General features: G+C 44.8%; 1 protein-coding gene across 9 annotated transcripts; it reads left to right on the top strand.

The window, feature by feature from the left end:
* The first annotated feature begins 19610 nt into the window (after positions 1–19610).
* On the top strand, positions 19611–63126 carry LOC139416104 (peroxisome proliferator-activated receptor gamma coactivator 1-alpha-like). 9 transcript variants are annotated; one of them, XM_071164397.1, is made up of 13 exons: positions 19611–19775; positions 23107–23286; positions 43671–43862; positions 44858–44980; positions 45805–46138; positions 47975–48020; positions 48231–48304; positions 52340–53564; positions 55688–55792; positions 56453–56573; positions 59976–60097; positions 60454–60605; positions 62859–63126. In XM_071164397.1, exons 1-13 carry the CDS (start codon positions 19728–19730, stop codon positions 62960–62962), a joined length of 2826 nt encoding a protein of 941 aa, XP_071020498.1. In that variant the 5' UTR covers positions 19611–19727; the 3' UTR covers positions 62963–63126. The 9 variants fall into 9 exon arrangements, with proteins under 9 accessions (XP_071020498.1, XP_071020497.1, XP_071020492.1 ...); XM_071164396.1 differs by having other exon boundaries at positions 59973–60097; XM_071164391.1 differs by having other exon boundaries at positions 45805–47128; positions 59973–60097.
* Positions 63127–72089: the final 8963 nt, after the last annotated feature.

Below are 72089 nucleotides of genomic sequence, written 5' to 3'. Positions count from 1 at the left end.
ATGTCATGGCTTTAGAAGCTTCTGATAGGCTAATTGACATAATTTGAGTCAATTGGAGGTGTACATGTGGATGTATTTCATGGCCTACCTTCAAAGTCAGTGCCTCTTTGCTTGATATCATGGGAAAATCCAAGACCTCAGCCAAGAAGTCAGAAAACAAATTGTAGACCTCCACAAGTCTGGTTCATCCTTGGGAGCAATTTCCAAACGCCTGAAGGTACCAGGTTCATCTGTACAAACAATAGTACGCGAGTATAAACAGCATTGGACCACACAGCTCAGGAAGGAGACGCGTTCTGTCTACTAGAGATCAACGTACTTTGGTGCAAACAGTGCAAATCAATCCCAGAACAACAGCAAAGGACCTTGTGAAGATGCTGGAGGAAACAGGTACAAAAGTATCTATATCCACAGTAAAACGAGTCCTATATTGACATAACATGAAAGGCTGCTCAACAAGGAAGAAGCCACTGCTCCAAAACCGCCATAAAAAAGCCAGACTACGGTTTGCAACTGCACATGGGGACAAAGATTGTACTTTTTTCGATAAATGTCCTCTGGTCTGATGAAACAAAAATAGAACTGTTTGGCCATAATGACCATCGTTATGTTTGGAGGAAAAAGGGAGAGGCTTGCAAGCCAAAGAACACCATCTCAACCCTGAAGCGCTGGGGTGGCAGCATCATGTTGTGGGGTGCTTTGTTGCAGGAGGGACTGGTGCAAAATAGATGGCATCATGAGGCAGGAAAATTATGTGAATATATTAAATCAACATCTCAAGATATCAGTCAGGAAGTTAAAGCTTGGTCGCAAATGGGTCTTCCAAATGGACAATGACCCCAAGCATACTTCCAAAGTTGTGGCAAAATGACTTAAGGACAACAAAGTCCAGGTATTGGAGTGGCCATCACAAAGCCCTGACCTCAATCCTGTAGAAAATGTGTGGGCAGTACTGAAAAAGTGTGTGCGAGCAAGGAGGCCTACATACCTTAGTCAGTTACACCAGCTCTGTCAGGAGGAATGGGCCAAAATTCACCCAACTTATTGTGGGAAGTTTGTGGAAGGCTACCCGAAACGTTTGACCCAAGTTAAACCATTTAAAGGCAATGCTACCAAATACTATGTAAACTTCTGACCCACAGGGAATGTGATGAAGGAAATAAAAGCTGAAATAAATAATTATCTCTACTATTATTCTGACATTTCACATTCTTAAAATATAGTGGTGATCCTAACTGCCCTAAAACAGGGAATATTTACTCGGTTTAAATATCAGGAATTGTGAAAAACTGAGTTTGAATGTATTTGGCTAAGGTGTATGTAAACTTCCGACTTCAACTGTAGCATTTGCAAAGTAATCAACAGCTATTGTTTAATCTCAACCCAGAATTCAACAAAAAATAGACTATACATCTAGGTCTAGGGCAGGGGTTCTCAAACATATTTGGCCTGCGACCCAGTTTTGATATAAAAAGAAAAAACCCCACAGTGTAAAAAAAAAGTAATCATTTTTTGGGCCTTCCTCTGACACCGCCTAGTATATAGGTCCTGGATGTCAGGGAGCTTGGCCCCGTGATGTACTGGGCCGTGCGCACTACCCTTTGTAGCACCTTACGGTCAGATGCAGAGCAGTTGCCATACCAGGCAGTTATGCAACCGGTCAGGATGCTCTCGATGGTGCAGCTGTATAACTTTTTGAGGATCTGGGGACCCATGCCAAATCCTTTCAGTCTCCTGAGGGGGAAAAGGTGCTGTCGTGCCCTCTTCACAACTGTCTCAATGTGTTTGGACCATGATAGTTTGTTGGTGATGTGGACACCAAGGAACTTGAAACTCTTGACCCGTTCCACTTCAGCCCTGTTGATGTTAATGGGACCTGTTCGGTCCTCCTTTTCCTATAGTCTACGATCAGCTCCTTTGTCTTGCTCACATTGAGTGAGAGGTTGTTGTTCTGGCACCACACAGCCAAGTCTCTGACCTCCTCCCTATAGGCTGTCTCATCGTTGTTGGTGATCAGGCCTACCACTGTGGTGTCGTCAGCAAACTTAATGTTGGTGTTGGAGTCGTGCTTGGCCACGCAGTTGTGGGTGATCAGGGAGTTACGGAGGGAACTAAGCACGCACCCCTAAGGGGTCCCAGTGTTGAGGATCAGCATGGCAGATGTGTTGTTGCCTACCCTCACCACCTGGAGGCGGTCCGTCAGGAAGTCCAGGATCCAGTTGCAGGGGGAGGTGTTTAGTCCCAGGTTTCTTAGCTTAGTGATGAGCTTTGTGGGCACTATGGTGTTGAACGATGAGCTGTAGTCAATAAACAGCATTTCCACATAGGTGTTCCTTTTGTCCAGGTGGGAAAGGGCAGTGTGGAGTGCCCTTCAAAGCACTCCATGGCTACCGACGTGAGTGCTACGGGGCAGTAATCATTTAGGCAGGTTACCTCTGCTTTCTTGGGCACAGGGACAATGGTGGTCTGTTTGAAATATGTATAAGTATTACAGACTCGGTCAGGGGGAGGTTGAAAATGTCAGTGAATAGCCTTTCCAGTTGGTCCGCCCGTGCTTTGAGTACACGTCCTGGTAATCCGTCTGGCCCTGCGGCTTTGTGAATGTTGACCTGTTTAAAGGTCTTGCTAGCAATGGCTACAGAGAGCGTGATCACACAGTTGTCTGGAACAGCTGGTGCTCTTGTTCATGCTTCAGTGTTGCTTGCCTCGAGGCGAGCATAAAAGGCATTTAGCTCGTTTGGGAAACTCGCGTCACTGGGCAGCTGACAGCTGGGTTTCCCTTTGTAGGCCGTAATATTTTTCAAGCCCTGCCACATCTGACGAGCGTCAGAGCCGGTGTAGTAGGATTCAATCGTAGTCCTGTATTGGCACTTTACCTGTTTGATGTTTCATCTGAGGGTATAGCGGGATTTCTTATAAGTGTCCGGATTAGTGTCCCGTTCCTTGAAAGCGGCAGCTCTAGCCTTTAGCTTAGTGCGGACGTTGCATGTAATCCATGGCTTCTGGTTAGGGATATGTACATATGGTCACTGTGGGGAAGACGTCGTCGATGCACTTATTGATGAATCCGGTGACTGAGGTGGTGTACTCCTCAATGCCATTGGATGAATCCCGGAACATTTTCCAGTCTGTGCTAACAAAACAGTCCTGTAGCGTAGCATCCATGTCATCTGACCACTTCCGTATTGATAGAGTCACTGGTACTTCCTGCTTTAGTTTTTGCTTGTAAGCAGGAATCAGGAGGACAGAATTATGGTCAGATTTGCTAAATGGTTTAGAGTTTTTTTCCCTCTGGTTGCACATGTGACATGCTGGTAGATAGTGTGGTCTACAGCTTATCAGAAGGTATTCTACCTCAGGTGAACAATACCTCAAGACTTCTTTAATATTAGACTTTGCACACCTGCAGTTATTGACAAATAGACACACTCCCCCGCCCCTCGGCTTACCAGACGTAGCTGCTCTGTCCTGCTGATGCATGGAGAAGCCAGCCAGCTCTATATTATCCGTGTCATCGTTCAGTCCCGTCTCGTCGAACTTAAGACATTACAGTTTTCCAATGATTGCAAGTTGGCCAATAATATGGAGGGAAGTGGTGGTTTACCTACTCGTCGACGAATTCTTACAATGCACCCCGCCCTCCTCCCCCTTTTCCTCCGTCTTTTCTTCACGCTGGTAGGAATCCCTGATGACGGGGATTTGGGCCTTGTCTTGACAAAGCAGTAAATCCTTTGAGTCGGATTCATTAAAGAAAATATCTTCATCCAGTTCGAGGTGAGTAATAGCTGTTCTGATGTCCAGAAGCTATTTTCAGTCATAAGAAACAGTAGCAGCAACATTATGTACAAAATGTGTTACAAACAATTCGAAAAAAAACAAAAAACAAAGTAGCACAGTTGGTTAGGAGCCCATAAAGCGGCAGCTCTCCCCTCCGGTGCCATTATCTCAGTTTCTCTCATAACCCCTAGTTTGGGAAAAGCTACCCTAGAGTTTCAAGCTCTGTTTGATTTAAAATGTGATGATATTTAGTGATAATGAATTGTGTTTGGTTGTCAACGCAACCAAATATCAACATTTGAAGGAGATGTACAGTGCATTCAGAAAGTATTCAGACCCCTTGACTTTTTTCACATTTTGTTACAATTATTTTAAAATGTATTAACTATTTTTTTTCCTCATCCACCTACATACAATACCCCATAATAACAAAGAAAAAACAGGTTTTTAGAAATGTTTGTGAATTTATTAAAAATAAAAAAAACTGAAATAGGTCATTTACATAAGTATTCAGACCCTTTACTCAGTACTTTGTTGAAACACGTTTGGCAGCGATTACAGCCTCGAGTCTTCATGGTTATGACGCTACAAGCTTGGCACACCTGTACTTGTGGACTTTCTCCCATTCTTCTCTGCAGATCCTCTCAAGCTCTGTCAGGTTGGATGGGGAGCGTCGCTGCACAGCTATTTTCAGGTCTCGGGTTCAAGTCCGGGCTTTAGCTGGGCCACGCAAGGACATTCAGAGACTTTTCGTGAAGCTTGGCTGTGTGCTTGGCTGTGTGCTTAGGGTCATTGTCCTGTTGGAAGGTGAACCTTCGCCCCAGTCTGAGGTCCTGAGCGCTCTGGATGTTTTCATCAAGGATCTGTCTGTACTTTGCACCGCTCATCTTTCCTTCGATTCTGATTATTTTCCCAGGTCCTGCTGCTGAAACATCCCCACAGCATGATGCTGCCACCACCTTGCTTCACCGTAGTGATAGTGCCAGGTTTCCTCCAGACGTGACGCTTGGCATTCAGGCCAAAGAGTTCAATCGTGGTTTCATTAGACCAGAGAATCTTGTTTCAGAAGTGTAGAAAGAGGGGTTGACTGGTGGTGGGACACAATGCAGCTAGTCCGGGTAACCATTTGATTACCTGTTCAGGAGTCTTATGGCTTGGGGGTAAAAACTGTCGAGAAGCCTTTTTGTCCTAGACTTGGCACTCCGGTACCGCTTGTCATGCGGTAGTAGAGAGAACAGTCTATGACGGGTGGCTTGGGTCTTTGACAATTTTTAGGGCCTTCCTCTGACACCGCCTGGCATAGAGGTCCTGGAAGGCAGGCAGCTTAGCCCCAGTGATGTACTGGGCCGTACACACTACCCTCTGAAGTCCCTTGCGGTCGGAAGCCGAGCAATTGCCGTACCAGGCAGTGATGCAACCGGTCAGGATGCTCTCGATGTTGCAGCTGTAGAACCTTTTGAGGATCTCAGGACCCATGACAAATCTTTTTAGTTTCCTAAGGGGGAATAGGCTTTGTTGTGCCCTCTTCACGACCGTCTTGGTGTGTTTGGACCAATCTAGTTCGTTGTTGATGTGGACACCAAGGAATTTGAAGTTCTCAACCTGCTCCACTACAACCCCGTCGATGAGACTGGGGACGTGCTCGGTGCTCCTTTTTCTGTAGTCCACAATCATCTCCTTAGTCTTGGTTACGTTGAGGGATCGGTTGTTATTCTGGCACCACCCGGCCAGGTCTCTGACCGCCTCCCTATAGGCTGTCTCATCGTTGTCGGTGATCAGGCCTACCACTGTTGTGTCGTCAGCAAACTTAATGATGGTGTTGGAGTCGTGCCTGAACAGGGAGTACAGGAGAGGACTGGGCACGCACCCCTGGGGAGCTCCAGTGTTGAGGATCATCGTGGCAGATGTGTTGCTACCTACCCTCACCACCTGGGGGGCGGTCCGTCAGGAAGTCCAGGATCCAGTTGCAGAGGGAGGTGTTTAGTCCCAGGATCCTTAGCTTGGTGATGAGCTTTGAGGGTTCTATGGTGTTGAACACTGAGCTGTAGTCAATGAACAGCATTCTCACATAGGTGTTCATTTTGTCCAGGTGGGAAAGGGCAGTGTGGAGTGCAATAGAGATTGCATCATCTGTGGATCTGTTTGGGAGGTATGCAAATTGGAGTGGGTCTAGGGTTTCTGGGATAATGGTGATGATGTGAGCCATTACCAGCTTTTCAAAGCACTTCATGGCTACGGACGTGAGTGCTACGGGTCAGTAGTCATTTAGGCAGGTTCCGTTTTGGGCATAGGGACTATGGTGGTCTACTGGAAGCATGTTGATATTACAGACTCAATCAGGGACATATTGAAAATGTCAGTGAAGACACCTGCCAGTTGGTCAGCACATGTCCGGAGCGCATGTCCTGGTAATCAGTCTGGCCCCGCAGCCTTGTGTATGTTGACCTGTTTAAAGGTCTTACTCACGTCGGCTACGGAGAGCGTGATCACACAGTCGTCCGGAACAGCTGATGCTCTCATGCATGCCTCAGTGTTGCTTGCCTAGAAGCGAGCATATAAGTGATTTAGTTTGTCTGGTAGGCTCATGTCACTGGGCAGCTCGCGGCTGTGCTTCCCTTTGTAGTCTGTAATAGTTTGCAAGCCCTGCCACATCCGACGAGCGTAGTATGATTCAATCTTAGCCCTGTATTGACGCTTTGCCTGTTTGATGGTTCGTCGCAGGGCATAGTGGGATTCCGGGTTAGAGTCCCGCACCTTGAAAGCGGAGCTCTACCCTTTAGCTCAGTGCGAATGTTGCCTGTAATCCATGGCTTCTGGTTGGGGTATGTACGTACAGTCACTGTGGGGACGACGTCCTCAATGCACTTATTGATAAAGCCAGTGACTGATGTGGTGTATTCCTCAATGTCATCAGAAGAGTCACGGAACATGTTCCAGTCTGTGATAGCAAAGCAGTCCTGTAGTGTAGCATCTGCTTCATCTGATTATTTTTTTATAGACCGAGTCGCTGGTGCTTCCTGCGTTAATTTTTGCTTGTAAGCAGGAATCAGGAGGATAGAGTTGTGGTCGGATTTACCAAATGGAGGGTGAGGGAGAGCTTTGTACGCGTCACTGTGTGTGGAGTACAGGTGATCTAGAATTTTTTTCCCTCTGGTTGCACATTTAACATGTTGATAGATTTGGTAGAACTGGTCTCTGGCCACTAGGAGCGCCACCTCTGGGTGAGTGGTTTCCTGTTTGCTTATTTCCTTATACAGCTGACTGAGTGCGGTCTTAGTGTCAGCATCTGCCTGTGGTGGTAAATAAACAGCCACAAAAAGTATAGCTGAGAACTCTCTAGGCAAGTAGTGTGGCCTGCAGTTTATCACAATATACTCTACTTCAGGCGAGCAAAGTCTAGAGACTTCCTTAGATTTCGTGCACCAGCTGTTGTTTACAAATATGCACAGACTGGCCCCCCTCGTCTTACCAGAGTGTGCTGTTCTGTCCTGCCGGTGCAGGGTGTATCCTGCTAGCTGAATATCCATGTCGTCATTCAGCCATGATTCCGTGAAGCATAGGATATTACAGTTTTTGATGTCCCGTTGGTAGGATATTCGTGATCGTACCTCGTCTAGTTTATTGTCCAATGATTGCACGTTGGCGAGAAATATTGACGGTAACAGCAGCTTTCCTAGTTGTCTTCTGCGGGTCCGGACGAGGCATCCGGCTCTTCGTCCTCTGCGTCGCTTCCTTTTGCGAATAATTGGGATGTCTGCCCTGTGGGGTGTTTGGAGAATATCGTGTGAGTCCTGCTTGTTGTTGTTGAAGAAATCTTTGTCTAATCCGAGGTGAGTGATCGCTGTCCTGATATCCAGAAGCTCTTTTCTTTTCCGTAAGATATGGTTGCAGAAACATTATGTACAAAATCATTTACAAATATCGCGAAAAAACCCCCACATAATAGCACAATTGGTTAGGAGACCGTAAAACGGCGGCCATCTCCTCCGGCGGCGCCGAGTCCTTTAGATTCCTTTTGGCAAACTCCAAGCGGGCTGTCATGTGCCTTTTACTGAGGTTGCGTTGAACACCAAACACAATTCAATATCACTTTATAAATCAAATAAAAAGCTTAGTAACTTGTCAGGAAGTTAACAAATTATATGTTGGATTCACGTCTCCAACTCAACCTAAAATTCCTACTCTGAAGACGCGTTGTGAATACCCGCCCTGGAATAAAGCTTGTTGTCCAATAACTTGCACAGCGGTCGTTTGACCACAGTACCCTAGAGGTATTATATTCAATGCTTATGAACTTAATATAAGTGAATTTCCATATATCAACACTAAAAAATATGTTGAATTTGTCAGCAACTTGCAGTAAATGCTAGCATGGCTTTGGTGATGAAATGCGTTTATTGTTGTCTCCCTATCAGGCCACTACATGCTGTGACAAGGGCCTGGATGGTGACACATTTTCTTCAAGCTACCTGACTGAATACTGGGGACTTCAGTGCTACTGGAAGCAAGGGCCTTACCTGGGAGCACAGCAACAGTCACTCTCTCTCTTGCGCTCTGTCTCACACAGCCATTCTGTCAACATGTCAGTGCTTTCAGAAATTATTCATACCACTTGACTTATTCCACATTTTGTTGTGTTACAGCCTGAATTCAAAATGGATCAAATTTATACTTTTTCTCATCCATCTACACACAATACCCCCAATACCCCATAAAACTGCAAACATGTTTTTAGAAATCTTGGCAAATGTATTGAAAATAAAATACAGAAATATCTAATTGATATAAATGTTAACACCCCTGAGTCAATACATGTCAGAATCACATTTGGCAGTGTTTACAGCTGTGAGTTTTTCTGGGTAAGTCTCTAAGAGCTTTGCACACTTGGATTGTACAATATTTTCCATTATTCTTTTTAAAGTTCTGTCAACTTGGTTGTTGCTAGACAACCATTTTCAAGACTTGCCATAGGTTTTCAAGCAGATTTAAGCCAAAACTTGGCCACTCAAGAACATTCACTTTCTTCTTGGTAAGCAACTCCAGTGTAGATTTGGCCTTGTGTTTTATGTTTATTGTCCTGCTGAAAGGTGAATTAATCTGCCAGTGTCTGGTGGAAAGCAGACTGAACCAGGTTTTCCTCTAGGATTTTGCCTGTACCTAGCTCCATTCCGTTTATTTTTTGTCCTGAAAAACTCCCTGGTTCTTAACAATTACAAGCATACCCAAAACATGATGCAGCGACCACTGAGCTTGAAAATATGGAGAGTGGTACTCAGTAATGTGTTGCCCCAAACATAACACTTTGTATTCAGGACAAATGGTTAATTGCTTTGCCACATTTTTTGCAGTATTACTTTAGTGTCTTGACGCAAACAGGATGCATGTTTTGGAATGTTTTAATTCTGTACAGGCTTCTTCTTTTTTGCTCTTTCAATTGGTTAGTATTGTGGAGTAATTACAACATTCTTCATACATCTTCCGTATTCTTCTGTCACAGCCATTAAACTTTGTAACTGTTTTAAAGTCACCAATCCCTGAGCGGTTTCCTTCCTCTCCGGCAACTGAGTTAGGAAGGACGCCTGTATCTTTGTAGTTACTGTGTTTATTTATACACCATCAAAAGTGTAAATAATAACTTCACCATGCTCAAAGGGATATTCAATTTCATCTTTTTTTTAACCCATGTACCAATAGGTGCCCTTCTTTGGAGTCATTGGAAAACCTCCCTGGTCTTTGTGGTTGAATCTGTGTTTGAAATTCACTGCTCGACTGAGGGACCTTACAGATCATTGTATGTGTTGTGTACAGAGATGAGGTAGTCATTAAAAAATCATGTTGAACACTATTATTGTACAAAGCGTTAGTCGATTCAAGTTATTATCTGGCTTGTTAGGCACATTTTTACTCCTGAACTCCTGAGCTTGCCATAACAAAGGGGTTAAATACTTATTGACTCAAGACATTTCAGCTTTTCATTTCTAATTCATTCGTAAAAATATTCCAAGAACATAATTCTATTTTGTCATTATGGGGTATTGTGTGTAGGCGAGTGACAAAACAAATCTCAATTTAATTAATTTCAAATCCAGGCTGTAACACAACAAAATGTGGAAAATGTCAAGGGGTGTGAATACTTTCTGAATGCACTGTATTGTATGTATCCACTCAAATTCATACGAAGTAATTCGGGCAAAAGCACTGACTTGTATTCACTATTCTTTAATCTTGACTTGGATATATATTTTAGTTGACACACCTGTGTGATGTCTGATATACAGTACCAGTGAAACGTTTGGACACACCTACTCATTCCAGGCCTTTTCTGTATTTTTACTATTTTCTACATTGTAGAATAATAGCGAAGACATCAAAACTATGAAATAACACATCAAAATATATTTGATGTTTGAGATTCTTCAAAGTAGCCACCGTTCGCCTTGATGACAGCTTTGCACACTCTTGGCATTCTCTCAACCAGGTTCATGAGGTGGTAACCTGGAATGCATTTCAGTTTACAGGTGTGCCTTGATAGGGGGCAGTATTCGGAAGTTCAGATGACTGAGGTGCCCAAAGTAAACTGCCTGTTACTCAGGCCCAGAAGCTAGGATATGCATATGATTGGTAGTATTGGATAGAAAATACTCTGAAGTTTCTAAAACTGTTAAAATAATGTCTGTGAGTATAACCGAACTGATATGGCAGGCGAAAACCCGAGGAGAATCCATCCAGGATTTTTTTTTGAGGTCCCAACCCATTGAAATGGCTGTCTATGGAAAAATCAAAGGAAATCCTCCCAGATTGCAGTTCCTATGGCTTCCACTAGATGTCAACAGTCTTTAGAAAGATTTTCAGGCTTATTTTTTGAAAAATGAGCTATAATTTGTAGTTTTTCTAGGTGGCTCTCATTTTGACTGTAGTCTTGTGCAGTGCGTGGATGAGGGCGCACACTTCGTTATTTATCTCCGGTAATGAACATACTATTCTCCGTCTTAAATTTGATTGTTTATTTACATATTAGGGTACCTGAAGATTGATTAGAAATGTTGTTTGACTTGTTTGGACGAAGTCTATTGATAATTTTAGGGATTCCTTTGTATTAATTTTGAATGAGGGGAACAGATAGATTACTGAATCAAGCGTGCCAACTAAACTGACTTTTTTGGGCTATAAAGAAGGACTTTATCGAACAAAACGACCATTTGTTATGTAGCTGGGACCCTTGGGATTGCAAACAGAGGACGATCTTCAAAGGTAAGTGATTTATGTAATCACTATTTCTGACGTTTGTGACGCCTCTGCTGGTTTAGAAAATGTTTTTAATGCTTTTGTATGCAGGGAGCTGTCCTCAGATAATCACATGGTATAATTTCGCCATAAAGCCTTTTTGAAATCTGATAAAGCGGCTGGATTAACAAGAAGTTAAGCTTTTAAACGATGTAAGACAATTGTATTCTCTTGAATATTTAATATTACGATTTTTGTATTTTGAATTTCGCGCTCTGCAATTTCACCGGATGTTGTCGAGGTGTGCCGCTAGCGGTACGTCTAACCCAAAGTGGTTTTAACCCTTTCAATGGCCACATTTTGTGGATGACCAAATGCACTTTTTTTCCTGTGGTAAAGTCATTAAGACAGCACTTATGATTCAAAAGGTCTAAAATCAGTGCAAGTCTCATGTCCAGGTGAATACTACTTTATTAATGTACAGTACCAGTCAAAAGTTTAGACACACCTACTCATTCAAGTTTTTTTTCATTTTTACTATTTTCTACATTGTAGAATAATAGTGAAGACATCAAAACCATTAAATAACACATATGGAATCAAGTAGTAACTAAAAATAGTGTTATACAAATTCAAATATATTTTAGATTCTTCAAAGTATCCAACCTTTGCCTTGATGACAGCTTTGCACACGCTTGGCGTTCTCTCAACCAGTTTCATGAGATAGTCACATGGAGTTCCCACATATGCTGAACACTTATTGGCGGATTTTCCTTCACTCCGCTGTCCAACTCATCCCAAACCATCTCAATTGGGTTGTGGTCAGATGATTGTGGAGGCCAGGTCATCTGATGCAGCACTCTCCTTCTTGGTCAAATAGCCCTTACACTGCCCGGAGGTGTGTTTTGGGTCATTGTCCTGTTGAAAAACAAATGATAGTCCCACTAAGCGCAAACCAAATGGGATGGCGAATCGCTGCAGAATGCTGTTTTAGTCATGCAGGTTAACTTTGCCTTGAATTCTAATTATATCACTGACAGTGTCACTAGCAAAGCACCCCCACACCATCACACCTCCTCCTCCATGCTTCACGGTGGGAACCACACATGCGGAGATCATCCGTTCACCTACTCTGCGTCTCACAAAGACAGCGGTTGGAACCAAAAATCTCAAATTTGGACTCATCAGACCAAATGACAGATTTCCACCGGTCAAATGTCCATTGCTCGTGTTTCTTGGCCCAAGCAAGTCTCTTCTTATTATTGGTGTCCTTTTAGTAGTGGTTTCTTTGCAGCAATTTGGCCATGAAGGCCTGATTCACGCAGTCTCCTCTGAACAGTTGATGTTGAGATGTGTCTGTTACTTGAAATCTGTGAAGGATTTATTTAGGCTGCCATCTGAGGTGCAGTTAATTGCTGATTTCCAAGGCTGGAAACTCTAATGAACCTATCCTCTGCAGCAGAGGTAACTCTGGGTCTTCCTTTCCTGTGGCTGTCCTCATGAGAGCCAGTTTCATCATTTTTTGTGATTGCACTTGAAGAAACTTCAAAGTTCTTGAAATTTTCTGGATTGACTGACCTTCATGTCTTAAAGTAATGATGGACTCTCATTTCTCTTTGCTTATTTGAGCTGTTTTTGCCATAATATGGACTTGGTCTTTTACCAATCTTCTGTATACCACCCCTAAATTGTCACAACACAACTAATTGGCTCAAACGCATTACGAAGGAAAAAATTCCACAAATTGACCTTTAGTTAGTTAGTTGCATCTTTCCTCAGGGAACTGTCTTGCGGATAGCTGACAACAGAGTGGCAGTTTTTTTTACGTGCTGTTCTTGAGTTCCATAACCCAGAAGACTCACCTGCAGATAGGGGGATGGACACATGTTAGTTTTTATAATAGTCTGGGAGACCATACGTTTGAGTGAGTACCTTAAATCCAATCCAACCAGTGGCCCTGGATAATATGCTATGCAATCACACAGGCAGACTGCCATAGTAAAATACATTTTACAGAGTGCATCAAGTGTACTATTATGAGTGGAGCTTACTTCTCTGTGCTCTGGAGAGATTGCAGGAAGTTGGTCAGAAGGCTCTGGAGGTCATTGAACCATTCTGTCTCTGTAGCACGTGGAGAGAGACTGATAGACAGACTGATAGACGTAGTGAGTGTGCTTGAAATAGAACCCTCACCCCTGACCTCCCACTGGCCTCCTGCCTAATCCACTAATCACAGTCTCACTGACAATGAGTTACTCTAGGATTATACAGGTGTATGGTGCCTAGGGCTTCTCCACTCATATGAGTGGAGTATTAGTACTCTTGATACTATTGTAATAGTACCATGCGATGTAAAGAAAACAATCATATCATGACTTACTGACACAGAGTGCTGCATGTTCCTGCTGGTAGCAAGCCTCCACCAGGATGCAAATAAATGTCCTGCCTTTTAGACTGGTGGCATCTATCTCTACCAGGCTCCCAAGAAATCAGATGACAAACCTGAAAAGATTAACAAAGGTAAATGGTACCTGTATTTAGGATTCATCTGTCAGTTGGCCTATTTCATGACTAATGTCTGTGACAACAATAGAGCTAATAAAAAAATGTGACATGCTATCCAAGTGAAAAAATATTATGGCACCACGTCTCATCTCACTAACAATTGCTACCTCGACTTATTCCATCATGACAACATCGTGCTCCTCCTTATTTTACTGTAGTTAGTAGGCTTACAACTTAGATTCCTGTGATTGTTGAGGCCTAATTTAGCATCCAAACAGCTTCATAGACGATGTCTGAAAAATGAGTAACACTTTACTTGACACTCAGCGTCATAACATGTCACGTCCTAACAGCTGACATAACCTGTCATAATATGGTCAGAACACTGTCATGACATATATTTAGACCTGTTGTGACATATATTGCGTTATTTTATAGCTGGTCATGACACCTACATAAGTGTCAAAACCCACTAAACCTACCACATTAATTATTTTATGGTTGGATATGGTCCATACATAAGTGTCAAACCCCACTAAACCTACCACATTAGTTATTTTATGGTTGGATATGGCCCATACATAAGAATGTCAAAACCCACTAAACCTACCACAGTAGTTATTTTATGGTTGGAAATGGTCCATACATAAGAGTGTCAAAACCCACTAAACCTACCACCGTAGTTATTTTATGGTTGGATATGGACCATACATAAGAGTGTCAAAACCCACTAAACCTACCACCGTAGTTATTTTATGGTTGGATATGGTCCATACATAAGTGTCAAAACCCACTAAACCTACCACCGTAGTTATTTTATGGTTGGATATGGACCATACATAAGAGTGTCAAAACCCACTAAACCTACCACCGTAGTTATTTTATGGTTGGATATGGAACATACATAAGAGTGTCAAAACCCACTAAACCTACCACCGTAGTTATTATATGGTTGGATATGGACCATACATAAGAGTGTCAAACCCCACTAAACCTACCAGCGTTGTTATTTTATGCTTGAATATGGTCCGTACATTAGACTGTCATATCCCACAAAACCTACCACACAAGGCAAAACATTCCATTACACCATAGCCTACTTGTCAATTGTATGTTTATGTCAAATGAAATTTTCGGAAATTGGCCATATGAAATTATAATTGTAATTGCGCACACATTAATGTCAGACTTGCACCTACCCCAATGCTCTGTTTCTGATGACTGGGATTAATGCAGGATCAGATTTCAGGAGCAGGTCAAGACACCCTCTTTGTGACTGATGTCTGACATAAGGGCATGTACGTGATATGTATATGATTATGATGCTTCATAACAGTGCCATAAAGTGTACTTTCTTAGTCCAAATAAAGTGACAGGATGGTCATAATGCTTCATGACAGTGCCACAAAGTATACTTTCTTAGTCCAAGTAAAGTGACACAGGATGGTCATAATATTTTGTGACAGTGTCGTAGAGTGTATTTTCTACAAGTTAGTTTCTATTTTCTACAATAATTAATTGCAACAACAACAAAGGACTTAAGAAACAAACTTTCAAATGAAAGGAAACTTCTTGGCAGGGAAAAAACACATTTGAATAAATGGGAGTTTTGACACTTATGTAGGTGTCATAACCAGCCATTAAAACATAATAATATATGTCACAACAGGTGTAAATATATGGGTCATGACAGTGTTATGACCATATTTATGACAGGTTATGACAAGTTATGTCAGCTGTTATGACATATTATACAATGGGTTGGTCTAATCCTGAATGCTGATTGGTTAAAACCGCATTCCAGCCGCATTCCAGCTGGTGTCTATTCCACGAGTTACCACCGGCAAAATCTATGACGTTAAAATGCCTATTTACGCTGTTCCATCTGACTGCGAAATCCACTATCTCATCAGCCCAGCCAGGCAATTTATGAACTTGATCTCTACTAGATAAAGCATATAGACATTATCTCACATTTCTTTTAGACTAACATTTAGTTTTCAACAGTGGAGATTTATATAAACCTTGCTGTCTGTCTCTCCGACATTTGCAACACTTTCAATATTCAAATTCGATCTCCAGCTATCGCATAGTAATGAACGTGTCAGGAGTCGGGATGAAACAGACAGGCAAATCAGCCTGGATTTATACAAAGAAATATCAATAGAAAGCAGGTAAACTTAAATGAAGTGCAGCAAGTTTGCAGTTTTTCCAACTTCAGTTTGAAGTGATTGTGTTAGCTGTTGGCTCGCTTCTCTGAACAACAGTGTCCTGACGAGAAAGCACATTTTCTATGCCAGGTGAAATCACACATCATTAGCTCATTGATATGAATGTATCCAAATAAATGTAACTAGAAAACAGCTTAAACAAATGCAAACGCAGATACTTTGTTGTTATTTTAGCTGCACTGTTTGACGTGACTGTAAGTTAGCCGAAGTTGGCTAGCTAGCAAGCAAGGGTTAAGAACATTGCCAGCCAGTATGGCAATAGAACATTTAGAACGAACGACTGGACGAACGATTTAGAAGGAATGTCTATAGATACAGAACAAAAAGACTTAATGACTGGGACGCGTCTCTGGCAACCGAACCGATAAAACGAACGACTAGCCGGCTTGAGTAGCAAGCCTAGATTTGTGTTGGACTATAACTTGTGAAAGGATGAAATAGTATCAATAAATTCATCAAAATAATGTTTTTAATGAAAATATGTAAATCATTATTTGAATATGTTGGTAACCCGTTGTATAAAAGGGATAATGTACCTCGAAGCTGGTGTATGGAGAATATATTGGCACGATTTTCCAGACCTCGACTTCATCTCGGGCCTAACAACAGCCGTGCCAATATATCCTCCAAACACCTGCTTCTCTGGCATTACCACTTAAGTATGACATGTAAAACACAGCTAGTTAGCTAGCTAGCTAACCAACAAGCTAGCTAGTTACTCTAGCTAGCTTGACACACTGTAAGGTTAGCTTATCATGCTTTTCAGGACAACTCGACATTCCTCTTGCCAATCCAGGTCGACAGTCACGCCCTGACCATAGAGAGCATTTTTATTCTCTATTTTGGTTAAATTGGGGTGTGACTAGGGTGGGTAATCTAGGTTGTTTTATTTCTATGTTGGCCTGGTATGGTTCCCAATCAGAGGCAGTTGTTTAGCGTTGTCTCTGATTCGGGATCATATTTAGGCAGCCATTTCCCCACTGGTTTTTTGTGGGATCTTGTTTTGAGTTAGTGCATGTGGCACCTCTGATGTCACGGTTCGTTGTTCGTTTCTTTTTTTGTTTGGAAGTTTCGGGTAAATAAATTATGTGGAACTTTAATCACACTGCGCCTTGGTCCGTCTCTCCACACAACCGTGACATCGACTCCTTCTTGCCTACTCCCGTCTCTCGGTCTTCTTCTAGATTCAAAACGTTATGACTGTAGACAGTCTGGTGCCTTATTGTTAAAAAGCAACCCACTGACACAGCAGCATCACTTTTATCTCAAATTTCCAATGTTGAATGAAAAAACAAAGTGACAAATCATATTGATGCATACACTGTGTATACATAACATTAAGAACATCTGCTCTTTCCATGACATAGACTGACCAGGTGAATCCAGGTTAAAGCTATGATCCCTTGTTGATGTCACTTTCAGTGTAAATCTACTTCAATCAGCATGGATGAAGGGCTGGAGGCAGGTTAAAGGATTTTTAATCCTTGAGACAATTGAGTCATGGATTGTGTATGTGTGCCATTCAGAGGGTGAATGGGCAAGACAAAAGATTGAAGTGCCTTTGAACGGGGTATGGTAGTAGGTGCCAGGCACACCGGTTTGTGTCAAGAACTGCAACGATGCTGTTTTTTTTTTTACACTCAACTGTTTCCCATGTGCATCAAGAATGGTCCAACACCCAAAGGACATCCAGCCAACTTGACAACTGTGGGAGGCATTGAAGTCAACATGGGCCAGCATCCCTGTAGAATGCTTTCGACATCTTGTAGAGTCCACGCCCTGTTGAATTGAGGCTGTTCTTAGGGCAAAAAAAGGGGGGGGGGGGGGGGGGGGGGGGGGGGTGCAACTCAATATTAAGAAGGTATTCTTCATGTTTGGTATACTCAGTGTTTTTGCACTACACATAATTGTTTGGGGGGGTGCTATTGTGAAACATGGTATTTAATGAAAATATATATGTAGAATAAAAGGTCCATCTTTAGTGTTTCCACTGGGGTACAATAACTACTGCGCACATGGCTTGAAATCACCTCCCCAGTTTAAGCACCTCCTTCCACATTGAAATGACATAGTGTGCCCAGTGAGAAGGGCCCTTTAAACTTGAAAAAGATTCAACTTGAAAAATACTATCACTGACGCCTCAGAGGCTACATTCACATTTGGTTTAGCTTTTTTACCTGATAAAATATCTTAATTCAATTGTTGGAATTATATCAGATTTATCCTAGGTAATAATGTTAACTTGTATTTGTGAATTTAGCAAAAATGGGACTAGATTAATTTCCTTAGATGAGAATTGTATCTCTTTTCATACCTATAGGGTTTTACATCAAGTGGATTTTCAGTAGAAAGGAATACCACAACCAAAAGGTATTCGCCCAGGCACAACCCACTGATGACCTGCTTGTTTGAAATGTCTACACAGAGCTTGTGTTTTTGGTTGTCTGTGCTGCTGTTTCGTATACATGCACTGTTGACACTGTACACATGGTTGATACTTGTCACCTGCTGCACCATTTCTTCTAAAAGGTAAATCTCCAGTTTTGAAACAGATAGAAACCTAATGGGGGGGGGGGGTGTAGATATTAGGTTTTTGTCTTGAAATTACAGCCTAGGCTAAAATGTCTAAAGCTGTAACGTACTTTGAGATGGGGGGGACTAATAATGTCCAAACTTGCACAATTTCCTTTAATTCTGCTGTTATTAGGAAATAATAATGGAAATTCAAAAGCGTCTAACATTAGTTTTGGAGTAGCCTAGCATGCAGGCAGGCTGTCAGCGTGGACATGGCGCCTTATGTCAACCAGATCCATCAAACGCATCATGTGGAGTCATTCATTGTCAATGGAGCAGTCTGCAACGCTACGTTGGGGATACCGCACTAGGCTGTAGTGCGTTCTGTGTACCACGTGCATTTAATATCTTCAACTAGTGCGGTTGCTTTACTGTGCACTGGTACATGGAAGTACACAGACTCCAACTAGCTAGCTTTTAGCAACTTGAAAAGCGAAGCACGTGCATCAAGTACGAAAAATGCGGGCTACACATCCAACAAACAAAACGCATATGCATATGGTGGAGATTGGGCGTTATGTAAACGGTATAGACTTTATACACAAGCCTCGCGTCGCCCAGGCGATTCTGAAACCTATACCCCAGTTAGAAATGCAGTAGCCTAGCCTTGAGATATTGGAAAACTTCACTTCACAGTAACATAGTTGGAACATCTGGGAAATGTTATTGAAGTCAGACCAATAGGCTACACTTAAATCTGTTTGTTTGTATAACCGTATGTTTTGTTTTTGTCGCCATGTTCTTCACATGATCCGTTATTTCCTTATAATATATGGGAACTCACAGCGCACCACTTTTCAATAGATGAGCATCAGTAATTGTCTACTATGTGTTTAACTAAACAGGGTGCGTGGTGTCATAGTAGCCTACCGTGTTACTATATTTAATAGGTTACGGGAAATAATATGCTTATGGCGCAATGTAGACACGTTCAACAAGACAGAGATGTTTCAAATGATATCACTGTGCATTTTGATATCTTGAAATGCTGCATGCATGGTGGTGATTCGAGTGTCAAACGTGTGTAGGCCTATAGACCAGTGAGCGGTCTGGGCATAGCAGTGTCTTGATAAGCAAAGCAACAATGTATGTGGGCTGCGCTAGAAATATATTTTATTTCACCGTGTCATTAGAATTGACCGATTTTTTTAGTTGGAACATATTGACGATGCGCGTTCCAGACCCCGCCTGCTTCACAGTACGTCATTGGCGAGTAGTAGGGAGGGGGCGAAGGGAGTCACTTCCCTGCCTACTTTTAATAGCTTTGTCATGTGATGGAAGCAGTTGTAAGACAGGTACCCTCAGTTCATTCTCGGTAAGGGGCAGTAGCCTGTGCGAGAGCGAGTGGAGCGCGAGTGGATTTCTTTTTGCCTGATTTATTTTTTTGTTTCTTTCGGACCGTCATTCAGTGCCTGGATGGCGTGGGACAGGTGTAACCAGGACTCGGTCTGGAGAGAATTAGAGGTGAGCAGTTCTAAAATATCCAACTTATTGTCAACTGTACCGTTCTGGAACGTTTTGGGTGATGGACCTCACAGAACATCCAAAGACGGTGATATCCGATAACGAATACGGCTTTTCCTTTGCTGGTGTTGGCACGGGATGCGTAATATCGCCGAGGATACGATACGGGGAAATGCACAGGAATACATGACAAGTGGAGGGGATAAAGCAACATTTCTGCTTTTACTTCATAGTGTCGTGTTTAAGTCGTTATATGTAATGTTGTAGGCTGCATGAGCGGTGCGTCTCTTGCAGCCCTGGAGTTTGCTGCTGGTCGCGTCTCCCTAGGATGTCGTGCAGTCGGAAAGAATGTTTACATGCGTATGGAGATCTTTCCAGTCAAAGTCTGTATTCGCTCTTGTGCTGATGTGAGAAGGGTCCGCTCTTGAAGTCCGAATGACAGAAATGTTTCTAAGTCAGGTATTGTACAGTGACAAAGAACACTCAGACGATATACGTGTCTTTTTATCGGGGCTTTATCGGGATTTTACGTGATTTGTTCAGTGGGATTTGTTCAGTGTAAAGTGCAGGGGTGATAACAGGCACGGAGGTTCGATATTACGGAGGAGCATCTTCTCTTACATGTATCGGGCGCGTCTTGACATTTCTGCCAACAACATCCGTTTGGAGGAGTAAACACATATCTGTAGCCTAGTTGCATATTACAAAATAGGCTATGAGAATGTTTTGACCGGTTAATGAAAACATTTGCGTAATTGCCATCGGTAATGTTTTTCCCATAGCATACTTTGTGAGCTCTTGGTTTAAAAACGCACGGGGTAGATTGACAACTCAATGCAATGATTTTTACTTGAATAACTGTAGATAATGCAAATAGTGATTTGGAAATGGACGATAGACTATAACTCTCTTATTAGTGTTATGCATGTGTATGCAGTTTGCTTTAGGCATCGAGCTGCAGACTATAGTCTGCAGTTACCGTCGACTTTAACGCATTCATGGGATAGAAGCTCATCTTCGATATGAAGCTGCTGTCGGTTTATCAGCTTCTCTCCATCTGTCTATTATCACCACTCGAGGCAAGATTGAATGACAATTATTCGCTTGACAAAATGCCTTGAAATGTCAGTTTAAACCATTACTTATTGACCAAGACCATTGACCTACGCATGTATTTATTTGCTTTCCTTGACAGCCTGGCGAATTACTTTATGCACCAGTAGCACTCCTTTACACTTTAACTTCAATTATTCATAGCGATAGATGGATGCTCGGTCGTCTGAGCCAGCCTGTCAAATTATTATAATTAAAATAAAAAAAAACATTTTCGTTTTTTTGTTCCGTGTCGGCATTTTCGAGTGTATCATCGTAGTGATATCTGCTGCCTATCTATTGTGTTGTGTTGTTCACCCCCCCCCCCCCCCCCCATTAAAAAGGTGCGTGTTTTTCAAGAACCTGTCCTGCTTGTGACAGACATGCTAACTTTATTCTTTATTTTCTAAGTGCGTCAATTCATTCTGAGTTGAGTATAAATCATGCCGTGAAATTCCCAAAGACTGCCTCTTTACAACCAGGGAATTGCACTCAACATCCCCAGTCATATTCCTAATAATCTCACCATAGCAGGTGCTTGTATGTGTTCTGTGTGTGTAAATCACGTTGGCTCGCAGTGGCGGTTAGCGCACTCCCCCCTCGCTCTGTCTGGCGGCGCTATTTCATTAACACCCTTGGAAGTCGATGAGAAGATTGAGAGGAAATGTCAGATCTCTCTTTGATTTCTTTTTTCGTATATCTTGATAAAGTGGGGCATTTTACAGGGCTAGGAGGGATAGAGACTATGATGAATTTGCATCTTTATCCTAGTTTATGGGCAAAGGAGAGGGAGTTGTGTCGTAAATATAGCCTATGACTATGTCATCTCATGAGCGCAACCAGAGGCCGGATCGACTATGGCACGTGTTGGTCGGGGGCGTTTTTCTTTTTTTGAAGCCTACCTCCCACTTGGTATAGTAGGCTATCTGTCTCTCTGTTGCCCTGAGTCGAACCCTGGGCCCATCTCTCTCCAGTCAGACGCCCTCTCCCTCTCTCTGGCTCCTTGGCGAACTAACTGCCTCCGGGGTATGCCCGAGGGTATCACCATTAACTCTCCCTTAAGTCTGCATACATTGAATCCTGACAACTCTCTAGCCAACATTTATGACATGTGGGGTTCGATTTGACATTTGCTAAACTTAAAACGCCTGTTTATCTATGCATAACGAGGGCGTCAGTGAGAAGACGCGAGAGTAAATTTGGGATAAAAAAATACCTGCATTTGGCTCACTCAAGCTGATATCTCCTTGCTTGCCTGGGGGTTTCTCTCTCTGTCGAGTAGAAGTGACTGCCATGTTCCAGAACAAGATGCATTGCGTGCAGTGCTGGCATAACCTTGCCTCAAGCAAGCACGGGCCGCTGAAGCAATTAACATTTGTAACATATTGGCACCTGAATAAGAAATGTAGGTTAGCAAAGCGCCTTCCTGGAACGTGTTTACATTGAGCTTGCAACCGTTGGCGCAGAGTCAAACTTAATTGCCCCATCTTCCTCCTCTCTCCACACCACACAGATTTAAATTCTGTGGATCCCCTCAACGCAGTTCGATGAAGCGACGATTTGTGTCTGGAGAGCGGCGGAGCAGCTGTCGCATAGGCCCCTATATAAAAGCGGACAGTGACGAATGAAATGGCAGCATTTAGCATCACCGCGGCCCGCTGTATCACATGTACGGGGTGGAAAACGACTGTTGGGTTAGAGTGAAATTTGTGCCATGGCTACCGCTGCCATTGTGTTGACGCGCCCAGGTCAGCCAGTCAGGTGGCAAGTCTAGCCATGCTGTCATTCAAATGAGGTTGACCCCAAGAGTTCAGCCTATCACTGACATGGACATAAAACCATAGGAAGAATACCCATGGAACACGATGTTGAATGAATTATCAGGCTTTATGAATGTCTGACCTATTAGGCCAATAGGCCTAGCAGGATTTCCTAGTCTACTAAAACGAACCATGCGGTATGAGAAATGTAAAAAGGTAGGCCTATCAATAAAGATAACTTGTTATCATCAAATACATAATGAATGTCCTCAAGGCCAGGATGTAGTGTACAGATATTGCATAATAACCATAAAATAATGCCTGTGGGGGTAACGGCTTGTGAATTAATGTGAAAAAGTAGCTTCCATCATTTGCCTCAGTGTGTGTTTGTGTGTGTGCGTTGGTACGTACGTGTGTGTCTGCGCACCTTTGTGTGTGTTGATGGGTTTTTGACACCTTCCGTCTTCTTGTCTCCCCAGTGTGCTGCCTTGGTTGGCGAAGACCAACCCCTCTGTCCGGACCTCCCCGAACTCGACCTCTCAGAGCTTGATGTCAGTGACCTGGATGCGGACAGCTTCCTGGGCGGGCTCAAGTGGTACAGTGACCAATCAGAGATAATTTCCAGTCAATATGGCAACGAGGCTTCCAACCTCTTTGAGGTAAGAGAGCATATCATACTACAGTTTGTTTTTATTTCCCCAAGTCTCTCTGCTCCCCTTTGCCCCAGTATCACACAATTTATGACACGGTCGTTAACTATTTACGGATATTTTGGTAGCCTGGACTCTTGTTCAGTATGTATTTTTCCATCTAGGAAGTGGATGCTAGGTAAATGAACTCTTCAGAGGTCACCAGCCTGAGCTCAGTCAGCGATAAAAACAGACGCGTCACACTGTATGCTGAGTTTGCTATCTGTTGAAAGCCTTCCAGGTACATGATAAAAACCTCCCGCCTCGTACAGTATGTAGTAGTACCGACTGTATTGAGAGAGGGACTTTATATCCCCCTGAAAAGTACGAAGTCAAGATAACAGGGGTTTGGCGATAAGCCTGGAGACCTTTGTACTGCCCTTTGGCTTCTCTCCCTGACAGTACCTTATCAATCCCCCAAGTCATTTATTACAATCCAGCCACTGCTCTACTCTGCTGTGGCAGGCATCTAAAGGAGCAGAGGAAATTAAACCCAGCTCTTGGCCCTTTGGCCCCCATATTATGGCCATATTGCGAAAGCCCCCTTTACCAAAAGGTTTGGGAGGAAAATGTTCAACTTTCAACCGGCGGCACTCTCTCTCATTCAGGGAGGCAAAGTCCACTGAAAGTAGCATGCTGGGGGGAAATAAAGTCATTTGGGACAAGTAAGCTAGGAGAGACAGTTCATTACTGGTTTATCAGTGGGGAGATAGGCGAGGAACATGGAGATTGTTGTTGGCTTGGCTGGAGAGAGGAGAATGCTGGAGGGGAATGCCACGGTTGGTCTGTGGCTTGTCATGCTGTCACGTTTTCGGAGGCGGAAAGTGTGTGTCTCAATGGCCCCAGTAGGGGAGAGGTTGATAGCGGACAGAATTCTTTCCACACACACACACACACACACACACACACACACACACACACACACACACACACACACACACACACACACACACACACACACGCCCACACGCCTCCCTCCCTCCCTCTGGTCCTTCAACCTAGTGCCAGTGAGGGGCCCCTACACAGTCCCTTGTGCTCCGGGGTCCTGAGTGCTAGTCGTGTGACTCCGGACCCTCAGAGTGATATGGCCTGCGGCCGATGAGGGGATGGATAAAAATACAAGCTAGCATGTCCGTCAAGTGTGTGTGTGTGTGTGTGTGTGTGTCACATTTTAAAACACAATGCACTCTTTGAGGTAGCCAGCATAGAGAAACCAGCACTGTACGAAGTGTGTGTGTAGGATACTACATTATTTCAACACACATACTACACAGCTACGATCAGAAAACAGCTGTAACGTTCGAAAAACATCTGAGCACTAATGAATGTGATGCATTTCAAATGAGCTGGCTTTACAATCAATGAATGTATTCCTTGTGCTGGTGGTTGCCATCTTGAATTGGAAAGTGGAAAGTTTTCAAGTTGCCATACGAAGTGCTCAGTACATCATACTGCAACGCTGGGAGTTGGCTCGTGTTATTAGTAATCCTTACTAATCTGACAGGGGGAAAATGGTTGGTTCTCTCTCTGTGTTTGTGTGTGTGTGCGTGCACGCTCACAGATCAGAGGCTTGGGGCTGGGGGTTGCCGCACAAACTTTCTGCGTTTCCCTGATTGGCCTGTGTGGGGCACTGCAGCGCCCAATCACAATGTCAGGTTTTAGAACTGGTTAATGATTGGCCAGCTGTTGTGTGGAACAAGTTGGCACAGGGGACTTTGTGTTCTTCCTCTCTCACAATCTACTGCCAATGTTTTCTTAAACTACCTGACTAGAGGTTAATGGGTGTTCGTGGTAGGTCGTCTCTACCCTAAGGTTAACCTTAAACAATGCACAAACGAATGAATACACACGCACACACACAAACCTCATAGACATACAAATCCACACACATACTTACATAACTACTGCACACACAAATGCACATAGTCTCTCTCTCAGACTCTCTCTCTCTAATTCTCTCTCTTTTTCCACACACACACACACACACAGAGTGCTGAAGGGCCCGTTGCTCTGTTTTTTTTATCCCGCATGTGTGATTTGCCATGGAGAACTTCTAGTGTGCACAGAACAGAACAGGCCCTGGCTGGCAGGCAGATGAGCAGAGAGAGAGAGAGAGATCGAAAGCGAGACAGAGAGATAGGATCGGGGAGCAGCAGCAGAAAAGGCACAGTGGATTGTTGTGAACTTGACGGTTGATGCCCTTCAGTGTCAGTTCGCTTGGCCATGATTCATCTGGAGCATCTCCGGGGCTAAAATGGTGGAGTTGAGTCTGGAGGTGGTAGGGGAGTGGAGGCCGCTTCCCAGGGAGGGTGCCTGGAAGCTGGGTGCAGCTGTCACCGTGGGGCCCCGTTCTGGAGGGTGGGCGGTAGGGAGGGGGAACCAAGACGGGGAGATGTGTGCTAGGCTGGGTTCCCTCTGGCTACTGCACACAACTGGAGGGAGGGGGAGAGCGTGAGAGATAAAGAGAGAGATAAACAGATATAAAGAGACAGAGTGATAGAGGCAGAGAGAGACTGAGACCGATAGAGAGGGAGAGACCATAAGAGAGAGACACCCTCTGATATGCCAGAGAAAGAAAGCTTTGTCTTTCCTTCTTTAAGAACAGCCTCTGAGAATCCTTCCTAAAATGGACACCCTGGTTGTGTTTTAATGAACTCCAGTCTCGGTCCAACGCTACTTGGGAAGGAGAACAAGTATTGTTTTTGTAGCGTTGGTACGGATGCAGATGCTGCCGGGCCGCGTGACTGGCGGTGGCAAATGTGTAAACAGCTTTATTATTATACAGCTAGAATTTAGTTTTTAAAAAGTCGCTGGCTGTCGATAATGTGAACATCTAGCGTGAAGTTGGTTTGATCATTAATGGACCAGGGTGATTGTTCACATCCTGCACATGGGCTATTCGTGTGTGTGTTTGGTGTGTGCGACTACTATCAAGTGTTTGATATAGAGTGTGTGTGTGTGTGTGTGACTGTCTGCTTGTGCGTGCACGTGTGTGTGTGTGCGTGTGTGTGTGTGTGTGTGTTTGCGGGTGTGCTTGTCCATGTGCATTGTGTGTGTGTGTGTGTGTGTGTGTGTTCTTTCCCTTGGATGGCCTATTTTACTGTACTCTGCCAGTGTTCTTCAGCGGGATCCGGACAATACTGAGAGTGGCACACAGCCTCTTACAAGGCCAGCTATCAGTCTGGACCACAGTGTGCTCTCACACCTCTTCAACACGCCCCGGCCACTAAGCCAACACTTTCTATATCGGGCTATGGTTGTTGGGTCTGCCAGTGAGATTATGTCCAGAACTCCCCAACCGGTTGCCAATGTGGACTGAGAATCACGTGGGATCTCCAGGATACTCAAACAACAGATCTAGATTCAGATTACGTTGTCTTCAATCCCTACCTTAAACCTTATGAAGATTAAGCAAGATCTGATCCTAAATCAGTGGTTAGGAGCAACTTTCTACCCACTCCATCAAATATGGCTGCCGTCTCCTTGTAAGGAAGGAGTGGAAATAACATTTGCCCAATGACAGCCGGTCTCAAACACTCTGATCAAGCCATTTAAAGATGACTCTATCCCCAGCTGTCAATCACTCAACATTACCCAGTAAAGATATCAGACCATTAACAGAGTCTCTTATTAACAACGATAGTGAGGTAGTCAACATCGCTAGAGGTAAAACAAGATGTCGATTGCGTGCCTCTGTCTGAAACAAGTCGCTGATCCCGCGGATTGAGTGATTGGCGTCATTTTCGCGGCGAGGATAGAATCCCGCCGTGGAGTGCCAGCGGAAATCCCCCAACTGATGAATTAAAAACAAGAGAGTCTGGTGAGAGAGGGAGTGGAGGATTTAGGGCATTAGCCAGGTACTGTATATGCAATGGCTTTTTCTGTGTCGGTCGCACACAAACACACACTAGATTAGTCATCGGAGGTGGGCGATCTTGCTTACGGCGGGTTTGGGATTGTTAAAGGAAGAAGGTATTATGCCTCCGAGACAGAGGTCCCTCCTCTGTTTGTTTCATTTTTGTTTGTTTATGTGTTGTTCAAATGTTTCCCTGGGCAGATGCAGTGCTTACGCATAGCGGGCCGAGGAAGAGAAAGACAGCCCGGATTGATTAGGGGGATGTGTGTGTGTGTACGTTTGGAAGTGCTGAATGTGTCGCGATCAAAATGTTTGTTTAATAGTCCCCCCTCCCTCACCCTAGACACTCACAAGTAGTAAACTTGCACGCACACACACGCACGCATGCACACACACACACACACACCACACACACACACACACACGCACGCACGCACGCACGCACGCATGCACACACACACACACACACACCTTCATCACCCCCTGTTACCAGTCCCCGCTGAACGCTGGCTGCGTTTACTTTGCAAATTTATGCTGACATTTGAGAGCACAGCACACGCACCCTTTCTGCAGTTCAGCGAGGGTGGCTAAATTATCATACTGTACTGTATAATATGATTCTCTCAAGTGAGCCCTATTAAAATAAAACACACTTCCCATAATTGTTAGGACCCCTACTTTGTGCACAAACAATGTAGTTTGATAAAAGCCAGGCTCCCCTTCTTCTGATAAACAAAGGCAATCTCTGTAACAGTGTAACAGACTCACAGATCTGCCATTCTGGCTGTAATGTAGTCTTGTGGTTTTTGGGGGGGAGGGGTGTTGCAAGTGTGCTGATCAAAATGTTATGTTCCAATACCCCTTTCTTCCAACACACACAGGCACACTCAAGTGTACACGTATAGGCACTCACTCACACACACACGTCAGCACACACACACGGTTGAGTCGGAGCGTTATCTCCTCAGCGTCTGTCAGATTCATTCCACAGCAAAGAGATACTCTCACTCTATCTCTCTCCTTCTCTCTATCTCTCTCTCTCCCCTACACAATACTCCATTGGCTCTCACACAGACACACACACACAGACACTCTCCCCAAAGGATGTCCGCAAACAGCCCCGTTACGTTTCATATCCAGTGGGCATAAAGAAATGGATTCACCCGCAGACTGAGGGATGGGGAGGAGGGGGGAGGGGGGAGGGAGGGAGGGAGGGAACGAGGTGAGCGAGGCAGCCAAGAAAATGGTACCCTCAGGGCATGTTTGGAAAAGAGCAAGAGGGAATATCTTTTGGTGGTTGCTTGGCAGGTTGGCTGGCTGACTGTTGTATGTCTTCCTAAAGAGATACACTGCTGATTGAGGGCTGGGTTGGAGCAAGTAAGTGCCCCAGCTGAGTGTCCTCAAACGTATTAGCTGATTGTATCTGCTTAACAAGACACCTGCACACACACACACACACACACACACACACACACACACACACACTTCTATTCAATCAGACGGCACCGGTACGGCCAAGAGTTTAATGGGTTTTGTGTGTGCAAGCGCTAGCCGGACTGTCTGTCTAATGTTTCGGGGTCCGTGTATCTAATGATGAAAAGCTTTGTGTCCCATCTCACACAGAGAACCGTACTGTACTGTGCATGGATGGAAAACACACTAACTGTATCATCTGACAACACCATAGACACTGCATTCGGAAAGTATTCAGACCCCTTGACTTTTTCCACATTTTGTTACGTTACAGCCTTATTCTAAAATGGATTAAATGTTTTTTTTCCTCATCAATCTACACACAATACCCCATAATGTTTTTTTTCCTCATCAATCTACACACAATACCCCATAATGTTTTTTTAAATGTAAAAAAAAAAAAAGGTCTGACATTTTTGAAAATGTATTACAAATTAAACCCAGATATATCACATTTACATAAGTATTCAGACCCTTTACTCAGTACTTTGTTGAAGCACCTTTGGCAATGATTACAGCCTCGAGTCTTCTTGGGTATGACGCTACAAGCTTGGCACACCTGTATTTGGGGAGTTTCTCCCATTCTTCTCTGCAGATCCTCTCAAGCTCTGTCAGGTTGAATGGGGAGTGTTGCTGCACAGATATTTCCAGGTCTCTACAGATATTTTTGATTGCGTTCAAGTCCGGGCTCTGGCTGGGCCACTCAAGGACATTCAGAGATTTGTCCTGAAGACACTCCTGCGTTATCTTGGCTGTGTGATTAGGATCGTTTTCCTGTTGTAAACTGACATTTTTCATCAAGGATCTCTCTGTACTTTGCTCCGTGCACCTTTGCCTCGATCCTGACTAGTCTCCAAGTTCCTACCGCTGAAAAACATCCACCTTACATGCTGACCAGACCGCTAGCGTGCGTACATCCGTCATCGCGTGCATGTTGATTTTATCCACCCTCACCAGGTCACACAGGTTGAAATATCAAAACAAACTCTGAACCAACTATATTCATTTGGGGACGGGTCGAAAAGCATTGAACATTTATGGCAATTTAACTAGCTAACTTACTGTTGCTGGCTAATTTGTCCTGGGATATTAACATTGGGTTGTTATTTTACCTGAAATGCACAAGGTCCTCTACTCCAACAGTTAATCCACAGATAAAAGGTTAAAGTTTGTTTCTAGTAATCTCTCCTCCATCAGGCTTCTTCTTCTTCGGACTCTATACGGCGGTGTGCAACCAACTTTAAGGTGCATTACCACTACCAACTGCACTGGAGTGTGGACCTCAGTTAATCTTTCAATCACCCACTTGGGTATATGCACCTAAAAACCAATGAGGAGATGGGAGAGGCGGGACTTGCAGCACATCAAGCTTCACAAATAGAACCAAGTTCTATTTTAGCGCCTGGCTACGCAGATGCTCGTTGACGCTCGCAAGCAGTGTGGGTGCAATGATTGAATAACACAAACAGTGCCTTGCGAAAGTATTCGGCCCCCTTGAACTTTGCGACCTTTTGCCACATTTCAGGCTTCAAACATAAATATATAAAACTGTATTTTTTTGTGAAGAATCAACAACAAGTGGGACACAATCATGAAGTGGAACGACATTTATTGGATATTTCAAAAAATGTTAACAAATCAAAAACTGAAAAATTGGGCGTGCAAAATTATTCAGCCCCTTTACTTTCAGTGCAGCAAACTCTCTCCAGAAGTTCAGTGAGGATCTCTGAATGATCCAATGTTGACCTAAATGACTAATGATGATAAATACAATCCACCTGTGTGTAATCAAGTCTCCGTATAAATGCACCTGCACTGTGATAGTCTCAGAGGTCCGTTAAAAGCGCAAAGAGCATCATGAAGAACAAGGAACACACCAGGCAGGTCCGAGATACTGTTGTGAAGAAGTTTAAAGCCGGATTTGGATACAAAAATATTTCCCAAGCTTTAAACATCCCAAGGAGCACTGTGCAAGCGATAATATTGAAATGGAAGGAGTATCAGACCACTGCAAATCTACCAAGACCTGGCCGTCCCTCTAAACTTTCAGCTCATACAAGGAGAAGACTGATCAGAGATGCAGCCAAGAGGCCCATGATCACTCTGGATGAACTGCAGAGATCTACAGCTGAGGTGGGAGACTCTGTGCATAGGACAACAATCAGTTGTATATTGCACAAATCTGGCCTTTATGGAAGAGTGGCAAGAAGAAAGCCATTTCTTAAAGATATCCATAAAAAGTGTTGTTTAAAGTTTGCCACAAGCCACCTGGGAGACACACCAAACATGTGGAAGAAGGTGCTCTGGTCAGATGAAACCAAAATTGAACTTTTTGGCAACAATGCAAAATGTTATGTTTGGCATAAAAGCAACACAGCTCATCACCCTGAACACACCATCCCCACTGTCAAACATGGTGGTGGCAGCATCATGGTTTGGGCCTGCTTTTCTTCAGCAGGGACAGGGAAGATGGTTAAAATTTATGGGAAGATGGATGGAGCCAAATACAGGACCATTCTGGAAGAAAACCTGATGGAGTCTGCAAAAGACCTGAGACTGGGACGGAGATTTGTCTTCCAACAAGACAATGATCCAAAACATAAAGCAAAATCTACAATGGAATGGTTCAATAATAAACATATCCAGGTGTTAGAATGGCCAAGTCAAAGTCCAGACCTGAATCCAATCGAGAATCTGTGGAAAGAACTGAAAACTGCTGTTCACAAATGCTCTCCATCCAACCTCACTGAGCTCGAGCTGTTTTGCAAGGAGGAATGGGAAAAAATGTCAGTCTCTCGATGTGCAAAACTGATAGAGACATACCCCAAGCGACTTACAGCTGTAATCGCAGCAAAAGGTGGCGCTACAAAGTATTAACTTAAGGGGGCTGAATAATTTTGCACGCACAATTTTTCAGTTTTTGATTTGTTAAAAAAGTTTGAAATATCCAATAGATGTCGTTCCACTTCATGATTGTGTCCCACTTGTTGTTGATTATTCACAAAAAAATACAGTTTTATATCTTTGTTTGAAACCTGAAATGTGGCAAAAGGTCGCAAAGTTCAAGGGGGCCGAATACTTTCGCAAGGCACTGTATGTGTACATTTACTTTGCAACGTGAGCGGTGTGGTCAGCATGTTAGGTGATGGTGCCAGGTTTTCTCCAGAAATGACTCTTGGCATTCAGGCCAAAGAGTTCAATCTTGGTTTCATCAGACCAGATAATCTTGTTTCTCATGGTCTGAGAGTCTTTAGGTGCCTTGTTAAATGGCAGGTGCCATTTACTGAGGAGTGAGTTCTGACTGGCCACTCTACCATAAAGGCCTGATTGGTGGAGTTCTGCAGAGATGGTTGTCTGGAAGGTTCTCCCATCTCCACAGAGGAGCTCTTTCAGAGTGACCATCGGGTTCTTGGCCAAGGCCCTTCTCCCCCGATTACTCAGTTTGGCTGGGAGGCCAGCTCTAGAAAGAGTCTTGGTGGTTCTACATTTTTTTAATTTAAGAATGATGGTGGCCACTGCGTTCTTGTGGACCTTGAATGCTGCAGAGATGTTTTTGGTACCCCTACCCAGATCTGTGCCTTGACACAATCCTGTCTCTGAGCTCTACGTACAATTCCTTTGACCTCATGGCTTGGATCTTGCTCTGACATGCACTGTCAACTGTGGGACCTTATATAAACAGGTGTGTGCCTTTTCAAATCATGTCCAATCAATTGAATTTACCACAGGTGGACTCCAATCAAGTTGTAGAGCCATCTCAAGGATGTGAAATGGTAACAGGATACACCTGAGCTCAATTTCAAGTCTCATAGCAAATGGTCTGAATACTTATGGAAATAAGTTATTTCTGTTAGAATTTTTTTTATAAATTATCATACATTTCTAAAAACCCGTTTTCGCTTTGTCATTATGGGGTGTTGTGTGTAGATTACTGAGGGAAAAAAATATTTGATAAATTTTAGAATAAGGCTGTAACGTAGCAAAATGTGGAAAAATTCAAGGGGCTGAGTACTTTCCGGAGGCACTGTATAAGGTCCCAACACGGGTGGGGTCAGCTATGTGACCTAGTGTCCTGTATGTCTCCCTCCTGAACCCCCTAATGAGGACATGAGGGTAAAGGTTAACCATGAAGAGGTCACATCCACCTCGCATTTCCGTCAAAGTAGAATCTGACTGCCAGCCACTGGAGTGAAGCCCCCATGACAGGTTTATTGTATTTTTTAAATATTATAATAGGTTGTGTTTCCTTTGAGGTTGTAATGTGTGTTGGGTGTGTGTGTTGTTTGCTTGTTTGTGTGTTGTTGTTGTTCTTAGAGTGAGAGTAAGGTGTAAAGTTGGCATGCCGTTGCTGCAATAAGTAGGCACCCACACTTCCTCAAGCTATACTAGTAGCTAGTGTGTGTGTGTGTTGTGTGTATGTGCGCACGGGCACACACAAGAGAGTGAGACAACTTATAAAAATACCAGGTGGTGACGTTTGCATGTGATGAATGGCTAGTCGCTGCACTTCCATAGCGTTCCAGTCTGTGTGTGTGTGTGTGTGCGTGTGTGTGTGTGTGGCTATTTTTAGTGCGAGAGCGTAATCTGTACTAAGAGCCTTTCAGGACCGCTTCTCTTTACCCTGGCCGGAAATGCTAAGCCAATAAGCCCCCTGCACGCACACATAGACACACACACACACACACATACAAATACACGCAGGAACCCAAACCGCAAGCCAAGCCTTCCTGTATTATTTAATAATGTATACTTTCAAGCGGGTGGGAGTTAAAAACACTTGCTTTTTAGAGAGGGATAGACCGAGAAAGAGTAACAGAATGAGTGAGAGCGAGGCAGAGTAAGAGAGAGAGAGAATAGAGTGAAGAGAAAGGAGAGAAAGTGAATTGAAGAGAGAGTGAGAGCAAGTGAACGATAGAAAGAAGGAGAGAGGCCCTCAGTCCGTGGGTTCAGTGATTAGATGTGAAGTGCTATCAGTCCTGTGTGATCCTCCTCTCCAGGAGAGGCATATCGATCAGAGGTGTGCAGCCCTCCCCAGCCCGGCAGCCCTGCCTTGCTACAGCTAGCATTTCTGCACTAGCGCCTCTCTCTTCCCTAGACCTACTCATAGAATAGGATGGAATAAACAAAAAAATTGGCTTGATAGAAAAAAATGGTCTCTTACAAAGTAGCTGGTCTTGGTTGTTTGTTCTTCCGAAAGAGTGTGCAGTGTTTCTTTTTCTTGTATGCCTTTTGATGTGGAAGTCAAACTCACAACCCTGGTCATTCCGGAACTACGTTCAAGACCAATTGAGCTACGCGAACTGCATGCTTATGGTTCAAGCTTGTGTTTTCTATTTGAACATTTGGGCTCAGGCAGGGCCTTGAATAGTTGTAAAAGCTCTTGAAGTAACTCCTTGTGCTTGAGTGAGTGGCTGCTGGGATGACGCACATTGGCTTGACAATCATTACCACTGACAGACAGTAGGCTAAGCAGAAAGCTGTGGCATGGACATTGATGGTGTGTGTGTATGTGTGTGTGTGTGTGTGTGTGTTTGTGGGAAAGGGGGGGGGGGTCTGCCTGCCTGCCTGCGTGTGTGTGTGTGTGTTTGTGGGAAAGGGAGGGGGTGTCTGCCTGCCTGTCTGCCTGCCTCTGTGTGCTTGTGGGAAAGGGAGGGGGTGTCTGCCTGCCTCTGTGTGTTTGTGGGAAAGGGAGGGGGTTTGTCTGCCTGTCTTCCTGCCTCTGTGTGTTTGTGGGAAAGGGAGGGGGTGTCTGCCTGCCTCTGTGTGTTTGTGGGAAACGGAGGGGGTGTCTGCCTGCCTGTCTGCCTGCCTCTGTGTGTTTGTGGGAAAGGGAGGGGGGTGTCTGCCTGCCTCTGTGTGTTTGTGGGAAAGGGAGGGGGGTGTCTGCCTGCCTGTCTGCCTGCCTCTGTGTGTTTGTGGGAAAGCGAGGGGGTGTCTGCCTGCCTGTCTGCCTGCCTCTGTGTGTTTGTGGGAAAGGGAGGGGGGTTTGTCTGCCTGCCTGTCTGCCTGCCTCTGTGTGTTTGTGGGAAAGGGAGGAGGTGTCTGCCTGCCTGTCTGCCTGCCTCTGTGTGTTTGTGGGAAAGGGAGGGGGGTGTCTGCCTGCCTCTGTGTGTTTGTGGGAAAGGGAGGGGGGTGTCTGCCTGCCTGTCTGCCTGCCTCTGTGTGTTTGTGGGAAAGGGAGGGGGTGTCTGCCTGCCTGTCTGCCTGCCTCTGTGTGTTTGTGGGAAAGGGAGGGGGGTTTGTCTGCCTGCCTGTCTGCCTGCCTCTGTGTGTTTGTGGGAAAGGGAGGAGGTGTCTGCCTGCCTGTCTGCCTGCCACTGTGTGTTTGTGGGAAAGGGAGGAGGTGTCTGCCTGCCTGTCTGCCTGCCTCTGTGTGTTTGTGGGAAAGGGGGGGGGGGTTGTCTGCCTGCCTGCCTCTGTGTGTGTCTCTGCTGTGTTTATGGGAAAGATTAGGGGGTTCATTCTCACTGGAAGGATGTACACACATTTGTTATGAAGCACATTTGGGAAAAGTGTGTGTCCTCCGATGGGGCTGTTGACCTAATTTTAATGAGCGCTAGCTCGAAATCCCTCTATTCCTCCATCCCTGTCTGTGTCCATTACCACGTTAGTGTTGTTATTACTTATATTAACTGGCAGACTGAGTAGGCTTTGTACCCAGACAATTTTGTCTAGTATTGTCAATTATGGTACGGCCGGTAGCCTAGTGGTTAGAGTGTTGGGCCAGTAACCGAAAGGTCGGTGGATCAAATCTCCGAGCTGACAAGGTCTGTCGTTCTGCCTCTGAACAAGGCAGTTAACCCACTGTTCCTAGGCCGTCATTGTAAATAAGAATTTGTTCTTAACTGACTTGCCTAGTAAAATAAAGGTACAAAAAATAAATAAAATGCTGCCCAATTCCGAGCAGAATAAACAAGGCCTATATCAATGGGCAACGTCATATCAAAACATACCCTCTTCTTCTTGCTGAAGTGTGCACTTGTTCACTCCTCCCCACAAGATGAAAAGCATTGGATTGATGTAGGCGTGGGATAGAGGGCTTTTCCATGTACCAGTAATGGTCCTTCAAATCCATGAAGGTATGTGGATAGGTGCTTAGGGAGAAAGTACAAGCATTGGAGAGTTCATAAACGATGGTGTTAGGTTAGCTGGCCGATGCCCTCCCCCATTTATGAGACAGAGACGGTGATATCATACTAAATACCAGCAGTAACCTTCACACACTTAACACCATCCTCCATTTAAAGAAGCTGAAGCACTTGAGGCAGGAGGCCACAGGTGTGTCAGTATGCAATTAGTGAAATAACAAGGCTTGCAAGCGGTCAGCTGACAATTACAGGGACATTCCACTCAATCGAACATTCAAACAAACAGGATAAAGGTTGAGCTGATTGGAAAATATCAATTTCCGGGATTTACATGTGATAATGACATTTTATGATCCTAGATAAAACATGCAATAAACACATTCATATAAATTACAGCGAAGGCTACTCCTTGACAGGTATTTCAACGAAGGGTATTTCAATGAATTTAAGTCCCATCTATGAAATCTTTCCTAATACCCATCTGTATTGATGCAGAGGACTTAGACTTTCTCTCGTTAGTTTGCTCTATGTGTATCTGCACAGTTGTAGAGACGTAGTATTACTCAATAGTCCCACTCAGACCGTTGAAAGGTTTTGGGCGCCCTCTTATGTTTACCTGCTGGCGAGTGTGTCGCCACCCCAGAAAGGCCATCAGATAGCCAAGTGGATGAAACGTGACTCTTGATAACCTGCTCACAAAGTCAAGGCACGGACAAGGCCTACCTGCTGCAGCACCCGGACCAGATACAACTGGGGGGGTGGGGGGGAACACACACACATGCACAGAAGTCAAGGTAAAAGATAATGCATTTATTTAGTAATCAGCAAATAGCTTTTATGCAGTAGGTAAGTGCCGAGGTCTCTCGGCTTGATAGGATCATTTGCTTTCAGGTGTTTTCTGCTCTCCTTGTTGTACTCGGCATAGAGTGTAAATTGAATAGGGTGACCTTTTGCCACAGAATCAAATTGACTATATTTTCAGAAAAGATTTCTGTGGTTTCAATTACCATATATTTGTGATATTGGGTCCATACCCTCCCCAACACCGCGCACACACATAGACACACACGCGTGCTTACATAGAAGCACACCCGCATGCACACGCGCACACGCTCCCAATCGACGCAGAAGTGTGCTTCCCTGCATACAAAATGTTTCCCGTTTGCGTCCCGGTACACAACACCACTGTGTGATACAGTATCTGTCCACCCTCATCCTCGCCCTCTCCTTTCTAAGGGATGGATCCTCCTTTAGATATTACTGCGACAAATGGAAAGGCCCGCAGCCCTTGATGAGCTTGGCAGGGTCTGAAAGGTCAGGAGGGGAAAGGGGGTGGCAGTGGATATTATCCTTCGCAGTTCTGTGAGAAAAGGAGAAGCTTTGGATGTTCTCTCTCCGTGAAAATGTCATGACAACACAGCCTCAAACTAACACCACACATTGTTTTTGTTTTGCTACACGCACGGTAACGGTAACCGATGCGCTCTTTGGTGGAGGAAATGTGACAATGTCCATTTAACAGGGTTTGCACCCCTCCCACTCTCCATCTACTGACCACCATTGTTTACACGCCGACACCTACCGAGGGATGCTTAGCACTGCAGATTCATAGCTGTCAACTAAAGCAAACGGCTAGTTGCATGTCATTAGAAAAATGCATAGAAAATATACTCTGTATCTAGTGGGATTTTTGATACAAGCAATCAAAGTCCCATTTCAACTAAGTGGGAATGCAAGAACCTCCATTTCTTGCGTCAACCTGGATAATACAGAAGAACCCCAATCCAAATCACCACACGAAAGAGCATCCAAACATTTTGATGGTGTGTAATTACGTTGGAGTAATAAAAATAAAGAATTAAACAGGCTCTGACCACTCTGACCATCTGTTAGAAGGAGAGAGACGAAAAACAACAGCAGTTCTGCGTTAGGCCTTAGATGTGGATTCTCTAATCACACTGTTAATATAAACCCCCCTCATGGTCTGTCTTCAGCTGTCTGGTGACCGGCGGCTCTCCTGGGCCTGTAACGCTTGTGACTAAGCCACTCCTCAGACTCTAGTAAGTCTAGTCACTGGAGAGCTCCAGTTGTCTTCAGCAGTGGAGGTGGGCAGACTAGTCCAAACCTCCTGGGGGAGGGGAGGACTGCTTTAGGTGTTCTGTCACCCCCCCCCCCCCCCCTTTGCTAGAGGCATATGGAACCAACCATTGGCCTTCTCTTCATTTGTTGGTGTCCATCTCATTTGTTGGTGTCCATCTCCTCATTTGTTGGCGTCCAACAGTCACCGTTGGCGTTGTGCGAGCTGCTATGTCTGCCTGTTTCTGTTATGTGTACACCTGCTTAGAGAATCCTGAGCAAGGATTCTAGCTTGTTTCATGGCTGCTGATGATGTTGTGGTGGTAGTGTAGCTTTTGCTGACTCCCATGACTTTTGACCCAGGGGTACTGTACAACCGGTAAGGCTGAAGTCTAAAAATTGCCGTAGGACAAGGATGGCGTCAGCGGATTTTCGAGACCTGGGCATGTTTTGTGTCAGAGTTTCGGTCAAGAGTTGTGGTGGGACAGCCGGAGCTGTCGGTCAAAGACTGGCCCATCAACCTTTTACAAACCAGAATAAAGAGACGTTTCCTTATAAACACGTTTGGGTTACTCTCAGAATCAGAGTGAGTTGTGTCTGGTTTGACGGTCTTTGACAGAGACTCGGTCATAAGGATTTTCTTCTGCTCTTGCGCTCTCCCCCCCCCCCCTCTCTCTCTCGCTCTCTCGCTCTCTCGCTCTCTCCGTTCTCATCTCATAGCGCTCTAACGGTTGAAATGGCTCCCAGGAGACACATCATCAGTGCTGGCCTCGGGGCATACACTTCTCCCTCACACAGTCCAAGGCTTCACCGACAGGCCGGAATGTAGTTTCCACTGTTTAAAAGTCACACTGGTTGTCAATGGGAGTGACACGTGACAGTGATATCCTGCCTTGACATCACTCCTGATATCACTGATAAACTGTGTGTAGGGCCAAGATTTCTGGCTTGGATCAAACGGTCAATGGTCATAATCCTGCACCAGGATCTCTAGTAGTACATTGTTAAGATGTTAGGCAAGCTAGGATATGAGCACTCTTACGGCGTTAGCTCAGCAGAGAGGGGAATGGTCTGATTTGAGCTGAGTGGACGACCCACAGTTTTGACCACTCTTATCTGTATGTAAAACCCAGACGGTCAAGGAATTAGACTTTTATTGCTGGGTAAATGGGCTGTATACGTGTGTTTTATTTTCCTATGTGTGTGTGTGTTTTTTTGCGTGTGTCTTGGCTCATAAAAATTTTCAGGTGTTGACCGATGCCACCTGGTGAGCCTTGTGTCCAAAAGCAAGCAGAACCCGGTCTCTTGAATGGGATCGTTTGCTTGGGAAATGGACTTTGAATAATCCGATGCACTGTTGACTCCAGTAGCCAGACGGTAAAACGAGACTGGCCTTCAGCGCTGACATCTGTTACCGGGCCAATCATGGCCTTGACAAATTTGACAGTTTTAATATTTTGTTTTATGACTCGTAACACTGAGAAAGACAGTGCAGCCTGACACACACACACACACACACACACACACACGTATGCACACATACACAGACACACATATACACAATAAAGATCTATACAGCACTTATGTATTGTGTCGTTCCTATAGGTTACGATCACCTTCTCTCTCCCTGTGCTAAATGACTGGCCATCTCTGTTGGCTGCACGATTTGTCTCTCCAGTGCATCGTGCTGCACCTTAAAGCCGATTCATGGTCCAACCGACGTCTGCAGTGGCCGTACAGCATTTACAGTGATGCGGCCTCCGCAGAGCAGAGTGTGGCATCCAATGAATTGGTCTGCACCACTTAAAATGCACCGGTCGCACTGATTCAGGGCTAATCTCTATAGCCAGCCAGCTAATTACAAGCAGCCGGCTAAATTAAAAGACAAGACCTTCTGAGATATTGGAGTCGGTATTGGAGTCGGTATCCCGGCCAAGACAGCATGAAGTCAAATGGCACCGTTTTCTCACCTGCATCTCCACTTCAAACATTTCCATTGTTTTACGAACTTGTGGCAAGCGTCCCCTTCCATTGCCACTACCTCCCCCATCTCTCTTCCCCTCATTTTTGTGTCTTTGAAATCCCTACACACAGTATCATGAAGATGTTTACGTTTGCAAACTTGTTCTTATAGCCTTTTGTCAAGGTTCTCCATGTTTATTGTCATGGAAGTTGTCAAGGAAGTGAGTTTGTGTTTCAAGGGGCTGCCCCCACCTACCATCAACCAATCATGTAAATGCAGAGCTATACAGAGCCCTCCGCATTGTTACAAAATTTGGGAGGTCCATGGCATCACCGTACATAGCTTGATTTGGCCTCCACAATCCTCGGCAATTGTGTCATACTCTCCGTACGGAGCCTCCGGACCAAGCATAAAATTGCCCCTTTCCCTCCCCCCTCTCCTGCCATATGTTGCGCCTGTGTGACCAGCTGACTTGTCAGCTCGACTAACGCCTTAGTGGCTTCTGACTTGGATTTATTTCCTCTGAAATCTGGGGCAATAATACAGAATGACATTATTTGTTCATCAAATCTAACGCTGCTTTCTTGGTGGAGTTGTGACGTTGAAGCGGCTCACCTCTCCTCCTCTCCACTCCTAGCCTGGTTTCCCCTCCGTTTCTGATTGTGCTTTGATTAGGTCTGGCTACTCGTTTAACCTCGTCGGAGAGAACGCCTTTGAGTTTATGAGGGGGCAGAGAGAGAGAGAAATATCTAGACGAAGCAGCACAATTAAATTGTCAAGGCGCGGATTTAACCCTGAGCAATTCGCAGGCCAATTTATTAAGAAATGTTTTCTGTCTGTGTAGACAGACTTTTTTTTTTATTTCTCCCCTTATTTGCAGTCTCCCCTTATAAACAGTACTTTCAATAACAGATGACCCATTTAGAATGAGAGGATTTCTTCTCCCTGAGTGGTTGTTGTAACAGTCTCTTTCATTTTAAGATAACAGCAGTGTGTATAAAATTAATCTCTGTCTTATTGAATGATCAGGTTTGCAATTGCGTAAACTTTTACAGTGGATTTTTTGATTCCCCTCCTTCAAAGATGGAAAGATGCATTGCCAAAAGCCTACTTGAAGTTTGATCCCTGGCGCATTGCTCGGAGGCTTCAAATCTTCAAGAAGCAATTAGTCCATTTAATTTGGCTATTTAACTCAGAGTTCAAAAGTGTTTATTTATTTTTTTTAAACATGCACACCCCGTTATCAGTGGCACGAATAATACCTCTGGAACACAATGGCTCGGCGGAACTCAATAAAAGACCTAAAGCAAGGACGATTTCAAAGACAGCCTGTCTGATAACAAGGAACCTCGCCTGATAATGAAGGACTGGTGTGCTGGAGGGGAGGGGGGAGGAGGTGGGAGAGAGATGGAACAGTCCTACCGGCGCTTGCCAGCATGCTTTATGGCTAATTGAAGCGCTTGGAGTAAAACAGCCATGAATGGCACCCTTTAGAATTGAAGCGGGTTAATATATTGTGATCCCACAATTAGCCTTGGATGGTTAAGATCTCTTTAATTCAGTGAGGTCCATTAACCAGGATGGGAGAGATGGTGCTCCCACTGAGGCCATTCCTTTTTCTTTTCTTCTGCCAACCCTATTTCATTCTCTCAACAGCCGCTGTGGTAATCGATAAAAGAGGACGCCAGGTTAGCCCCGATGGTTGAATATCTCAACCCAATCGGTCCAAGTGAAAGATTTCCCCCAGGAGGGTTATTTTGGCTGGTGAAGAGTCAAGGGGTTAGTGGATTGACTTTGGTCCAGTAAAGCAACGAGAGGAGGGTCTTAAGCTGGCATGGCAAAGCTGCGCTTTGCTGGACAGGGGCTCTCTCAAGAGGAGAACCACTTTCTCAGGTCTCCTCTTTTCCCCCAAGCCCCTGAAAATCCCCTGACTGGCCTGGGACTCTTACCAGCTGGAGCTTTAGCAAGGCCTGTAGCATGACCGTCACGACTTGAGCTTTTACAAGTGTCCCTTTCACAGCATTACAGGCCCCCAGGGGGTTATCTTGAGGAACATGGCCTAACCTCTCAAGTCTAGCAAGACGTTTTCAAACCGGATTGTAGTGGTCACGTACCTCGAGTGAAACTCGACCAGAGCCTTGTAAAAAAATTCCTGAGACCCCTCCCTTCCGACGAGGCTCGGTGGCCTTTTGAACTTCTACTGGCACTGCGGTCAGACAGTGGTCTTGATTTCACGTGCAAAGCACATGCATACTGGGCAAGACGAAACTGGAAAGGAGGTTAAGAAAACGCCACCCAAGCCTTCAGTGAAAAGTTGTTTATGTTGAATCCAAACAGATGGTTCTCCATTAAAGCCTCATTTGAGATAATCTGAAATGACCCCAGTTACAATTTTCTAGCTGAGGAGCGCATGTTAGGTTCTGAGAAAAGGATCTGGCTGTATCAACTGTTATTACCCACCCGCTTAGTGCACGGCTAATAAAGTGGGATGTTGGAAAACTGTGAACGGCAACATAGGTTCCGGCACGCTGAATTGAAGCTCTTTTGCAAGTAATTAAACAGCATGGTACCACTTCGGGAGCAATTTCCTGCTAACCGTTTACTGCCAGTGCTGGCGTGGCCCCAGTCACCGTTTTGTTATCTCTGTGAAATGACGGCCCTTTTTATAATGTTCTAATAATGACTGAGAGCACATGTTGTTAGAGGGTGAATGTTGTCTGAATGGGCATTGGATTCACATTCCCCTCACTGTCAGCTAGCTAACGCAAATGCTTAGGCTATCTGTGCCATCTTCCCAAAAAATGGAGGAGGAAAAAAACATGAAATGGCCGCTATCTCGGAAGCTCTAAAGCTTCTCCTGTGAAGAGCTATCCACGGTGGTGTGTAATCGTGGGAAACTCAGAGGGGTTGAATGGGAGCAAGCGGCCTGGGGTAATTGTGTGCACGAGAGAGCCAAACCAGAGTAGGCAAGTGGCGCAATCTGAAGGGATGGTTCCCCCTCGGCGGGATGATCGCCGCACGCTATCGGCGAGAGATGCTAATCCTGCTGTGTGGCATAAAAGGATTTGTTCTTATTCTTATTGGGCTCGCCGTGGAGCATCCCGGGGCGATTGCTGTTTATCTTTTCCTGTCTTTTCGGTTCCCCTGGGTTTTGTCCTGGAACTTCCAGTGCCTGTTGTCTCCCCCCTCCCTCCTCCATACCCCTCTCTCTCACACACCTCCCCTGTCGATGCTAGGCAGCTCACATCTCTCCGTCTCTTTCGCTCTCTCTCTTCACCCCTTTAACTGTGGAAACAGCTGCAGCTAACTCACAACATCCACTTCAGAGGGGAACAAGAGGCGAGAACAGGACTTTATTTAGAAATGTCGACGGCAACTTTCCCCTCACACACGCTTCTCGACGGACGTCAGTGGTATTTTCATGCCGCTTAAAAAAAACATATTCATTTAGTATTAACAGGCAGTAATTCGCCTTATCAGAGGATTGCTCGAAAACATATTTTTGACAAGCCTATCGCTCCCTTTCCGGCAACTCAACATCCCTCCTTCCCTATCTGCTCCCCCCTAGATATTTTGCCCGCGTGTCACCCTTGTTAATGGATTTTTTTGGGGGGGAGATATTATTTTGGTGCTGTAAGCTGCATGCTTAAAATATGAGTGACAGGCCTGACTCATGTGCGCAGAGAGAGAATTGTGTTTTTAAAAGGAATAGGACTCCAGAACAAAGACGCTCTGTTGCAAAACTGGCCTACTCTATTAACAACATAAGCATGTTACCACCCACCCTCCCAACCCCTTCTGCAAATAAATACACATGCTGGTAAAGCAAATTCTCTAAACTAAAATGTCCTATTTCTCTCTCCATCCCTCTTCCCTCTTCTCTTCTCCTCCTAAGAAGATAGATGAGGAAAATGAGGCCAACTTGCTGGCAGTGCTTACAGAAACGCTGGACAGCATCCCAGTGGACGAGGACGGATTGCCTTCGTTCGAGGCCCTGGCAGATGGGGACGTGACCAATGCCAGCGACCAGAGCTGTCCCTGCACCCCCGACGGTTCGCCGCGCACCCCCGAACCAGAGGAGCCCTCCTTGGTAAGACCCTGTTCCGCCCCCTCCCTCATCCCCCAGCACACACCCTTCCCTTCACTCCCTTTGCCAGAGCCTCAGCCGACACCAGATAAGGCACTATGAGCGAAGCCAGCCGGTGACCAAAAATGGCTGTGTGCCTTGCAGGCCTTCAGCTTTGGCAGCCCAGCCGCCAACCCACATGCCCCCCCCCCCCCCCCCCTTGTGCATGTCTGTCTGTGGGCTGAGATGAGCCATGATTCAGATGCATGGATGAAAGAGCAAATCGAATTGATCAGTGTTAGCTGTGAGGTGCTAATTACATTGTAGCGTACTAGCTGCGCCAATGTAATGATACATGCACAGTGGTGGGTCTGGAATGGGTGACACTATGCCACAGGCCTGAAAATCAAGCTAGGGATGTAATGAGGAAAGGAAATCCATCTCATCTAATATCAGTGGGCCATACTAATCCCAGAACCATGATTGTAGACTGTTTCCTGATGAAGGTTGGTCATACTGGTGTATTTGTTGCGAAACACAAAACATGACTACAATAACCCCTTTGATTTGGCCTTTCCTGAGGGGGTTTGACCTGGATATTGTTTATTTTGTTCAGTTATAGTCCGTTGTATTTTATGCTGGCTTCTGCTTGACCAACCTATCCACACCAGTAAAGCACGGCCGTTGTGTACCCCAAAACACCTGCCACGGCAATATAGTTTCTCATTGACTTGTCCTTTTAACACTGTAAATAAACAGAAAGAATACCTGCTTGATAAATAGTAATGAGCTTTGTCTTCATGAGGGCTTCTGTGTTGTTACAACTACACCAAGATAAATCGAACATCCTCAGTCACACATTTACAAAAGCGTTGACTGTCTCCGATCGTTTATTTGATTGAAATGTTGAAATTTCAGAGGCAACGGCAGTTTGCGTAATCTCTACTCACCCCTTTTTTTCTCTATTCTCTCTTCCCCCCCACCCCCTTTCTTCTCTGTTCTGTGTGGGGGGTTTTCAGCTGAAGAAGCTCCTTCTGGCACCCGCAAACTCCCAGCTCAGCTATAATCAATACATAGGCGACAAGGCACAAAACCATGCAGCCAGCAACCACCGGATCAGACCAACACCTGCTGTTGTCAAGGTAGCTACCCAGTCGCACCGTTCGCTCACTTCAAAGGCACCGCTTCCGAGGGCCCCTCCATGTTTGTTTATCATCCCTGCTCTCAGATTTCTTTTCATTGCCGGCCTTGGAATGTGTTAAACTTCTGCTCCACTGCAGTCTCGTAATAAAAACAGGCTGATTGCCTGTTCAGCTTTCCAGGCGAGGCATCGGGACTGTTGTCTTATTTAACCCCCCCCCCCCCTCCCTGTAGAGGGAATGGGTTTTCCATTTAGATGAATGTATTATTTTAGTGGGTGTATAATGGGCACAGGAATACAAATTAAGTGAAGTCGGTGATTCCAGTATTTTGCTGTTTGCCGCATTTCATTGGAACATGATGAATGCTCTTGAAGATTCAATTTTTATTTAGTACGATAGCACATAAATAATACATTCGTTTACTCCCGCTTGTTTGGAGAAACTACTGAAAAAGGTGCGCTTTCAAAAAAAAATAAAAAATTATTTGGAATGCATTGGTAGCGTTGTTGTCTAGTAAACAGCGCATATGGGAGCCGTTGTGTTGTGCACACACAGAGCTAACACATCTCTGAAAAGTCTATTTTTAAACCGTTCCTTTGACTCACCCACTTCTGGAGCATGGAGCTATGAGGGCTCCCCCAGGACAGGGGATGAGCGCACAGAGCTGCTGCGGTGCCGCTCGGGGGCCACGCAATTAAGATGATGGGCGGGCGGCGCTCCCACCACCGCCTCCCAAACAGTTGGGCCGACCCGTTGTGCTGAGCCTCACTCTCTATTCCTTATTCTCTTTTAACTCTTTTCTTTCTTTCGTTCTCCCCCTGCAGACGGAGATCTCCTGGAACAGCAAGCCGAGGGGGGGCTGTCCGCAGCAGAGCCGTCTAGTGAGGCGCCCGTGCACCGAGCTGCTCAAGTACCTGACTGCCACCGACGACATCCTCCTCCAGACCAAAGCCAGCGACGCCAAGAGCGCCTGGGGGGGTGGTGGCAAAGACAAGGGCGGCCTGCTGGGCGCCTCCTCCTCCACCTCCTCGTCGCCGTCCTCCTCCTCCACCTCCTCCTTCTCCTCCCTCTCCTCCTCCTCCTCTATCGCCTCCAAGAAGAAGTCGTCCTCGTCGTCCGTCGTGTCGCAACAGCAGCAGCAGCAGCATCACCAGCGAGGTGAGAGCCGGGCTGCTGGCGAGTGTAGTGTGGCTGGTGTGGGGGCTGGGAAGTGGCGTCGTTGCGCTCATGGGGCTGGTGGCACTGAGGGACAGTCCGAACCCGCGGCGGCACCCGCTCCTGTCCCCCCAACACGTAGGAACGGCAGTGGCCATGCCCGCCCCAAACTGGAGCGCAGGCCGTCCAGTGAAGAAGGAAGGCCGCCAGGTCCGCAGCCTGCGGTGGATGCGGGGCGCCTGGCAGCCGCTAGGTTCATTAGGTACATGCATTCTTATTCTCTCCTTCCTAGAGAGACGGGTCAGACAGGCAGCTGTGGGTGTTGCCCTGAGGTGGGCACTGCCACTCAGGCTAGTGAGTGCTGGGGCGGGCATGGCCGTGGTGCGGCAGCGCGTAGGCACATCACAGTGACCATAAAGAAAAGAGAGGAGGAGCCGGGGCATCCGTTGCTTAGCCAGTTGCTGACCTCCAAGCAGAGGCCCGCCAGCTATCGGGCCCACTTGCTCCTGCCCGCTACTACCCCTCAGCCCCGCAAGAGCAGTTCATCAAGAATGAGCTCTGGAGTCCTGGAGAGGGATCAGTGTCCCAGCCAGGCTATTGAGGTGGAGGAGAAGTACAGAGGCACTGTCAATATCAATCCCGGCAGCTGGGGTCTCAGACAGGCCAAGGAGCCTGATTCGGACCCCCTGTTGGCCGAGAGCTTAGGCCTAGGCAGCTGGGTTAGCCAGTCAGACCAGGGGCTAGATTTGGGGCTGGAGCTGGGCTTGGGTTGGCCGGAGGTTGGCCTGGTGGAGCAGGCTGGCTGTTTCGGGGAGGAGGTCCACGATGATGATGCCATGGGCAGCCCCATGGCGCTCTCACTGGGCCTGCCATGCCCACTCTTCCCAGATTCTAGAATTCCAGACCCCACTCCCTCCGTCACACAAGGGCAGCAGCACCTACACATGCAGGCAGTCTGCAGGCACCCCGATGACCAGGGCCTCCTGTTGTTAGGTAATCATCGCTGCATCCCCGCCCTCTCTCTCTTTTCTCCCTCTCCTGCTCTAACCACTTTCCAGTTTGACTACACACTAACCCCTATGCTAATTTGACGCTAGCTATCACTCCGAGAACAGCAAATACATTTCTAGATGTACCATCTATTCCAAAAGGCATTCTTTCGAATTGGTACAGACCATTGTCTCAAGATTGACATAAGGGGAGGTGGGAGAGGGGTAGTAGCCTGTTACGTGTTGATACATTATGGCATCTGTTAAATCAACCACTATCTGGCTGGATCAAGCTGAGTGTTCTGAATGTCTGCCTAGCTAGTCTCGGCAGAGTACTGCTCTAATGTCTAACTGAGCTTCAATCTTTAGACAGCCAGAGCCTCAGGCAACTGCACAAGCTTCTTCGACTCTCCTTTCTTCCTCTGCTTTCGGTTCCAAATGCATGCGACAATTACTTCACGGGGGGGGGGGGATCACCACCTCCCATTGCCATGTGTACTGTTTGTGCCGTTTTCTATTTCGTTTTTCGTAGTTTTCATTTTTTGTATTGAATGGGATATCTGGGTCGAACGGTGTACTCTGAACACATGTGCCAATGCCATCACTTCATCCTGCCTCACAGAGTGAACAGTCAACTAAAAAAACGGACAGGGTCAATAGAGAAAGCCTATTGGTTATTCGCTCTTCTAAACCAAGAGCGAGAGAGCATATTTCTAATCGTACTAGGTTGGGTTTTGTAACATAATGCCCGAATCTGAGATCAATTTGCAGATTTGGACCTGATCTCTTCTGCCTCAACTTGTTATCTAATCTAGTTAAATAATTACCCATGCTCCTTTGTGTTCTGCAGCCAAACCAACCACCTTGCCACTTCCTTTGACCCCAGAGTCTCCAAAGTAAGTGCAAGAGTTTTTCAACATTCTACACAGACCAGAAAACAACTAAAAAAAAAGAACAAAGACAAATAAAAAGACAAAGAATTAGCACCAAGAATGAGGCATTTTGTTAACTCTCATTTCCATTTCTAAGATCACAAAGCCCTTTTATTAAAGTCACGTTTTCCTGTGTGGTGTAAAATGGTGTGTTCAATCTCGTTTGTCTCTCAGTGACCACAAGGGATCACCGTTTGAGAGCAAATCCATTGAACGCACATTGAGTGTGGAGATCTCTGGAACCCCAGGTAAGCATCTCATGTGTTTTCAGGAAATGTATGAATGAAGATCTTCCATATATGAAGGAGTGGGGATTGATGCAAATATTCACAAAAATGACAGAGAAGCCTGCCCTTGCTTTGTAGTGGTATAATGGAAAACCCCAGTTCTCTCACTAAGCCCGTTAGGGGTTAAATTGCAGTCACTGCCTCAAGGCTTTTCACACCATCTTGATAGTTTCATAAAAGTTTAGAGTTCAAGGTGAAGGACTAGGACACACGGTGACATTTTTTATATGCCTCGCTATTGATTAAGCTTTCCAATCTCCTTTGGGTTTATTAGGCAGATCCCCCTTCTTCTCTCTGTGAAGAGTTAATATACTGCTACTCTCTCTCTCTCTCTCTCTCTCTCTCTCTCTCTCCTCTCTGTCTCTCTCTCTCTCTCCCTCTCTGTCTCTCTCTCTCTCTCTCTCGTTTCGATCTTAATGCTCTTTGACTGTGATGCTCACCAATACATCACAGACAATTGATGTCATTATTATTATTTTAATTGGTTTTGCCACGTAATTCAGTTTCGACCGATATTATCTGTGTCTCTTTTTTTTCGTCAGACAGTCTGGTAATTTGATTAGAGACATGGGAAGGTAATGCCCAATGTTAAGGCTTGGTATTTATGGGAAGGATGACTTTTTCCAAACGGGGTCAACGCGGGGTGATTTTAGTAGTATTATTGTCACTATCCCTGTGTATTCTATACTTATTCATTAAGTGTGTCGGTGAGAAGCTACAGACAAAAGGTAATTAAAAGCCAGACGAAGAGAATGTCAGCCAAAGCTAAAACACCAGGCTTCAGCAGTTCTTCTCTCTCCCTCTGTCTCCCTCTGTCTCTCTGTCTGTCTCTCTCTCTCTCTGTCTCTCTCTCTGTCTCTCTCTCTGTCTGTCTCTCTCTGTCTCTCTCTCGCTCTCTCTGTCTCTCCGTCTCTCTCTGTCTCTCTCTGTGTATGAATGTGAATTATGCAGGTAATTATTTCAGTACCCCCCCCCCCCCCCCCTTCCTTCCCTGAGATTAATCATCCCAGGTCAATAAAAACAAAATGGATGCCCTTTTCTTCTTCTTCACAATGTATTGCCTTTTGGTATTCATTTACCAGATTGTAAAATAAAGGGCCCACGATGTAAACACACCAGACTCGCCCCGACACGCAAGGTGACGTTTTGTTTGGGAACGAGGACCAATAGGAATTATCTGCCATCTCCTTAAGTGTTGGAGAGGGGGTACATTTGTGGGACATCAATGCACCAAGGGGGGTCCTCCAATTGACCTCGATCCACTTGCCATTTAACCCTGTGTGTATATGAGCATCAGAGGTCAGAGGGGACACCCAATGGGAATTAAGAGCTGTGGAGCAATCAAACTGTTAATATTTCTTTATTTTTACTGCGTGTGGGTGTGCCTCTGACAGCAGACCTAAATCCTGTCTCATTCTCCTCGTGTCCCTGTGCTCCTGCTCCAGCCATAGTTAATAAAGCCAAACTCTGACTCCACTGCCCTTTGCAGATTTGGGATTAGATATTAGGGAAAAGCAATTAGAAGGGAAAAACTCATGGATATTGAGCCCCTTCCGCTTTAGGATTAGTCTAGTCCCGTGCGGTAAGCGACTCGGGAACGCTGGATATGGAGAAACGGGGGGTATGAAATCTCTGTGATCCCTTGAGTTAATGTCTGCTCAATGGCCCCGCTTGAGTAGATCTGGAGATTATGCTTCTTTAATTGATAACCAAAAGGAGCTAAGCCAAAGGGGGAGGGGCCACCTTCAGGACAGGGAATTTTCCGTGGCAAGGAGAGACATTTTTATATCTTTATTAGGAGTTGTAATAGTAGGCCAGTAGTAGATAAACATTTCAGCTGGAAACTTTTCCATGACATGGGGTGAAAAATGTTTTCTTTATTATCAATAGTGATGATAGTAGTAGGCGTAGTAGTGCTAGTAGTAGTACTAGTAATAATACAAGGAGAAGCCTGAGTCGTCGTCATAGTATGATTATAAACCGCTAACCGTACACTCTAGCATCTTTTTGCTATGGCCTAGGCCCTTGGTTGTTATTGTTTTGTCACTGAGGTAAACCTGAGGCAACCCCACTACTCCGAACGAGCCCACAGATTTGACTGGAAGGACTAATCTCCTCTCACTAATAGATTTACTCTGCACTGTGTTGTCTTTAATTACAGTATCTCATGACACTGGGGTTTGGGTCTATGTGTTGCTATTTGCATGGCTTACCGCAGGATCAACTCTTTAAGCCCCGAGTCAGAGTCATTCGGTTGGAAGTCTCTTCGCAATTTACAGTCCGGACAAAACAGATTAGGGGGGAAAAAATAAGAAAGAGACAACAACAGAAAATGGCTATATGTTAAGTGTTTGTGTCTGCTGAGCATCCATCACCAACCGGTTTGACTGAGAGGCGCATATTTATCGAATTCTGATTTATTTTTCGACAGCGCTAATGGCTCCTAGTTTATGACCCTAGTGCGCATTGGCGAAACAGAAGTTCCTCAGGCACCACCCTTCCCTTTTCATAGCTCATTTCTTTTGGCGTAATGATAAACATAAGCCCTCTTTCTCAGTTCTCTCTCTGAAATGCTGCATCAAGTCTCTGTGTCTCTATCGGTGTACCACGTCTGACTGTTAAAGTGGGACGGCGGTTTGCGGTTCGGTTTAATGTCAAATCCAGATAATAATTCTGGATGATAAGCTGGTCGGATTAGACGGCCCAAACTCAGGAAATGGCCCCGAAACTGAACTTGTTATGTATCAGTCTCGCTCTTTCTCTCTCTCATTCTTGCTCTCTCTTTGTGTCTTTCTCTCGCTCTCTCTTTTCTGACTCCGAGCCGTCCCATCAAATACTCTTACACTGGATTTGAAACTAATAGCTGTCACTTGGTCCAATTCACTGCGACGGAGAGTAATGTGCCTTCATGAAAATGTGCAAAGACAGGGAGCGTAGGTGTGCAAAGTGCCTAATATACATTCCAGAGAGGGAGGCCGTTCGCAGTTATTGTGTGCCTGTGTCCATGTGAACGTGCATGTGTGGCTGTCTGTCTGTGTATTAGTCTGGAAGAGCAAGACAGGCGGTGAGAGAAAGAGAGATGATGAGAGACAGAGAGAGACAGAGAGAGACAGAGAGATTGATCCAGAGAGGACGACCGGCAGGGAGAAAGGAAGGGAAGAGACAAGAGAGAGGGAAAGGGACTGCCTACCTAGCGCTGGTTGTTTGTGTGTGTGCATTAACAGTGCCATAAAGCAGACCCATCTCAGGAATTCCCATATAACTGCCATCTGTCGGCCTGTAAATCTGTCAGGAGGGGTCAGGTTCGGCACGAGTCACAGAGAGGCAGGCGGGATCTGAGAAGAATGACAACCCATTACCCCGGCAGACAGTGAGCCTCCATTACCAGTCAGACATCTCCCTCGCGCCAAGCCGACACTATCGTATGACAGCACAGTGGCACGCCATAGCAACATGTACCTCCAAATACTGACATATCTCGCTACCTTGACTGGCAGTAGAAAGAGGGAGCCTGAGCTATAGGAGACTTGTGATAGATTTTCAAAACTGAAGCCAAAGGTCTTTGCTATTTTTAGGCTACATTCGAGGTTTCAAGTCGAGATGCTATATATTTTCGAAGGATGATGTGTTCTAGTTGTCCGCTGCGGATGTGTGGCTTTCTCTTCTTCCTGAACAAGGGATTGTCCAAAGGTCAGGGAGGGAGGGAGAGATGGCGGAGTTAACCGAGCCATGTAGCAGCTCCACCATATTAAGTTACACAGAGCATTACATGAATCTGTCAAGATTGCAATAAAATACGGATCAGGATTAGGAAAGTGAAAGTGAATATTTTAATCAAGCCCCACTGTCTATAAACAGGTTGTGGGGAGTGGAAATGGAGGGTGGGTAGGTGGAGAGGTAGAATGCATTATAATTCCATTCTCTTATCAACCCATTTCTCTTTCTCTCCTTCCTCTCGCTCTTCCTCTCTCTGTCTCTCCCTCTCTCTTTCTCCAGGTCTGACACCACCTACCACGCCCCCCCACAAAGCCAGTCAAGAGAACCCTTTCAAAGCATCACTCAAAACCAAGTTGTCTTCATGCTCCTCGTCTGCCCTGGCGTGCAAGAGGGTTCGGCTGAGCGAGGCGGGCCCCTGCGGCCCCCCAGCCCTAACCCCGACCCTAGGTGGGGGTCCCTCCAGGAAGGGCCCCGAGCAGACTGAACTGTATGCCCAGCTGAGCAAAGCGTCAACTGCCCTCCCCAACTCGGTGGTCACCGCAACGACAGGGGGTTGCCAGGAGGAGCCCCGCGGCTTCAGCGACCACGACTATTGTCAGTCGCCGGCGGCCAGCACAAAACGGGACGCTGACGCTAATGCGGCTAACGCAGCTTATGCTACTGTTACCATGACGACTACTACGACAACCCCTCTGATGCCCAATCCGGTCATGGCGGAGGACAGGCATGTGAAATGTAAGGACTCAGCCATGCCACCCTCCTCCTTTTCTTCTTCCTCCTCCTCTTCTACATCTTCTCCTACATCTTCATCGTCTTTGGCCAAGCAGCTGCAGCAGAGCTCTTACCCTGTGGCTACGGAGGCTCGGGGGCAGGGCGCTCGGGGACAGGACCGGACCCCCACCACCCAGACAAGAGCACCCCCACCACAGACCCTAGATGGGGACCAGCATTCCACCAGCAGGAAGCAGCCCCTGCGAGACCAGGAAATCCGGGCGGAGCTCAACAAGCACTTTGGCCGCCCCCAGCAAGCCATTTACAGCCAGGGTGAGAAGGAGGGGGAGTTGGTGGTGGAGGAGGGGGGGCAGGGAGGAGGGGAGAAGGTTGTCGCCCCGCAGGCATCCGAGGAGAACCCTGCTGGGGACGAGTACTACTGCAAGCTCCCTGGTTCTGGTTCTACTGGGTACCTGCACCCAGGTCTCCCTCCCTTCCACGAGGAACTTGAGCTCCAGGACCGTGGCGTGGAGGGGCGCTACCTCTACCCCTGGGAGGGCACCCCCCTGGAAATGCTTTTTGAGTCCTGCTCGCCGTCCTGCTCGCCGTCCAGCTGCTCCCCCTCACGGGGCTCCGTCTCACCCCTCTCCTCCCTCCTCCTCTCCCCCAGACACTTTGTCTGGCCCCGTTCGGGCTCCCCCTCCTCCCGTTCTCGCTCCCGGTCCCGCAGTTCCTCCTCCCACCACCGGAGGCGCTCCCTCTCCAGCTCACCCGACGGACGCCCCTCCTCCAGGTGAGTAAAGCCTCAATCTCTTCTCACCGTGTCTAGGTTCCCATGTCCATACTACGTCTTGCCCAATGTGTCTACTACTTAGTTTCATTCTAAGTAGTATGCCAGTGTGGATATCGGAACACAGCCAACTCATTCCCTCCTGCTGGGTGCCATTTCCCCTCTGTTGTTCGAACGTTGTTTGAGCGTTGCCTAAAGGTTGTGGGCGGCTCTGACAGTGTTCCCGGCAGGGGGTGGACAGCTCAGTCGTGTCAACAGGCCTCCTCAGCTGTCAGAGACGTGTCAGTAGAGGATAGGCCCTGTGCTCTGAGTCTCTTCAGTCTCCCAGTATGGGGCCTCCTTTAGCTTCAGCTGCTTCAGCATCCCCAGCTTGAGCTAAAAACATTGGGCAGACTCATTATATTCCACAGGAAAGAGGCTTTAACAATAGGAGAGTGTGGCAGGGTCAGGGAGAATCCTTACTGGCTTGACTACTGGACAGTGGATTGCAATTGGCTGGTGTAATGAGGCTAGCCAAGCTCAACTCTCTCAGTACTTTACTATAGAGCAGAGGCTGTATGTATCACTCTTCTTAGAGTAGAAGTGTTGATCTCAGAGCAGGTCCCTCATGTACATAATCTTATTCACTATGCTCTAAAAGGCTAAACTGATCCGTGATCAGCACTCCTACTATGAGAAGCTTGATACTTACAGACCGATGGTTCCACTGGGAAATACCAGACAAGGAGGTTTGGTGTGTTAGTCATGTGCTATCAAAATGGTATATCTGAGAAAGAGGCAACTATGAAAATGATGAAGCGACTGAGGCGCTGAGCTTTGGTTGCTTCAACGTTGTCAAAGCCTCATTTCCCATGGCAAGGTTTTGTCTCTCTCATCTCCTCCTCCGTTTTCCTGGGATCTCTGTTTGATGCAGTGCATGTTGTTTTAAGCTGCAGCTGTTGTTTTTGCTGAGCGCCAGGCGAACCCCCCTTTGTCCCGGAAGATGAAAGCCAAATCTGGGAAGTGAGTTTAGTTCTGGACCCCCCCCCTTCTCTGAAAACAGTGTGTATTATCACAGCAGCTCGAGAGAACTACATTTCCCATGGTTCCCTTTGATCGGAGCAGAGTGGGTACTCTTATTTTTAATTTTTAAGGGTTATAGGTACCGAGTAGGACTACACATATAAGGAGACTTTATCGGCAAGTTTGCATTGAGTGCCTTGCAAACTGGATAGACTCTTTGTTCACTTCCCTCAAGCTCATAAGTGAGTTTAAGTTTGTTTGCTGGGTTAATGAAAGGTCTCAATGGAGGTTAGCTTTGCCCTCTGTTTTGAAGTCCTTTACCCTTGATAAATCACTCACTCGGATGACTATCACCAACCTCATGATACAGTACACCGAGAAAGTCACAAGGTTTCTAAATATGTCGGGGTTGGTACTTGAAAGAAGAAAAACGGGGGAAAAAATAACCACATAAAAGGTGATGACTAAGTTTACCGGAGTAAAAGTACCTCAATCTCAAGAGCTCACTCAAGAACTCAAAGGGAAACAATTTCAACAAATCTATTTTTTTCTCTCTCAAATCCTCTTGACTCCCCATCTCTCTTTCCAAACTCTCGTCTTCCTTAACTCTGTGGACGTTTGACCATTGCCTAGCTTCTCTCCCTCTATCATTCAAGTCTGCCTTCTTCAGCATCCGTTCAATAATTAAGCAATGAGAGCGTGTACTCTGTGTAGGGCTACTAGCTTTAGAGTTAGGCCACAGGGCCTAAGGACCTTCCCCTCATTTAACATAGATACGAGGAGCATGTATATACTGGCCCTGATGGGGGGAAAGGTGAGAACATCTCCCAGCTGCACTGTGCAGAAGCAGAGTCGAGCAAGTCAAATTCAGTAGAACTAGGAAAATGTGTTAAGAAAAATTAGCAGAATATATTTGGACTTTTGGTTATGTGTTTTTTTTTGTTATGGTTAGATTTTACACTGTGACTGTCTGTCATCTTGCAAGAAAAGGCTATGATTTAGGGATGCCAAGGTACAGTGACGGGCATGTCTAGACAACATTATCAGTTTTTAGAGATACGCACACATTATTTAAATATCCTGGATGATATCTTGATGATTAATGTGCATTACGTTTTTTGCAGGTCTCGTCACAACATGGACTCCAGCACTTACCGATCCAGGACTCACAAAAGCCCTCACTCGCAGTCTCGATCTCAGTCCAGATCCCCCCTCAGCCGCAGGCCAAGGTAAGGGTCCACCACATTCCCTTACACTAAACCAGGGGTAAACAGCTCTGGTCTGATGATCCAGTCCCTGCAGTTAATGCTTGTTTTCATCCTTGCCTTTTAACCAACAACATGAATTGATTGAAAACCAGCAGGATTGTGGAACCCCTGTACAATGTCCTTATGCACAAACACAGGCAGTGTAAAATGTTGACAGTCACTCCTAGCTCCAAAATGATTTGCTATTGATGAGCCTAACGACACCAGGAAATCCCCAACTCTTCCCATCTCTCCAATGCATGGACAAATCTTGACGAGGAAGTTGAGAGAGAAAAGTTGCACTTCTTTCCCCCCGGACGAAGCCCTAACTAAGCAGAAAGTAATGACGTCAAGTAGTGCTGACAGTGGCAGCTGCCCAACTCCCAACTGTACGCCTCTCCCGCTATCCACCATCTCCCGCGGGCCTCCTGTGGGATCCATAACCTTAACAGCGGGGAGGAGGCATCTTCTTATTAATGCGTTTGTTTGTTTCCCTACCCCTCTGAGAAATTTAGCCCATCTCGTTGGTGGGTTTTTTTCGGCCGATACGCTTCATAACTGCTGCCGTCAAATTGAAGGGCGTATGTTGGAAGGGCGGTGGAGGACAGTGAAAGTGATGGGTTTCGTTTGGTCCCTCTGCAGGTACGACAGCTACGAGGAATACCAACACGAGCGTCTGAAGCGGGAGGAGTATCGCCAGGACTACCAGAAGAGGGAGTCCCAGAGGGCTGAGCAGAGGGAGAGGCAAAGTGAAAAAGCAATAGTGAGTTCCCCTGTCATTCTTCTTATATTCTCTCTTTTCTGATCTTTCTCTCTCTCCCTCTGCTTATCTCCTTACGTTCCCACCCACCCTCGCTCTCTCTTCACCTCTCTCTCTCGCCCTCTCTGCCTATCTCTCTACTTTCCCACCCATCCAATCCCTCTTTCTCTTCACCTCTCTCTCTCTCTCTCTCTCTCTCTCTCTCTCCCTGCCTTTCTCTACACTCCCAACCACTCTCTCGCTCTCCCTCTCTCTCGTCCTCTCTCTCTCTCTCTCTCTCTGTCTCTCTCTGTCTCTCTCTCTATGTCTCTCTCTCTATGTCTCTCTCTCTGTCTCTCTCTCTCTCTCTCTCTCTCTCTCTCTCTCTCGCTGCCTTTCTCTACACTCCCAACCACTCCCTCTCTCTCTCTCTCTCTCTCTCTCTCTCTCTCTCTCTCTCTCTCTCTCTCGCTGCCTTTCTCTACACTCCCAACCACTCTCTCTCTCCCTCTCTCTCTCTCTCTATCTCTCTCTCTCTTTCTCCCTCTCTCTCTCTCTCTCTCTCTCGCTGCCTTTCTCTACACTCCCAACCATTCTCTCTCTCTCTCTCTCTCTCTCATCCATCCTTCTAACAGCAGCCTGGCATTAATATCTCCCAGCTGTACCCATCGCTGTCTCACTACCTAGACAGGGCAGACAGTTGTGGGCCCGTGGCCGTGCCTCCTGCCTACTGTTCCTCTCTAATGAATGAATACATGCAAAGTGAGTCACTGAATCTTTCAGGGCTCCACTCGTTTCCTCTTTATCTCCAGGTTGTGTATTTTTAAAAGTCTCCGGCATCTGGGAACGGTGTCAGTTCTAATTAATCACACCACAGGGGCACATGTTAGAAACGGCAAGAGTGGGAGGAGGGATAAAAAGGGAAATTCACCGCCAAGGAAATGTACACTTAAAATATACATCTTTCTAGTAATCTAGTTTGAATTTAATCAAAGTGGGATGAATATCAATTCTCAACCCTTCTCTCTGTTTAGCATTGCACTCGTTTGGAACATGCTAACAGAGACTGATAAAGGCACACGTCAAGTAATGCACACACGCACAGCTTTAGCCTGCATACATTTTAGACGAGACGGTTATGGGCAGCAAAGCCAAGCTGTCAGTAGAGGTTTGGGAGGCAAGCGGATGTGAGGGCCACACACACGTACATTGACTGCCAGCCTTGGGGTGGAGTCCTGCACAGGGCAGTTTTTGTTGAGCCGCACCCGCCCCACGCCGGCCACATCAATTCTGAGCTTCACCCGATACCCGACATCAGGACAGATTTTTCTCCACAACCCAACCCATCGGCATAGAATTGTTCTGAGAGCCGATCCGTGACCCGACAAATAACTTCTAAAAAAAAATGTGATGACTTCATTTGTCTGCGTGTCTATTCAACATTTGGATAAAAGAAAACCATGCCATTAGTAAAGAGCAATATATTTTATTTTCACAATGAGATGCGGCATATTGACAACTCAATCGTTCTGAAGAAAAGGGCATTTTCATTAGCCATCTTACCTCCTGAAAGTCTATAACCAACATAACAAAACCTTTGCATTCAAATTTGTTTAGATATTCAAAAAGTTGAATTGAAACTTAAATAAACAATTCCCAGAATCGAATATAGGCTGCAAAAATAGATTTATTTAGTATGCTATACTCAAACTTTTAACAGCCACACAGGTTTAAACTTGATATGGTCTAAATGAACGAAAGCCTGAATTAACATTATAAGATGATTATATGTTTTATTTTATTTAACTAGGCAAGTCAGTTCAGAACATTTTTTTTTTTTTTACAATGACGGCCTACCCAGGGCAAACCCGGACGAAGCTGGGGCAATTGTGCGCCGGCGTATGGGACTCCCAATCACTGCCGGATGTGATGCAGCCTGGATTATTAACGGATAATAAACTGAATTAGCCTATCATAAACAAATATGCTTTGCAGGCTGTGTATCCATCTACCGGTTTTATGTTTCAGCACCACACTATAATGGACAGTTCCCTGATTCGCTGCATGTGTGGCTGGTAGCCTGTCTGCCTTACCATTCACCGAATGGAATTTGCGACACAGTGCAAAACAACATGGTCCTGGGTTCGTAAAAAAAAAAACTTGATTGTTTCCTACCTGCAGTATAATTGTTCTGAACCGCAAGCCGACCCGCGGGTTGAAAGAATATTTTCATTCCACCCGGCAGCTTCTTTTGCTGGTCAAACCTGTGGATATCAGACCCGATGCAGGACTCTACCTTGGGTGCCGTCTTGGAAAGCCGGCATATTTATCAGCTGTCAGGAATGAAATAACTAGTTCAGCAAACTGTATGTGAAGAAGAGCCAGAGAAAAAGAACACTCCGGTTAATTTGTCTTTTTTTTCTTCTCTTTTTCTAAGTAGTGGAGCTTATGTCTTGCCATTGAGGATGCATCCCAAATGGCACTCTGTTCCCTATATAGTGCACTACCTTTGACCAGGGCCCATAGCGCTCTGGTCAAAAGTAGTGCACTACATAGAGAACAGGGTGCTATTTGGGACAGAACCTTAGTTTAGCTTCTTTGCGGAGGTGAACTTTAAGTTTTAGTACCAGGCAACTGATTTACATGTATAAGTTACCAGTGGCCTGAGGTAGCTTTCAAAATTTGAATGGATCCCAATAGACTTGCCCCAGTAATGGCAAGTAAATGAGTGAATAAGTAAATAATACCAGTGATACAACGTAGCCCTAAAGCTTGCTCTGCATTATATGATTAGCAGACGCAATTAAATTGCTCCCAAAACCATGATTGCAGCCTCGTGCTTTAGGTCCAAAATTATGCCGCTGTGACCTTTATGTCCTTTGTGGTTCGAGGAACATTGTGTGACCCCCCCCCCCCCCCCCCCCCACTCCCCGGCCTCCTGTTGTTCCTGATGGTGTTTCGTACAGGTTTCTCTAAATGGCATATTAACTGGAGCCTACTGCATGGCATAAACAACTCATTAACTCATTTTCAGTTCTGAGACTATAACGAAAGAGGACGAGCTATGGAAAGAGAAAAGGCTTCCTTCTGATATTTGTCACTGGATTGAAAAGAAATATACGGTTCAATATGGGCCAGAAACAAAGACAGAAAAGACAAGTGAATGAACAGGGAGATCTAAGACGATCGCTAAAGCCTCTCTGTCCTATCGGATAAGAGGAGGTATTTAGCACAGCCCAACCAATCAAGGAGGAACAAAACAAGACGGGAGCAACAAAAGGGTGGCCTCACGTCAGCGCCCGCCACCGGGTGTTCCGAGTAGTTCATAACGGCCACCGAGTGAACCTGAAGGGAAGGAAACAGGACGAGAGGGAAGTACTCCTCCTTTATCTCTCTCCCTCTCTCTTTCTATCCTTTAATGAGCAGGAGGAGAGACGGGTGGTGTATGTGGGGAGACTGAGGTCCGACAGCACGCGAACCGAGCTAAAGCGGCGTTTTGAAGTCTTCGGCGAGATCGAAGAGTGTGCCGTGAACCTGAGAGATGACGGGTAAGGCCCCAGGACGGTGTTCGCGTGTGACGTGCGTGCATGCGTGTGTGTGTTGGCTATATAGGGAGGTAATAGAATTCATTGTGATACATTGTGTCCATTCATTCCTACCATCTGGGTTAGGTGGAACACAGAAAAGCATCATCTCTTTCAGGGCTTTGCATCGACTTCTATGTCAAAGTCGAGTGGAGACGCAGGGCGGGATGGAGCTGTATGCATTCCAATCATGTTTTATTCATCTTATCTGTTCCTAGCCTAAAAAGAGCCCTACAGATACATTTTATTGTATAAATAAATAGTGTGGATGTCCACTAACAGAGGAGGCCCTGACGTCGTTTTTCTATTCCCGACTGCAGGGACAATTTTGGTTTCATCACCTACCGCTACACTTGTGACGCCTTCGCTGCCCTTGAAAACGGACACACCTTGCGCCGGTCAAACGAGCCCCAGTTCGAGCTGTGCTTCGGTGGACAAAAGCAGTTCTGCAAATCGAATTATACAGACTTGGGTAAGTTCTGCTTTGTTGTTGCTCGGGAGAACCCCGGAGCCACGGCTAATACAGGCGGACTGTCAAAGGGAGGGATGGAGGGGGAAGCTGGGAAAGAAATAGGCTCAAGTGACACCTTTTTAAAATGAAAGAGCATATATTTACCCCCCCCCCCCACCCCAAGCTTTACAATTCAACCTTCGAGGCATCACGGTTCTGTGTACCAGTCCAGGAATAGAACTGCTCTTCCTCCGCCGCCCATATAGGAGTATATCTCGAGGAATCAAAAGGCCTTATTCCATTCCATTGCTCACAGCCTTTATCTTTCTACTTAGTCAATGCACAAGTAATTGGAAAGATGAGCGCAAGATTCTTTAAAAGCTTATCTGTGATTTGTTTTGATACCCTATATACAGTGATGTATAGTTTATGCTCTGGTCCTCTTGGAGGGTAAAGAGAGGTAGATGGAAGGAGAGAGGGAGGGGGGAGTGGGATGAAGGGGAGGGTGGAGGGGGGCAAGGTTAAGTCCCATCAGCCCATCCCTCCTGGGTGAGCCTCCATCTGTTGCCAGCTGTTGTGGCGTTCAACAGAGGAAAGACCTCGCTGTGGTACCTAGCAGCGTGTCATCCACTGAGAGAAGGATGAAGGGTTGACGGGAGGGAAGGGGGGGATGAAGAAATGAGCCTGACAGCGGAGGCCTGATTGACTAATAATCAGACATCTCTTCCTCGTGCGACACTTATAGACAAAGACAGACACAGGCTCGGGTTCTTAAGACGGCAGCCCTACAAAGTGCCGTCGACATAAAAGCACGGGTAGAGCTAGTCGATTCATCTGAGGAAAAGGTACTTACACATGCATGCACTGAAAAAGAAATCTCATCCGCATGAAAGACTGGACTCGATGTTCAGATGGACGTGGTGCCGGATGACAAATAATGCAAGACATTGATAAAAAATATCTCTGCTTCTCCCTCGACAGACGCCGATGTTGAAAACAAGAATAGAATATGGCTGGTCCATCCTTCTCTTTCTCATCCTCTACCTATACTATTGCCCCAGTATCAATAAGAGGGTAGACACTTTGGCATCGATGCTTAAATAGTCAGTCAGTCCACCAAGGTGGATGCTGTCCTGTGTGGCCATAAGAGGTCATTTGCTCCATTTGATGATGGAGGTTAAGATGCAGAGTGGGGCTTGTACAGTTGCTCCCATATTCCACTCGCCATTCATCCCTTGACAGAGAGTGAAATGGGGAATGTTTAATGCAGGGCCACTGGGAGGTCAGTAGCTCATGGCAGAGGGAAAAAATAACATGTTCTTCAAAGGAATGAAGGCATTATTGTATATTTCCGAGGTCCTTGAGAAAAGACATGGAGCGCTAAGACAGCTAATCAGTCTCTCGGAATGAAAAGAAAGACCTTCGTTCTGCTTCCTCTCTTTTTTTGAGAGAGAAAAACTAGTTCAGGCTATCCCAAACTGCCCCGTGACGGGAGTAGGAGAAAAAGGGAAGGCGAAAAGAAAGAGAAGAGAAAAGCGTAGTGTCCAAAGCGAGGGAACTTGAATAATGTCATGCGGTAGCGACCTCAGTCCCTCCTCTCAATCTTGCCCGGCGCGCTCGTCTCAATTTTTTTTTTGTATTGTTGTTTTCCGAGACACTGTCCATTAGTTCTAAGTAGTGCGCAGGGGGTATTTTTCATCCGTCAAGGTGTGCGGCGTGACACAATCCACCCCTTGGCCATAGCATTAGATCACGACTGGCATCTCCTGCTTGCCATGGTCATTCCCATTTCTCAAGCTCTCAAAGTTTGCCGCAGCCTGTGTGGGGGCCCCATTTGTGAAGCTGTCTGCCACGAGAGATAAGACACTTGTTTATTATCGCGCTGACCATTCAAAATAGATGCCTCCGCCACTCGCTCAGTTTGGGATTTTTTTGTCACTCGGTGTCAGGAAAAGCTTTATTTTCCACCCTGAGCATTTGAATCATGTAAACATTGTGTCTAAAGACCTCATTTCAGGAGACATATGAAACATTGGAGGGGAGCACGGATAACTTTGGGACTTATTGAAAAGTAACAGATGCAGATGGGTTCGTTGAGATTGATGTAGACGTGCCACTTGCCTTGATCTGTGAGACAGGTATTTTGTGTCCAGCGACAATTTGAGACATTTACAATAGACTTTAGTCGTTTGGCAGACGCTCTTATCCGGAGCGACTTACAGGAGACCACTTAGGTTGCTTAACACTGATGTCAAAATGAATCTCTGGTTTCAGATTCCCATTCTGACGACTTTGATCCAGCCTCCACTAAAAGCAAGTATGACTCCATGGATTTTGACAGCTTGCTGAGAGAGGCCCAGCGCTGCTTGAGAAGGTAACAAGTGCTCTAGCAGCCGCTGTCTACCAAGAGGGATGTCTTGATACCTCACTAATGTTTCTGTCCTTTGACTACGAGAAGTTTTACACTCTATGTAAGAGAGTATATAAAGAGGAATCTATATATATATATATATATATATATATATATATATATATATATATATATATATACAAAAAGTATATTAAAAACAACGTTTACATGAACATAGCTGCTGAAGAAGCTGGGAAGAGACAGTACCTGGAAAGCCAGTGAATCCTCATAACCCTGTACACAGATGTGTGTGCTTTACTGCTGTACAACAGTCAGTGAAAGACAAAAACATTCATGAGATTTTTTTTTTCTCTCCAAGCACTACAAAAACCCAACTATGCTTTGAGTGGTGAAACATGTGCAGCTCTTTCAGTCTTTTTTTATTTTTGTCCTTGATTATTCTTTTTGTTTTTTTTAATCTGGTGTTTGGGATGTGGTGTTACGTTATTAACGAGACTATAGGGAAGCGTATCTTGGAGGCTCAAGATAACATTGCTGTCTAGATTTTCAGGACAAAAAAATGTAGCCCTGTATATACAGATATTATCAAAAGGAATATTTTTATTTTGTGTACATATCAAACAAAGTTCTTTATTTGTTACAGCTATGCACTGTAAAATGCAGCCTTTTTAAAACGATGAAGACATTTTCTCAATTAAGAATGTCGATCTGTAGTTATTACAATGATGTAAGACATATTGTACACCTACATGAAGTTTAGAGGACATGACATGATTGTAAAAATGTGTTGGAGGCTCATTTTGATGGAGCATGTGAACAAATTTCCTTTTTTAATAATTATTTTGTTGGGGGAAAAAAGTTAACCATGTATAGTTTTATCTGTCTATAAAGTTTCTCAATCAGTGTTTTTCCGTATACAACAAGTATAAAATGCATTTTTAACGTGTTTTTTCATGATTGTAATGAAACAAACCCCATTTTTAATAATATTTCTGAAACAATCAGTGTATATATATATATATATATATATCAATTCATTTTGATTTCAATGCTTTTTATGGTTCTCGTTTTGATAATTTTACTCTCAGTGAGAAAAGACTACTACTATGTTTAATCTGTTTAATCAGGATAAACCGTGCATATTTATCTATTTATTTGAATATTTGAATCAAAAATATTTATCCTCTCCATCTCACATGGTGTACCTCACACATTTTTGCTATTTATATTGTTATTAGATTTTTGTTATTTCACTTACAATCAGTGGGTAAGGTGTACAATAATGTGGGAATATTACATTCTATGCCTTTCAGAAACAATCAAAAAATCAATTATAATCTCCTCGACAGTGGCCCATCATGAGATATGCTGCTCATTGTCCAAGTGATTTCTGTCTCCACAACAGTGGTTTGCAGCCATGACAAAATGTCTACCACATTATTTTCCTTTATACGCCGTAGAACATGAAGCAATAAAATGATTTTCCAGGTATTTTTGTTGTACCACACTGTAAAAATCTGTTTCGTTGCTCCACACGCTTGATTATGTGAATGCCAAACAAAAGTTTACAATTTTCTTTCCTGAATTTAAAAAAATATTGTATTTGATGTACAAAATATATATATATATATATATATATATTATATATATATATATATATATATATATGATGATGATAATAATATTGACATTATTCACAATAATTACAAAAATAATAATAATATAAATGAAAGAAAAAGTATATAAAAAAGCAATAAATTATTTTTCAAAGTTGTATTTTAGCTCATATTGTTGTGTGGTTTTGGACCCTGACCCATTACCCAATCGCTGGCAACATACAGGGATTCCATTCCAGTGTCTTAGCATGGTCACATGACCCTTATCACCCAATAGAGAACACTTACAGAATGTTTTGCTCAACACTCGTGTTTGCCCATTTAGTGTACGTTCAGGTCTGTGTGTTTGTGTAGAACATTGTGGCAACTGTACAAATGTAAACTAATACCATGGAAAACACACTGTTAAAACTGTAGTGTTCAACAACAAGCATCCTAGCATCAAAACATTTGTCTGTGTAGCGCATGGCTATTAAATGATGACAGCCGATACAGCGCATAGTACTTTGGATATCAGGCTCTCCTTTCTAAATGGCACTACTTGAATGACATCTTATAAGCCTAGAGAAACTACTCAATACTGCATGGAGCCGCACCATTTTCTATTAGGCTCTGCTGCCACACAGTCCAGATACCACAGCACCTTCAACGTGACATTAAAGGTAACCTTGTGCTTTCTGGTGCAATTAATATCCTGTTTATAGTGCAAGCTAAGTAACAAGAAAAACCAGCCTACATTGCAAGAGGTAGAACTCTTTTGTATGAAAGCTTCGCTGATCACAGGCCACCTTTCATGAAGTTTGACTTGTGTAGATGAAAACGAGCTCATTTCCTTGATGCAGAGGCAAAATCAGTGGTGGGGAAATCTCCCCGTCCACCTGTATTTCAACATATTTTTCATTTTATGTACAGCGCTTGGGTAATGGTGTCGCGTCCCATTTGATAGATGTGGCTTTAATCATTGTAATAAAATAAAAAAATCTGCTTTGTAAATCGCCTAGAGTAGTAATATATTATAACACCTTATGGTCCTCAAAATGTCAACTGTGTCAGACATTTTAACAATGTGAACTACTGAGGAATTTGCCACTGCTTAAACGTTTGTTGGGTGATCATGTTTCTTTTGGAAGGACAATGGTGTGAGCGTGTGTGTGTGTGTGTGTGCATGTGTGTGTTTATAGGCAGGTGTGTGTGTGTGTGTGTGTGTGTGTGTTGGGCAGAGGGGGGTGGGAGGGGGCTGGGGTATTGCTTTGGGTTGTTACCTGTTTGTGTCCTATCCACGTTGCCTTCTGCCAAGTCCTTACCGATGCCTTTGTGGTTCTACCTATTGTATGACTTTCTTGTGAATTTTGTTTTTATGTGCAATTCTCATCAGCCTCACCATGCCAATAAAGGGAAATGTGTTTGAAAGAAACTCACCTGGAACCCTCCTTTCATGTGCCTCTTTTCTTTACCGTCTCATCCCTCCTGCTTCCTCTCTCATTGTCATGGTAAGACTGTGTTATTCAAGCATCATTGTGAGCAATTTAAAATTCGGCACTGCATGACTGTGATGGCGTATCCGTGCCTTCAGAAAGTGTTCATACCCCTTGACGTATACCACATTTTGTTGCGTTAGAGCCTGAATGAAACATTTATTACATCGTCGTCGTCCCCCTCCCCCCACTCATCTACAATACCTCAAACTGACAAAGTGAACACATGTTTTTAGAAATGTTTTCAATGTAGTGAAAATGAAATACAGAAATGTCTCATTTACATAAGTATTCACACCCCTGAGTCAATACGTGTTTGAATCACCTTTGGCAGCGATTACAGCTGTGGGTCTTTCTGGGAAAGTCTCTAAGAGCTTTGCACACATGGATTGTACAATATATAATAATTATTCAAGCTCTGTCAATCATTGCTGGACAGCCATTTTCAAGTCTTGCCATAGATTGTCAAGCCAATTTAAGTCAAAACTGTAACTAGGCCACTCAGGAAAATTCAGTGCTGTATTGATAAGCAACTCCAGTCTTTCTTTGGCCTGGCTTTAGGTTATTGTCCTGCTGAAAGGTGCATTTTTCTACCAGTGTCTGTCAGAAAGCAGACTGAACCAAGTTTTCTTCTAGGGTTTTGAATGTGCTTAGCTCTATTCCGTTTCTTTTTATCCTACAAAACTCACTAGTCCTTGCCAATGGCAAGCATACCCATAACATGATGCAGCCACCACCATGCTTGAAAATATGAAGAGTAATACTAAGTGATGTGTTGGATTTGCGCCAAACATAGTGCTTTGTATTCAGGATATAAAAATAATTTGCCACAAATGTTAGAATTTGTTTTTTGTCTTATTGCAAACAGGATGCATGTTTTGGAATATGTTTATTCTGTACAGGCTTTCTTCTTTTCACTCTGTCATTTAGGTTAGTATTGTGGACTAATTATATACAATATTGTTGATCCATTCCCAGTTTTCTTCAATCACAGCTATAAAAGTCTGTAACTGTTTTCAAGTCACCATTGGCCTCATGGGAAAATCCCTGAGCGGTTTTCTTCCTCTCCGGCAACTGAGTTAGGAAGGACACCTGTATCTTTGTAGTGACTGTGTATATTGATACACCATCCAAAGTGTAATTCAATGTCTGTTAATTTTGTTTAGAAAAAACAATATATGCTCTTCTTTGAAAGGCATTGGAAAACATCCCAGATCTTTGTGGTTGAATCTGTGTTTGAAATTCACTGCTCAACTGAGGGACCTTACAGATAATTGTATGTGTGGGGTAGGGATGAGTTAGTCATTAAAAAATCATGTTAAACACTATTATTGCACACAGAGTGAGTCCATGCAACTTATCATGTGATTTAAGCACATTTTTACTCCTGAAGTTATTTAGTCTTGCCATAACCAAAAGAGTTGAATACTTATTGACATTTCAGCTTTTAATTTTTAATTTGTTTGTAAAAATGTCTAAAAACATAATTCCACGTTGCGTGGCATTATGGTGTATTGTTTGTAGGCCAGTGACACAAAATCTCTATTTAATCAGACTAACAACAAAATGTGGAAAAAGTCAAGGGGTGTGACTACTCTCTGAAGCCACTGTACCTGTGTTACTGGGTGCAATGTTGGAAATCAAATCAAATCAAATGTACTTGTCACATACACATGGTTAGCAGATGTTAATGCAGTAATAACCAGTAATGCAGTAATAACCAACGAGTAATCTAACCTAACAATTCCAAAAAACGACACACAAGTGTAAAGGGATATGTACATACATATGTACATAAAGATATAGGAATGAGTGATGGTACAGAACGGCATAGGCAAGATGGAGTAGATGGTATAGAGTACAGTATATACATATGAGATGAGTAATGTAGAAATGACACCATGCTGCCAGTAGTAGTAAGCTTAGGTTTCACAAAGCTACATCTATCTGCATTAGGTTACTGTAACTGTATGAAACTGTATGAAACGAAAGTCTACGCATATAACATATCAATGTCTTCAAGTGTAGCTACTACAAGTCTCGACCAATAACTTAATTAGACCTAAACTTTCCCCTCTTTGAAATTCCTATCCCCTGAAAATGCTGTATATTCTCCTAGTTGTCAGTGTCCACAACTTTAGCCCTGCGTACCATGACTCTGCAAGTTAATTAATAATGTTGAGGGGACAAATTGATTTGAAGTCCACAAATTGGCAGATGGAGTACTGACGAAGGTGATGATTGCATCGTTGTATCGGCCACCGGTTGGCCTCGTGACTGGACGTCTCGCTGGGAGCCCCCAGACCTTTCTCTGTGGGTGTGACGGGAAATATGGGAGGAATGTGCATTAAACTTTAAGGCTGGGGGTCTGATTGTGTTTTTTTTTTTATTAAGGGCTGCCATTTAGCCCCCGGAGGAAAAAAGAGGCGGCCGGCTTCATTTCGGCTCAGCATTCCAGCAGGAGGTCTCTCCCTGCTTGCCCTTTCCACAGAATGAAACTGTCCCAGGAAATCTCAATTCCCTTTCTTTTACCTGTCCCTCCTCCCCTTCCCGTCATGATAGGATGGCCGACTTTATCTGTTATGTGTTTTAAAAAAAATTATTAACCAGTAAGATAAGCACCTATCTGGACTGTGTTTGAAGGTAAGTGGAAGTCTTGCAGATAATGGGGTTTGATCGGCTTTGGTTCCCTCCGACAAAACAGGTGATATTATTTAGAGTTGCAGGGTAGACATCGTCCTTCCTGCACTTCCTTGCGTAAGCACTGGTATCAGGGTTGACACTGTCTTCAAGGGCTCTGTGGATAGACTAATTAAACTTGGGCATAAATTGAAGTCTAATCACAGTCACATTGAAAATGTATAACAATAACATGTTCAAGACATGAATACCTTTTTAAGGCAGTATAATTTTTGACAAACAACATCTAGATGATTTAGATTCTATTAAAATAAAAATGCAATACAACATTTGACCCTTTCTCATGCATTTCTCACACATTTGTACCTCTCCTGTACAGTGTCAGGGTGAAAGAAGAAAAATCTGTGAAAATAAGATAAGGCTACACACGACTAGTTAATTAAAGGCTCTGGGGTGGAACATGTAATGCTACCCGTAATTTAGTATCAGGAACAGTTTATTCTCAGGGAAGCACATGATTCATTTGAAAAAATCCATCTCAGAAGGAATTTTTTTTCTTCTTGCGAATAGTGTGAAACTGGCATTCCAGTTAAATCATTTGCCTGTATAATTCTATGAAAAATAACTTAAGTGACAACATTAGGACTGGGGAGTAGGGGACAAGTTTTTGTGTGTGTGTGATATGAAGCAGGATTTTGCGAACTGTTAGTGATGATGGAATGCCATCAAGGAGAGAAGCGGGCGAGGTGAGGTCCCTGGATTCCGTAGTTCTCTCTCCTGTTTTATTTCAAAGCTTCCTCAGCTTGAGCCCCCAACCTCCACTCTCCTCCCTATGTTTTATTTTTAGAAGATTTGATAAGCAGTGCTGTTCCCTCTTTGTCACCAGGCAAAGTCTACACTCTTTGACCTCTAGCCATGCGTAACCCATGCTTGCCAGTTCCAACGAGTCTTGCCAAAATGGGTGGAAGAAGCTAAATATTGTCTTCGCCTGAAATATCATGTCATCGTGATGATTCCCATAGCCGATGGCAAAGAGTTGCAACTCCCATCGGTTAACATAAAAAGAGAGTGACAGCTTCTTTAATCCTGCCTGTGGCATGGTGCCGTGATGGTCATGTGAGCTAACAACTGGGATTCCCACCTCATATTGCTCTCATTGGATCATATCAAAGGATCATTTTGGTGCAGTATATTATTATGTTTTTGGCCTCTACCACATCACTGCCCTTGAAGTAATCAATTTGAGAAGTATATTAAGACTAGCCATCAACCGTGGATTTGAACCTTCTAACCTTATGTCACAAGACTAGCACTGACAGGGTTATATACAGTATCTCCATGAATCCCTAAAGGCTCCAGAACTGTTTCAGTAGCAACAGTGCCTTTATATGTCATCAAGACTGTTGTCTATTGTATGGCGAGTAATGGGGAGATGATCATGACGAAGCTATTACGATCACACGCTCCCTATTCCAACTGTTGTGTTGCAGCACTTTGTGCTTTTAAAGAGTAATGAGCAACAGATGGACAGTATTCTTCTGCCTCCCAAACTATCAACATTGGGGACCATGAACATATACTTCTCCTAGATAATTAATGGCTACAGACAAATGGTGGCTGATTGAGCTACTCATCCCTATTTTCAATCACCATCTGCTGTGTGTCGCCTGCTAAAAACAATGCTAATTACCGCAAGTGTGCCCAAGACGTACCATATTAATTAGAACAACATAAAAGGGAAAGTTGAGATAGAATGAATCAGATGTGGCCCAACTGTATGTGGAGAGGAAGGGAAAAGAGCAAGCATAAACGGATTAACGATTGGCGAAAAGCCTCAGACGGGGCTAGAACCCTCGCTTGTTGATAGGCCTCCAGTTGTGGCCACTGTCTGAATGGTAGAGGAGGAGCCGGTTGCACAACGAGACGCACCTGCGCTGTGCATGGTACCACAACGTTAGCGTGCCTCCGGGCAACGGCAGGCCTTTTAGAATGCTGGGGCTGGCAACTCCTCCACACCGGGACGTCAGCAGAAAGATGAGTCGCCGCGGCCACCGTGGGGACAGCCAGCTGACAGAGGACATTAGGGTTCTGGCCGCAGATGGGTGTGCTTTTTGTGCGCGCATCACCTGAGAAAGGAACAGAGTGAGAAAGGAATTGACTCGACTTGACAGGCCTGTGCTTTTTGGGGCTGCCTGGCTGTACGGTCCAAAGCAATGTAGCCTAGCCACCTCGCGGATACTTTAAATTTGAAATGCCTGTAGCAGGCGAGAGAGAGGCGAATGATATTGATAGCGAGGCATTTTAGCAGCATACACTTAGTGTGATGGTTGATGAGCTAGCGTTGAATAAAATATGCAAATGAGGTGATGTGAGTGCATTTATATCATCTAATTATTTGGTAATCATCAAGTGGCATCAATAGCTATTAGCATAATTTCCGTGACTCACTCTGTTCTTAATGACTTTAGTCAAGAATCTGACAAATCAAATATGTTCATTTCCTCTTGCAAATAGACAGTTTAGAGGCAATTAAACACTGAATGATGCACTATCCTGCTCCAGCAATACATACTATTATTGGACCTCATCTCCAGCTGAGGCCTCATGCACCTTCTTTTTTAGAAATGTACAGACAGCCAAATTCAAAGAGTATGACTGACTGACTGACTTCTCTCCCCCTCTCTCTCTCTCTCTCTCTCTCTCCCCTGCCTACCCCTCTCTACTCTCTTCTGGTGAAGCAAATACCCTTACACACTGTCTCAGATGGAGCTGAGCACATCGCATGACTAGACCTCACTTTACTATAGAATGGGAAGTGGACAAGAACTATTTGTTTGCACAATTTACCTTAAATACAGTATATGCAAGCTTTATAGATGATACATCACATCTTGGGAACATGTCCCAGGGCATTAAAATGGTTGCCATTTTGTTGGATATGTTGTCAGGGGCGGACTGGCGATTTGGCATTCGGAGAAAATGTCAGACGGGTTGGTCCATTTTTAGCACAGTCGACCTATCTATCTTTGTTTTTTTTTGTTGTGCTAATAATGGCTAATAATTGGGGCCTTACGGAAATACATTGGCTGGTGTGGGGGACTCAAGGAATAAAATGGGGCAGTGTGTTAGCAGGTAAGGGACACAAATGGATACAGTAAGAGCAGCGAAAGGCTTTTCCAAAGCTTTCTGAAAAATAAAAACAGAATTATGAATAGTGTTCTGGTCCCTGTAGGTGGGTTTGAGTTCCTTTAGGCTATCGTGTAATTCTATTGTTGACCACGTGGGGGCCACTTTCCTGTGTTGATTTGTATTGTTCGTTTAATGTGCTAAATCCTGTAGAAAAAGAATAGTTCACATTACAAAATCGCACCGTGTCACAGACACCAGTAATCTTCCATTTCAG

The sequence above is a fragment of the Oncorhynchus clarkii genome, chromosome 9 (assembly GCF_045791955.1).
Source record: "Oncorhynchus clarkii lewisi isolate Uvic-CL-2024 chromosome 9, UVic_Ocla_1.0, whole genome shotgun sequence".
NCBI classification, from domain to species: domain Eukaryota; kingdom Metazoa; phylum Chordata; class Actinopteri; order Salmoniformes; family Salmonidae; genus Oncorhynchus; species Oncorhynchus clarkii.
This window is presented reverse-complemented; position numbering and strand designations above follow the sequence as displayed.

What these genes read in the sequence shown, in the direction of transcription:
- LOC139416104 (XM_071164389.1), top strand. Translation starts at nt 19,728, where the DNA reads ATGGCGTGGGACAGGTGTAACCAGGACTCGGTCTGGAGAGAATTAGAG. An exon ending in AGGCTTCCAACCTCTTTGAG is followed by an intron (nt 23,287 to 43,667) that starts GTAAGAGAGCAT and finishes TCTCCTCCTAAG; the next exon opens with AAGATAGATGAGGAAAATGA. An exon ending in CAACACCTGCTGTTGTCAAG is followed by an intron (nt 44,981 to 45,804) that starts GTAGCTACCCAG and finishes CTCCCCCTGCAG; the next exon opens with ACGGAGATCTCCTGGAACAG.